This window comes from Mauremys mutica, chromosome 1 (genome assembly GCF_020497125.1).
Source record: "Mauremys mutica isolate MM-2020 ecotype Southern chromosome 1, ASM2049712v1, whole genome shotgun sequence".
In the NCBI taxonomy this organism is placed as follows: domain Eukaryota; kingdom Metazoa; phylum Chordata; order Testudines; family Geoemydidae; genus Mauremys; species Mauremys mutica.
In genome coordinates, this window is record NC_059072.1 from 311,895,415 (window position 1) to 311,967,503 (window position 72,089).

General features: G+C 41.9%; 1 protein-coding gene across 8 annotated transcripts; it reads left to right on the top strand.

The window, feature by feature from the left end:
• Positions 1 to 748: 748 nt before the first annotated feature.
• Positions 749 to 49,394, top strand: POSTN (periostin). 8 transcript variants are annotated; one of them, XM_045015260.1, is made up of 25 exons: positions 749 to 900; positions 2,375 to 2,473; positions 9,302 to 9,366; positions 10,709 to 10,866; positions 11,894 to 12,058; positions 13,232 to 13,378; positions 16,264 to 16,405; positions 20,745 to 20,957; positions 21,207 to 21,341; positions 22,295 to 22,443; positions 23,037 to 23,173; positions 24,374 to 24,504; positions 28,275 to 28,405; positions 28,590 to 28,692; positions 29,709 to 29,776; positions 31,480 to 31,525; positions 32,852 to 32,923; positions 35,661 to 35,723; positions 37,187 to 37,264; positions 40,445 to 40,534; positions 41,413 to 41,493; positions 42,122 to 42,202; positions 44,448 to 44,534; positions 47,149 to 47,190; positions 48,153 to 49,394. In XM_045015260.1, exons 1-25 carry the CDS (start codon positions 779 to 781, stop codon positions 48,188 to 48,190), a joined length of 2,643 nt encoding a protein of 880 aa, XP_044871195.1. In that variant the 5' UTR covers positions 749 to 778; the 3' UTR covers positions 48,191 to 49,394. The 8 variants fall into 8 exon arrangements, with proteins under 8 accessions (XP_044871195.1, XP_044871222.1, XP_044871205.1 ...); XM_045015287.1 differs by lacking the exon at positions 44,448 to 44,534; XM_045015270.1 differs by lacking the exon at positions 35,661 to 35,723.
• The last annotated feature ends 22,695 nt before the right edge of the window (positions 49,395 to 72,089 follow it).

The following is a 72,089-nucleotide window of genomic DNA, read 5'->3' on the forward strand; positions in this document are numbered from 1 at the left end:
GTGTGTGGATTTTTCACACCCGGAGCACTGTAGCTATATCAGCCTAAGTTTTAAGTGTAGACCAGGCCTTAATTAATGTCAATGTAAATATAAATGTACAATGCTCAATGTAAATACTAAGTATTATTATTATTATTAAATTATTTCACTAGTTAAGCAATCATTAAATTATATTGCTAATTAATAAGGGTATTAATATCACTTTTTCTGATCACACAAACACTATCTCAGGTTAGTGTTATTGACAAGTATTGATAGTGACATTAATCAGTTTCACTAATAAGATGACAACTCAGGTTACAATAGTGAACACACAAAAACACAGTAGAAAAAGCAAGATATAGCTCTGTGAGGCAGAGACAGTGTCTCCCTCTGTGTTTGTGCCACACCTAACACAATGCAACTCTGATCCCATCTGGGGCAGCTGGATGCTTCTGTATTCTAAATATCAAATCATAAATCCTGGTCTAAAATTCTTTTAACTACTCTGCTGTTTTAAGTGTCAACTGAACAAAATGATAAACATCTGCTCTTTATAGAATAAAGAAAATTAGTCACAATGGTGGGAGAGGGGGATGACACATGCTTCGCATGTTTGAAGAATGGTATTAATTCAACTAATTGAAGCTGGCAGTTTGAAGTTGCTATTCCTGGAAGGGTCTCAGGTTGATACAATGTTCCCTCCCACAACCCTGTAGCATGTATATAAACTGTGAGCTCTTCAAAACTTTTTGCCAGTTCTCTCGTTAGACTAGGCAGGAGGAACAGGGGATTAAGAATGAAGATCCTTTTTTTATCCACCTTCTCCATTTTTTTGTTGTCTGCTTTTGATCCAGCAAACTCTTCTGCTCATTATGACAAGATTTTGTCCCATAGCCGAATCAGGGCACGTGAGCAGGGGTAAGTACATGTTTTCTCTTTTATAATACCCTAAAAGGAGTGTTTTAAAGTTCTCTCCCCTACACAAAGCTCAAGATTAAGCATAATATTAAAATGAGATTTGTGCACTGTAAATTCTTACTGAGTGTGAGTCAAATATATTATTTCTAAAATGCAAATGAAATATGAAATATGAAATATATTTCCAAATTATTTTTTGTAGAAAAACCATACAAAATAAGATTAAATATTGTTAAACTTTATGAATTGTTTGAAAGCTAAAAATTATATCTGAAGCTAAGTAAAATACATGTGTTTCAGTATCATTGAAAGTAACTATAGTTTACAACAGATATAATGTGTGACCAGACATGTTTAACATGGCCCATCAAATATTTTACCAGCATTAGTGTATATTCCACAACATGTACTTTTTCTTTTTTCTCGTGGTGAGAGAAGTATGAACTCTACTCAGTTCTCTGGTAATTTGTAAATGCACAATTAGAGTACTTTTCAAAAGTTAAGTTCCCACTTAAGCTTTATAATAATGTTGCACAGTAAGACACTGAAATGCAGTGATTAGAAGTTATTTATTTTAACAAATAGTCTCTGAATAAATATTAAGGAGTCTAAACATATCTGTTTTAAGGTTTCTTAGTAAAAGATAGTTTAGCTCTGTGGGTTTGTTTTTTTTAAATAATCAAAAGGATTTTTGCATCCCTGCTTACAGGATGAACTGGGCTTTGTAAAATAAGAGTTTCATGGTTTCCTCTTTTGATAAGTGTTATGTTCTAACACTCCAACAGAAAAATTACTGTAATATATAAATTAGAGACAAAATGGAAATTTGCTTTTGAGGAAATTTCTCTTTTGCACACAACAACATTACAAAGTTTTCCTTATTTGAATCTTCTGATTTTTTTTTTATATAGCAGTTTACCCTTTGGTCCTGTGTAATTACTAGACTGTTTATTTAGGTGCTCTTGACATTCCAGACAGTGGCACTCCAAATAGCTGATTGAGTTACTGAAGAAGGGGTTCCTTACTGGATAAAGAAAAAGTCAGCTTTCTGCCCTTCCCCCTCCCCATGACATGCAGCCACACAGCTGTGCACAAGACAAACTTTGATGAAAAGAGCTCGGCAATAGTCACAGTTCAGTCCCTAGCGGATGGTAATTCACTTCAGGAAAAAAAACGCAATGCATAAGAAAGCTTGATTAGCCACAGCTGGAAGTGACTGTTCACTGGAGATACAGGGCTGAGCTGGCAGACAGGGGGAATCACCTCTTGCTTCTAGGAAGTGTGGTCTTTCCAAAGAACTCAGCAGGGTGGTGTCAGGAGCTTGGACAGTGGTTGACTGAATTCACACCTGCTCTGGTAATCAGGACCAGATGTCCGTTTCTGGCTCTTGTCCATTGAATACTGTATTCAAAAGTATTTTTAATCACACTTTTTCAAATATGTACAATGACTTAATGTGTTTTTTTTCCTCCAGTCCAAATGTCTGTGCTCTTCAGCAAGTTATGGGCACCAAAAAGAAATATTTCAGCACCTGCAGAAACTGGTATCAGGGAACTATCTGTGGGAAGAAAGCGTAAGTGCTATTTGTTTCCTGACTATCCAATATTTACAGAAATGTTATAATATTATTACAGAACTCTTCTTCTTTAGAGGCATATTACATACTTGCTTCAAATGCAGATCTCCCATAGCTAGCAATGGCAATTTGGAAAATGACTACACAGTGCAAAGCATTTAAATTCCAAGTGCTTTCCAAATAATCCTCACAGCACACATTTAAAGATGATAGAACTGAGACAGAGGGCTGAAGTGACTAGTCCAGTGATACAAAGGGAGCAACTATCCAAGCAGGAGACAGAATTCAGTATTTCGTGGCTCCAGTCTTGTGCCCAGACCACACCTTTATCTATGTACATGGAACAAGAACAGAATATTCCTAAGGATTTGGGGAAGTTATTTTGTCTGTTGTTTACTAAGTCTAAGTGATTTTGGTGTCTTTTTAGTACCTTAGAGAAATTTGTTTCTTTACGTTTATTGTAATCGTGACCTCATAATTTCATTATCCAATGATGGTGATGACAAATTTCACTTGAGGGCCATAGTATCAGAGTCATTAATGACTCCACTTCTGGCCATGCACTATCTTTGGGGCATACTCACCCAAGCACCTAAAAGCCAATGCAGAACTCTTCCTGCACCTCTTTTCTTGGTGCTGCTGCCATGAGTGACTAGTATAGCTGGTTAAATCAGTATCCTTAGAAAAAGCTATTTAACACATTCTGCCACTATAGTGCCACTAAACCATCCAATCAGTATTTTACAACATTCCACCTTTTCTTTAGCTGCTGAACTACTATTGATTGGATAATTTATTCTGGCAAAAATTATTAAATATGTTATTTGACTACTAATCTTTGTCAGGCAGATCTAAGATAAAATTTTCAAATATGCCTAAGTGACTTAGGCACCCAAGTTCCATTTTCAAAAGTGATTTGGGCACTTAGGCATCTACATCTTATTGAAAGTCCATGGGACATGGTCTTCTAAATGCCTAAAATACTTTTGAAAATGGGATTCATGAAGTAAGTCACTTAGATGCTGTTGAAAATTTTAGCCATTGCATTAAAAAAAATAACAATAGCAAACACCAAGAACAGGAAGTGACTGACATTTTCCAAGCCATTTAAAGGAACATTGTCACTTTCCTTTACTTCATGGCTATTTTCAAAACCAATTAAACATTAGAATCCATTTTTAGCCTTTGCTTTCAGCTTAAACCAGAATTCCTAAGTAAGCCCTCAAAGCCTCAAACATCCATTAATTGATTTATTTGGACTTCAGTAAGTACTTACAACCTACACTGTTGCTACTGAACATTGTGCACACATTAAGAGAAGTTTAACCCATCAGAAGCTTAGATATCATGGTGACGTGCATGATATAAATGCCGACACAAATGTTCTTCACATTGTTACAGATTAGATTTGTGAATTCACAGTAGCTCAGCAAAGACCTGAAGCAACCTTGTACTGTGGTTGCTACTGGTACTGGTCAGTGTTAGAAGTTCATGAGACTGTTTTGCATTTCTTGAGATTCCTGACAGACATCCCATCTTGTGACACAACACTGGAATAGCCCCCGAGGAAAAAATGAGTGGAAAGAGATGGAGGAGGAGGATATGGCTTCCAGTTTTTTTATTTATCAAAAAATATTTTCAGCAGTGTGTCAGCATAGCATAGAATTATGGGGCCAGTTATGTTTTTGATACACTAATCAAGCAAAGTTTACAACATCTAGTCTTGTGGTACAAATATTCCAATAATTCTGAACTCTAAGGTCAGTTGAGCTATCAGGGCTAAAATCTGGGCCTCACTGAAGTTCAAGGAAAAACTCCCATTGACTTTAATGGGGCTAGGATTTCACCCTGGGCTTTCTGTTATTATAAACTTCATATTTCCTCCAAGAGCCACGGATTAACAGCTGTATTATATTAATATTATCACAAAGGATACAATGACATTCTCACCAGAATAGGCACAGATGCCTCTTCGAATCTCCAGAAGCTTCTCTGGAATATAATTTAGCATCTATAATTCTAACCCTCCCATTTTGAGTGAGACTGATGTTTTTGCAAGGTTTTTTATTTCTGCAGCTCATTCAGGATCTGTCTCCCCTTTATGCAATTTGATCAGCTCAGTTATGCATAAAATTGGGAGATTCTGTTGAGACACTGTAGTTTAATTTCCAGGACTCAGATTGGTGCTATAGAAGTAGTGTTTGATCATCCTTCCAACATCTAGCCTGGGTTTCCCAGGCACTTTAGTTTGTTTTGTGGTCTTTCTCCCTTCCAGTCTTTCCTTCTCCTCCTAATGACATTTCAATGCAATACTGACATCCATTTTCTTCAGAGCACATGGTGTAAATTGTCCAAAATATTTATTCACAATTTATGTAAAGCCTGCCTTACCACTGTCTTCTTGGCACAGCACTTTCTTTCACTAGTGACACATTAGGGAGAAAGATGCTTCCTGAAAATGCTTTAGATTGAACTTCTTTGGACATTTTCAAAGCTGATTTTGGAACGTTAGCTGCGACTGCAGACTAACTGCTTCATTTATGTCATGTCTTGCCAATACCCTCTAAGTGAAAAACTGCTGAGTACTTTACGATGACATAGAGAATCATTATTCAGCTGAGCCACAGTGGTAGCATGAGTTATTTTTTTGTGGACGGAGACATCATGATGTGTCAGAAGAAATATTTTGAGGCCATGAAGAGATTTTACAGTACTCAAAATAAGATTCCTTAAGTGTAGTATGGACTCATTGACAGTGAGGTTACACAAAGGTATCACCTACATTCTGAGCTCTGCATTGGGACTTTTTGGGTTGTGCAAATACTAGAAAGAGTAGATTTGAGGAAAACTGTGGATTGGATTTGGATTAAATGATAGGCATACTGGTACCTTTTGTGTGCTAACAGTAGAACATCTGGTATAGTTTAGATGGTGCCTAAAGTAATGTAATTATTAACAGGAGATTTTGAACAACGCCAAAATTAGAACTACCACCATTCCTAAACAGATTAATTCGCTTCCTTCTCAGTTTAAAAAAACAATGTTATTTCTTACAGTTATAACAGTTCCATGGTAACTCCCTTCAGCTTGTATATTCTGATCCAGAAAATGTACGAAAGATACCAAAAGGATCTACATTCTATCATTTCCCATTTCCAACCGTATTTACAAATTCCCCAGCTGAACTACTGACCTGAGGGCTCTGTAGAAACAGGAGCCCTATTGGATCATAAAGGTGTCTGTAGTTTTAATAGTATATTATGCCTGCTAACAAGACAGATAATTTGCAAACAAGCCTCAGGGCCTCTCTGAGCTATGCCAGCCACCAACAGCCCCAAGAGGATGCTTGACTACCACAGAGATGCCCTGGCCATGCCCCTCTTTCCTTGGGAATGCCCTTTATCGCTGGGGCTGAGATGGGAGTGGCATAGAGCTGGTTTTCTTTACTTAGGAACGCAGCATTACGTCATTATCTGAAGAGTCACTTCTCTTCAGTAACATCACACCATGTGCTGAATTTGCAGAATTACGTAGCTGAAAATTTTTTGGAGTGTGGTATTAGTGCACAGGCAACTTTGCTTTGGATTTTATACAATGCCTCTCTATGGCGGGGACGGTCGGGGGACTGTGTTCCTTTTTTCCTCTAAATTGTCCTTCAACCTAAAAGGTGTGGGGAGCAACTGGATCTTACATTGATTTCAGTAGAAGCTGCACATTCCACCTACCTCAGCATCGACTTATTGACAATCCTCACTCCATCACATCTATCCACATCTACCCATGTCACATACATTTGACACATCAGCTTTCTAGTTCCAATCAACCATGAGGGAACATATGGCTTTGGATACTAAAAGGAAGAACTGGCCAGATTTTAATTACTAGCAGTCCTCAGAGGCAGCATGCTGTATGTTAAAAGGAATATGATAACCCAAAGGTACTAGCATTGTAGCTCTTGGCCAGAGAAGCATTTCCTTTGTCCATTGTACTCTTCAGCCAGTTTTCTGCCTCACATAAATTGTACTCATATCAGACCCAGTCTTTTCTCTGCTGAATATGGTGAAGAAGAGTAAACATGCAATGTCTGATTGGTGCTTAGTCCCCCTTTTCCTGTTATCAAAACCTAAGTGAGATGTCAAAACCCACAGGATATTTTCCTGTTTCCTTTTGGAATATTTTCTCTCTCTGAAGGAAGTACATTTTCTTATAACAAAGCAGTTTCCTGGATGGCAGATGCGTGCTAATTGCTGGTTTGGGACCGAGATTCCTCAAGAACCAGGTTTTGTCTGACTCTAGCATGGGTGAGCAGGAGGCATGGGAGGAATGGTGCAAGGAGCCCTCTTCCCACACTTGTGTGCCTTATGAAAGGGCCAGGAATCACTCCAAAAGTGTATCTTTGAGTGCACAGGGTGGGAGGAAGCAGGACAATTGTTGCATCTGCTGTGATAGAGCGGGTTTCACTATTGCTGCTTGCTCAGGAGTCAGGGGAAGGCACAATCCTTCTCCAAACTAAATCTAGTCCTACCATGCCAGGTTTGCATGCTCACCTACCTGGTGGAATATGAAGCCCACACTGTATAGTTCTGGGGGATGGGCGTAGAGTGAATTGTCATCATCCACAGAGAAGTATATTACAGACTGTTGCACAAAACTTTTTTGAAGCTCAGTTAGAATTGTCTTGTGTAAGGTTTCGCCAGCTGAATAATAAATAGATTCATTTTAAAATCAGATTAAAAAGAGAAAATAGGGAGTCACAACCTACATTCATAGCAGAAACAAATCTAACATGGCAAAGAAAATTCTCTATAATGAAAAGCTCTTTGTTCTTTACTGGCTATCACTTCGCAATAAATTATATAGCTCAGAGTCTCATTTTAAACTCATGCTTTGTAATGTTGTTTTTATTCTAGTCTGCTTTTATTTTGAAATTTTTATTTTTAAGATTTAAGATTTTATTTAATCTTCAAATAGATTTTTATCCCAGAGTTCTGAAAATTCCAATTTGAGCAAGCCATTTAGTTTAATGTATTTGTTGCTAATATTTTGTCATCTATCAGAGGGGTAGCCATGTTAGTCTGGATCTGTAAAAAGCAACAAAGAGTCCTGTGGCACCTTATAGACTAACAGATATATTGGAGCATAAGCTTTCGTGAGTGAATACTCACTTCGTCAGATGCATATCAGCTCTAACTCATTACAAAAACCTACAAGATCCCACACAGCTGCCTCTAGGGAGCTTCCAGCTTGAAAACTGAGATCCTTGAGCCACATGCATTAAAAAAAATCATGTAGAGCTCTGATTGCATGTTTTTCTAGTAATTCAGTCTGCAGTAATTACTTTGAAAAGCAATAACTGCAGAAGAAAGAGTTTAGAGATTTATGTTATTTTTCACGTTTCAGTAAGTCCATATAATTTCCTGGGTTTCTTTATCCTCCAGCAACCACATTCATCCTTGCCATAACTCCATTGACTTCAGTAGAGTTGTGCTTATTTACAGCGGGGCTGAATTTGGTTAAAAATGTCTATTTTAAGGCTGTTACTTCCTTCAAATCAATAAGGTACAATAAAAAGCAATCCATAATGCTGAATGCAACATTACATAGCACCAACCCACTTCTGAGTACAGTTTATACATTCAAAGGTGAGCCGATTTCCTTGAACAACTATACATCAGGCACTATCCGATTTCCAGCTCAACTCCATCCTCCCCTTCATGGCTAAGCTCTCACTCCTGCCGCCTTCAATTCCTCTCTACTAGCTCTTTCCTTCATTTGTTACAATCTGGCTTTCACCTTCTATACTCTAACTAATTAGACTAGGGTGACCAGATGTCCCAATTTTATAGGGACAGTCCTGATTTTGGGGGCTTTTTCTTATATAGGCACCTATTACCCCACACCCCATGTCCCGATTTTTTACACTTGCTGTCTGGTCACACTAAAGGAGACTGCTCTCACTAAAGTTACCAGTGATCTTTCCCTTGTCTTCTCCATATTCATTGATTTTCCCCTGTTTTCAACATAACCAGTCAATCTTTATTGATTCTCTACTCTATTGGCTTTTACAACACTGTTCTTGAACAGTTTCCCTTTTTACCTTGTGCATTTCTCTTTCAGTGTTGTCCTCAGTGGCTCCCCCTCCTCCCACTTTCTGTTAGCATCCCACAGGGCCTATTCCTAACCCCCTGCCTTCATTCCTTCACATTATCCTTGGGTGGTCTTATTTGCTTTCATAACTCTAATTACCATCAATTTACCCTTCACATGTAGACTATTGCCAAAGCTTGGCACTTTTTTTCTTTACATCCACACTGTCAAAAGCTTGTCCATGCTTTGATAATCCTCCCCATCCCTTCCAACCTTGATTCGGTTGATCCCTCCTGTAATCTTCTCTTTGGTTTTCCAATCCCTTCTCTCCTAGCCAAAATGTCACCATCAGATTCATTTTCTTCACCTGCTACTGCAATCACCTCATTCCTCTTGACGAGTCCCTTCACTAGCTCCACTTCCCCTCTCACATCCATTCCAAGCTCCTTGTCCACCTTCATGGCTGCGGATGTGTTGCGTATGTAAAATGCTACATAGCTACAGGACACAGTACAGTGGAGCCAGTTAATAGGGCCTGATTTGACACCAACAGAAAATAGGCTGCTGAATGTTAAAAAAAAAAATAAGATGATTAGGTAACTCTAGCCAAGGAAACTGAATAGAAGTAGATAATTTGTAAAAAAAAAAAAAAAAAAAGTAAAACTAAGATAATTAACTGTAATTGGTGTCATTTTGTTTGTACTTTATTCAATCTAGTTTTTATTTTATACCCTACAGAACTGTCTTGTATGAATGTTGCCCTGGCTACATGAAGATGGATGGAATGAGAGGTTGTCCGGCAGGTAAAGTCTTAGATGCGCATGATCTTTACATATGGGACCCATTCTAACACAGGAGATTTTTCAGAAGTGGTCTGTAATTTTGGGTGCCCAACCTGAGACATCTAGAGTTTCTCAGAGGGGATGACTGAGGATCCACAACTTCATTTGATGTCCCTGAGTGTGGGCAGCACCACTGGAAATCATCCCCACGGTGTTTGATGTTGGACACCGAACACTGAGGCATTCATAATTAGAGGCCACTTTTGAAAATTTAAGCCAAAACCCTTAAAATATGAACCTGCCCACTATGGATAATCCTGGCAAGTCTTGGTCCTGCTGATGTGATGGGTTCCCCGGCAGCAGAAATACCACAGTCCCACTGTGTAAGGGGACGGGATCTGGGGGAACTGTACAGGCAGCATATATGTTGGGGGAGGGATAGCTCAGTGGTTTGAGTATTGCCCCCCCCTAAACCCAGGGTTGTGAGTTCAATTCTTGAAGGGGCTAGTTGGGGATTGGTCCCCTTTGAGTAGGGGGTTGGACTAGATGACTTCCTGAGGTCCCTTCCAGTTGTGATATTCTATGATTCTTGTGCAGTGTGAAGTTCCCTTCTGTGTCACTTACATAGTTGCTTGCAGTGGACCAAGCAGCACTGGGTATGGGGAGGGATGGTGCAAAACCAGGTATTGGAGGTGAGATGGCACCAGAGTCAGGGGGAGGGATAGGTATTAGGGGTGCATAAGAAGGTACCAAGGGCTACTCAGTAGAATTGGCTGGTCATAACATTTCTAGGGGAACATTTTTTCATGGGAAAATGCTGATGTCAAAATGAAAACTTTTGCAGGAACTTTTAAATTTTGTCCAATTTTCCTGTAGAAACCAAACAGATTTTCAAAGGGAAAACTACCTGGTTTTCTGCCAGCTCACCTGTCGCATGGGATGCCCTAACTCAAGCCAGAGTTTTCAAGACTTCTAGGCTTCTCAATAACCTATCAGATGGGCAGCTGGGGCTCCAGACAGCTTGGGGATTTCATTTAGAAAAAATAAAATCAGAATGCCATTTAATTTTTTTCTAAACAAAAGTTTCAGACCTTCACCTCACCACAACTTGGGGTGGAGAATTCCTCCCCTCTGGATATTTGTTGAATTATTTTTTCTGGGCACTGTCTGCAATGACGATTTGGCATATATTGCAAATTCTACTTAATTTGAACCCAAATTATGGAATTTTTAAAGCAATGTTTAGTTAAAAGGGTTTTATTAAGATGATTCTCTCCTCCAGTTAAAACAGTGGTAATAGGTAATGATTTTGAGAGACTGACTTGTCAAAGAATTTACAGTACTCTTGTCTTGTGTATTTTAGTTGCTCCTATTGATCATGTTTATGGTACCCTGGGCATTGTGGGAGCAACCTCTACTCAACGGTATTCTGACATGTCAAAGCTGAGAGAAGAGATTGAAGGACGAGGATCATTCACATTCTTTTCACCAAGCAATGAAGCTTGGGAGCTGTTGGATCGAGTAACTATATATCTATATATCTCTATACACACACACACACATATATATTAATGTTATGAGTGCTTTTTTTGTATCTACATTAGCTGTGTTTTAAACCACATTAGAAAGAATGATGATTTTTTTATATATCAGAGATAAATATTGAAACTCAATTACTATATTATTCTGAACTAAATTATGCTTAAGGAACACAGATATTTTACATTTTTAAAAAAAAATTCTAGAAACAATGAACACCTGCAAAGGATATCTGTTGGAGCACTGTCAAAGAGAAATTGGTTTTATGATTGTTGCTCAGCACCTTGAGTACTTTTGTGATTGGATGCTTTATAAATACAATTATCATTATTAGTCTTGCCAGCATAGCTTTGGGAATAATTTTGAAAACTGAAGCAATTCCAATAAGGGAGGGTGAGAGACATTTTTGTGTGTGACTGTAGGGTACTTTCCCTAGAACTACAATGTTAATCAAATCCAGTACAGAACCAAAAAAAAAAAGCTTGAATGTCTTGCTTATATAATGAGGCCTGCTGTCTTTGATATTTAATCAGTCTAGAGAATCCTCTAGCCAGCTGCATACCAGTAAGGGCTAGTCTACACTTACCGTCTGGGTCGACGCGGTGACTTCGACTTCTCGGAGTTCGAACTATCGCGTCTGATCTAGACGCGATAGTTCAAACTCCGGAAGCGCCGCGGTCGACTCCGGTACTCCACCACTGCAAACGGCGGTGGTGGAGTCGACGGGGGAGCCGCGGAGTTCGACCCCGCCGCGTCTGGACGGGTGAGTAGTTCGAATTAGTGTACTTCGAATTCAGCTACGCTATTCACATAGCTGAATTTGCGTACCCTAATTCGAACCCCCTTTTTAGTGTAGACCAGGCCTAAGGTATGTAACTGAAATAATTTACCTAGTCAAATGAAATATACATTCAAAAATATGTTGAAAGCATATTTTGTGGCAAAGAAATCTGTATAACTAGCTGATTGAGATTGTCCAGGAAATGTCTAACTGAATCTTCTTCCTCAGGAAATTCATAGTAATTTAATTGACAATGTAAATATTGAACTGTACAATGCCCTCCACAACCATATGGTAAACAAGCGTATGTTGACAAAGGATCTTAAGAATGGCCTGACTCTTGTATCCATGTACAATGATCAGCAACTGCTTATTAATCATTATCCTAATGGGGTAAGTTTATTTCCATAAGCTTCTTTTATACCGTATTTCAGAGTGGTCACTTTCATTAACTCTGTGCATTTTTTTTTGTCTATCTAATGAAGAATCAATAAAGTCATAACAAGATTATCACTTGGCATGTCAGTTATACATCTTACCTTACAAATGCTAGGAATACAGAATAAATCTATCCATTAAAGAACTCTTTCATAGACTGAAGGCTAATTGCTAAGAAAGGACTTGGTAACAAGAGCTAATTTTTATTTTAAGAAAGTTGTAAAAACACGGAATGAACTTTCCTCTAAAGAGGTAGCCTTTTGTGGATAGGACAGATTATTATCCTTCTAAATATCAGAAGTTAGATTTATTACACACTTTTTCCATATATTACTAAATACATTTTAATCAGATTTTTATTCCAATACCAGCATGTGACAGAAATATTTAGTCGTAGAAGAAACGCTTATATTATCTTCCTACATGGGATTTAATTTTTATAAACCAGGATTCCCAAAGTAAAGTCACTAGTATTTATTTTCTTAAATTCATAGAAACTACATGTTAGGTTGGCACTGAAATTAGTGTAAATGAAAACCAAGAACCATTTTAATCATTCAGGGAAATGGAACGCTAAACAATTGTAATATGGTTGGAAATCAAGATGACCAGCACAAGTTGATCTATTGGTAAATCTGGGTGTACAGGCACTGACTTTTGTTTTTCCCAGTTTGTGTTCCTCTCGCCCCCTCTCCCTTTGCGAGCGGTGGGCGGGTCGTCGGGGGAAAGAGGCTGAGAGGGGGTGGAGCCTTGGGGCAGAACATGGGCCAGCCCTTAGGGGGAAGAGGCCAAGCAGGGATGGGGCTTGAGGGGGGAGAAGGCTGAGTAGGGGCAGGGCCTTAGGATGTAGCGGGGGCAGGGCCTTGGGGCAAAGAGGCCAAGTGTGGGCAGGGCCTCAGGCAGAGCTTGGGCAGAGCAGTGGGTGAGTGCATGCTCTGGATGCTGGGGTCTACAGAAAAATAATCCAGCCCTGCAAGTGCTGAGGTCCCCCAATTTTTTTTTCAGTGGGTGCTTGTGCCCCAGAATACCCACAGAGTTGGCATCTCTGGCTAGGTGGATGTCCTCCTTAAAAAGAAATTATAAGAGATAGGCTGCTTAATATTCTACTGTTCAATTCTTTAAACATAGGTTGTTACTGTTAACTGTGCCAGAATCATCCACGGCAACCAGATTGCTACAAACGGTGTCGTTCATGTCATTGACCGTGTCCTGACCCCTGTTGGAAATACCATTCAAGAGTTTCTTGAAGCTGAGGATGATGTCTCATCTCTTAGAGTGAGTGGGGGAAAATAAAATGCTAACAAGCTTCTTTGGCCTTATAATTTTCCTTTCTTTTTCTGTAGTCTTAGATGTATGAAAAGATTATTAACACATTGTTAGGGGAGTGAAATGAACCAAATCAAGGACCAGTCCACCAAATGATACAAGGTAGAAGAGCTATATATTTTTACATAAGTGCCCAGTCCTGCTTTTGTGATAATCGTGTAATTGACATCACTAGGCCAGATTCTGGCACCCTTATTCTCAGTGAGTAGTCTTTACTCCTTGAGTCCTGGGGCTGTTCGGAGAGTAAGGTATCACTCACTGTGAGTTCAGATCACAGAATCTGGCTCTGTCTGATCAGAATTAGATCCAAAATGGGGAAAATAATTAAAAGTAATGGAAGTAATAGAGATATCATCATGGAAGCTTAAGTGATCCAGTTGGTTTCAGAAAGTTGGTTAGAGAGTGATGACAGGGATATTTACTCGCCTACTTGGGCTGGGGCACTAGGATATTATGGAATCTTTCCAAGCCTCTCCCTCACTCTTCCAGAACTGAAAGACTCTCTCATTTGCCTCCTTTCCTCTGATTTCTCTCATCTTTTCTTCTTTCTGTGGAAGAAAGAGAAAAGTTAGAAGCAGCGGAGAACAGAGAGGGCCCAGCAGGTTCCCTCTTTGTAGCATGAGGAGGTGAGAAAAAATATGGAAGGTGTGTGAAGACAACCATTATATAGGGCTGCTTTTCTTATTTCCTGGTCGGTGGAGTCATATATGATGTCAAAATATAGTTGTGCTGTTATGCTCAAATGACAAATGGGAGACATTCATGACAAGTTGTAACTATAATTCTTATATAAACCCAGACATATTAATATTAAAGATAGTTTTTTAATAAATTGGCGTAGAGATGTTCCCATCTGTTCAGCAACGTATTTCAAGTACACTTACACTGTTCTATAAATAACTATATTAATCTAGATAACTTATTTCAATGTTTTATATTGTGACACAGAAATTAGTAGGTTCTGTATGAATGGGCTTATTTAGTCTGCAGAAGAGAAGCATGAGGGGGGGATTTGATAGCAGACTTCAACTACTTGAAAGGGGGTTCCAAAGAGGATGGAGATAGGCTGTTCTCAGTGGTGGCCGATGACAGAACAAAGAGCAATGGTCTCAAGTTGCAGTGGGGGGTGGGGTCTAGATTGGATATTAGGAAAAAATAATTCACCAGGAGGGTGGTGAAGTACTGGAATGGGTTACCTAGGGAGGTGGTGGAATCTCCATCCTTAGAGTTTTTAAGGCCTGACTTGACAAAGCCCTGACTGGGATGATTTAGTTGGGGTTTGAGTAGGGGTTTGGACTAGATGACCCTTTGAGGTCTCTTCCAACCCATATCTTCTATGATAATCCCATTGGTGTGATGAGTTCCAGTTTAGGGCAGGTTTCCAACAGGGCAAATCAAACATCAAAAATGTTAGCAGCTCAATTCAGCTATGCCTCCAAAATTCTGAAGTAAATCCCAAACCCATTGAACTCTAACGGCACATCCCCTATCAACTTCAATACAGCAAGGATTTCACCCTGGTGTTTATCTGCACTTGTCTGGATGTAGCCAAACCTTTGAATCTGAACAAATGGTGTGAAAATCTTATGCTTTCTTGAAAGACTCCTCATTCTTTCTGGTATCAACTGGACCAAAGCTACCTATAAAACAGCCTCTCAATATATTTTTTTTCAGTATACCTATTTATCTGAGCATGGACAAGCATATGGGCAGGGGAAGAACTTAAAATAAGCAAATTAAGAAAACATTTTTCTTTAATCAGAAAAGAGTTGGCTTGATTACGCTTTTAGGACAGGGATTGAGTTAGTTCATATTTCATTCAGGCTGATTCCCACGTACCTAGTTTCCAGGAAGTAAAGGTGAACCCCTAATGAGGTTAGATATTTCAGTCTTAGTTCATATCTACTGTGATTAGATAACTTTCATCATTAATGTCCATTAGCCAATCTGAACAAAATTGAAGGAATTAAACCATGTAAACATTATGGCTAAATGCATTCTTATGCCTTAGGAAGGGTTAGGAAACAATGTACTCTACAACAACACATAATTTACTAGCTGTATTATGAAAGATTTTTCACCTTCTTCAGAAGTATCAGGTCTTGGCTTCTATTCCAAAGGTAAAACAGTGGATTAGATAGACTGCTGGTTTCATCTGCTATGGCAAAACCTATGTGCGTATGTTCTTCAAGGCAACAAACATTTTCAGGATCCTTTGTATTCATTTAACCTAAAGGTTTGTGTATAGAATTTCACTTATTCAGCTTTATTTAAATTTACTATTGAGTATTTGCATGTGATGGATGAATCTAATGAACTACATTCAGAACTACATTCTGATTTGGACTGGAGTAAATCCAATCCATCTCAACTGAAATCAACAGAGTTATGCTACATTTGAATCATTATAAATTGTATCAGAATTGGGCTTTTTCTTAATATCTGTTAAAATATCAAAGAAACTCAGAAGACTGAGCCAAGATGTTTCCCTAGAACATTTAGTTTTCTACATTTTGTTTCTGTAATTTTACGTATGTAAAGAGTCTTTTCTCTGAAGAATATTATAATTCATTTCAACATACCACTCAGATATCTGGATACAAATCCTAAAGTGCTAAATCATAATATAGTATCAATTGCACAGAAACTATTTGCCAAATTCTACCTACAGATTCATATACAACTTCCACTGTTCTCAATGAGCGATGAATGTGAGCATTCGAGTGCAGGATTTGACCCTCTGAGGTTTCAAAATTAAGTGTTTTGTTTTTCTGCACCCATAAGTTTAACGTATTTGAACAATGCTCTTAGTAAGCAATACATTTCTTTTCTAGGCTGCTGCCATTACATCTGGTGTATTGGACACACTTGGAAAGCCCGGCCATTACACACTCTTTGCTCCTACTAATGAAGCTTTTGAGAAACTTCCACGAGGAATCTTGGAAAGGATCATGGGTGACAAGGTGGCCTCTGAAGGTACATCAGTGATTTTGTATATGGGAAAACATGAAAATATATCAAACATAATCAAATCAGGAATTAACAACAAAGGGATTATAAAACTATATACATCTCTCAAAAGAGTGATCAGAAAATTATACTGCTTGTATTTATTTAATGGAAATGGTCCTAGCTTTATATTCCAGGGCATCCGGATCTGGGCTTTTGCCTCAAACGCCATCTTGGTTATAGCTCTTTCAGGGTATATGTATTCTATAGGCCAAATTCTACTTTGTAAACTTTTCAAGAGATTGTCGTATTTTTCTACAGCCACAGTGAGGCTGCAATCCTAATTCAGCCGGCTGGGTGCTACTGTAACACAAAGAAATAAAAAGCACAGACAATTTTGTCTGTGAAATGCTATGCACATCTATGTGCTGTGTTAAAAATAGTAATAATTACCAATAAAATAACCTTCAGTTGATTTGAGAAGGGTACTCAAGACAATTTGATTTTAATTCCACAAAAAATGTACATTGGTTCCCAATACCACAGGGATCCAACATGTTGTTTATTGGTAAAATTTTCCAATGCACCTAAGTGACTCTAGAAATCTGCTTCCCATGGACTTTCATGGAGACCTAGCTGAGTCACAGAGGTGCTTTTAAAATGTTTGCCCTACTTGCTTTAAACTGGATATTCCTATTCTCATGCAGGCAGAATTGCCATTGAAGTTTATGGAAACTATGCCTGCAGGCCCTTTACTGACAGGCATCAATTGGAAAATAGAGCAGAATGTGCTGGCCAAATATACAGGTGGTGTAGCTAAATTGACTTACACCAGTGGAGGATAATACATGGAGATATACCTATCTCATAGAGCTGGAAGGGACCATCAAGTCCAGCCCCTTGCCATTGTTAGCAGGACCAAGTACTGATTTTGCCCCAGATCTATAAGTGGCCCACTTGAGAATTGAACTCACAACCCTGGGATTAGCAAGCTAATGCTCAAGCCATTGAGCCACCATTTATTAATGAAGATGCATCTGACCCACCATTTATTAATGAAGAAGAATCATTTAATGATGGCTGTACAGTGTATTTTAAATAATGGGGCAGATGCTACCCCTACCTATGTCTGTGGTGTGTAAGTGAAGGTCAAGAAGGAAGATTGTCTTCAGTTTGTCTGTGCAACTATGGTTTCAAGACAATCTAATTTTAATCCTTTAAAAAGATGTTACCAGTCACTGAACCCCAGTCCTTAAGCAGATTGGATGGCTATTACATCACTTTCCAGCACATTTATCTGCAGTGGTCTGATACTTGGGGATAAGAATCCTTTAACAGCCAAGCTGTCAAATGAAAGACTATGCATCTAATGCAATCAACATTGGTTAAATGCATGCATAGCTCATAAAATTTACTTTCCACAGAAAGGAAAAGGAAGTCCCATTAGAATCATTATAGTTGTAAGTTACAGCTAACATCTGTCCTTCTCATTAAGGAAGGGCAATTGCTACATACTGTACTGGAGGAGTCAGAGTTTCTGTCGTGCTTTAAACTACCAAAAAAAAAAAGCGCCAAGGGATTCAGAATAAGCATTATGAGCAGGATGTCTGAAAGAAATCTATGTAAACTATGTCGTAAAGACTGAGACTGCAATTTCTGCATGCACTATGCTGCATATTTAAGGCATTTTAAAGGTGAACTGTGAAGGACACTTTTATGCCTTTTGGTAAGTTCTCCTTTACAAAGATTAAAGATGGTTCAAAGTTTTCATCCCAAACTAAAAAAAAAAAAGTGGGGGAAGGGGAGTTTTGATTTCTTCTTTTCTTCTGGAGCATTCCTTAGAGGAGTGGAATCTATGCGATGTTTCCTAACAATTTATTGAAGCATATGTGTGTGTGTGTGTGCGTGAGCACAATCTTTCAAAAACACAGGTTTTCTGCCAACTGTTTGTCAGGAGTAAGATATTAAAGCAGAAAGTTATTTTATTTATCCAATTCTCCAAGAAGTCCTCCAGCAAAAAAGAAAGAACTCAGGACCTGATGAGCATGAGAGAGACAGTCTGGGGACTGTAACAGTCACCTGATTCTCAGAACATAAGAACATGAGAATGGCCATATGGGGTCAGACCAAAGGCCCATCTAGCCCAGTATCCTATCTTCTGACACTGGACAATTCCAGGTGCCCCAGAGGGGAAGAACAGAACAGGTAATCATCAAGTGATCCATCCCTTGTTACCCATTCCCAGCTTCTGGCAAACAGAAGCTAGGGACATCATCCCTGCCCATCCTGGCTAATAGCCATGGATGGACCTATCCTCCATGTATTTATCTAGTTCTTTTTTGAACCCTCTTATAGTCTTGGACTTCACAACATCCCATGGCAAAGAGTTCCACAGAATGACTGTGCGTTGTGTGAAGAAATATTTTCTTTTGTTTGTTTTAAACCTGCTCTTATTAATTTCATTTGGTGACCCCTAGTTCTTGTGTTATGAGACGGAGTAAATAACACTTCCTTATTTACTTTCTCCACACCAGTCATGATTTTATAGACCTCTGTCATATCCCCCTCAGTCATCTCTTCTCCAAGCTGAAACATCCCAGCCTTATTAATCTCTCCTCCTGTGGAAACCGTTCCATACCCCTAATCATTTTTGTTGTCCTTTTCTGAACCTTTTCCAATTCCAATATATCTTTTTTGATATGGGGTGACCACATCTGCACGCAGCATTCAAGATGTGGGTGTAGCATGGATTTTTATAGCAGCAATATATTTTCTGTCTTATTATCTATCCCTTTCTTAATGATTCCCAACATTCTCTTCACTTTTTTGACTGCCGCTGCATACTGAGTGGATCAGGGCAGATTTGTTCTGGTCCTGGACCCACATAAATTATAGTAGCCTAAGGATTGCTCTATCTTGTGCTAGCTAGCTATGGTCCCTAAGAGAACAAATGCCAGTTATGAATTGGCAGAGCTCCAGTTGACCCTTGTTATGACCCCAACAGAGTTTGTGCACTCTGCTGGGGGTGAGGCATTGGGAATACTCTGTGTCATGTTACACAATCTGCAACCTCCCCTACTCCAGGAGAATTCTCATTAGGGCCAGATCAAGCAACTTGCCATCATCTGAGTGGCATAAAGTGGCAAATGCTGGTGGGAGGGAATCTGGGCTGATACTCGGAATGTAAAAAAATAACCAAGAAAAGAAATTTTTTTGAAATCTCATAGAACTTCTTTATGCATCATAAAAAAGTAAAATGTGATTTTTTTTAAAAATTGCTTTTGAGTTCACCTATAAGAATTTCATTTTGTCTTCTGGGCACCACATCCAGAAGACTGGACTCTGAATCTCACTTCTCCAATATAGTCAAAGGTACCAGAACCCCCTCTTGTATATTTGACAACAAAAAGGAAGATAAAGCTCTGCTGGGGCTACACACCTGTGAGGTCAATTCTGTCTTTCATCGTACAATGAAGGCAGCAGGGTTGCCCATGGACAGAATATGGCCCACAGTGTTTTCAGTATCTGCAAAAAGTAAAGAACTGAAAGCAGCAGACAGTCTGTAACATCTTCTTTAAATTCCTCCACAAAGTTTAGACCACCCAGGTTATCCTCAGCTCCACATGTCTAACAGACTCTCCTCGCTGCCAGCAAGTAACCACATTTCACACTCCCCTCATTTTACAGGGAAGAGTAAACATCTGTGTCTACCAGCCTCTCCACAGACTGGTTGCAGAAGTTTAGTGATTGACAACTAATGACACTGGTGTATCTGAAGGGGTAAGGCCACTAGCTAGAAAATCCTCTCACTGGATCACTAGCAGGAGAATATTTCTTGGAGGTGCCCTTTTTCCCATTATAAAAAAAACAAAACAAACAAACAAACAAACAAACCCTGTGGGAGCTACCAGGAACAAATAATGAACAGTAATAATAAAAGCTGAGCCTTGGTTCTGAACACCCAATACAGAATATGTTGAGTTCCACCGGCAACCTAATTTTACCCATGGACATTAAACTATATCCTCTGGAGAGCTAATTAACAGACTAGGGTGTATTTAATGATATCATGGGAATCACTAAAAAAATTTCTTAACCATAATGTGCTATAGCAGTCTGCACTTATGAGTTCTTGTACAAATAACCCTATTTTCAGTGACCAGAAAAAAGAGTTATCTGTACAGCCATTAAGAGAATATTATATTTTGTATTTTTCAAACGTGGCATGAGAAATTATGGGAAATAAAGGTAGTTATTCAAAGTTATATTGTAACAACACTAATTCAGTCAATGCATTAAATTGTTTTAAGCAATCCTTTTACAATCAAGTGCCTATACATGGACCTGTCTCTTCTTTTCTCCACAGCTCTCATGAAGTTCCATATTTTAAACACTCTTCAATGCTCTGAAGCCATCATGGGTGGAGCAGTCTATGAGACCTTGGAAGGAAGTACAATTGAAGTAGGTTGTGATGGTGAAAGCCTGACTGTAAATGGCGTCAAGATGACAAACCGCAAAGACATTGTGACAAGCAATGGTGTTATCCACCTTATTGACCATGTGCTGATTCCTAACTCTGGTGAGTGACTGACATAGTTTCATGTCTGTATCACAGAGATAAGGAATGTTGACTACAAGACATTCTCCACCTGAGAAATCTATACAAGCTTGTTTATTGAGAGGACTTGTGTGCACACCTTCTCTGTACCTTATCCAATCTCTCTAAACCCTCTTGTACTGAATTGTAATTTGTAGGGAGGGAGGTGGCTGAAACAAGAAAACTAATTAACAGGCTAAAATTAATTATCTTTTCCTTTATCAATTGCAGCCAAGCAAGTTATTGAGCTTGCAGGTGACCAGCAGACCACCTTCACAGACCTTTTGGCACAGCTAGGATTGACTTCTTCTCTAAGGCCAGAGGGACAATACACTCTGCTGGCTCCTCTGAATGGTGCTTTCTCGGGTAGGTAGGAATATTCCCTCTGAAGTAGTGTCAAAAGTATCTTTTCTGCCATCATGGTTTTCTAAAACAAACTTTTTCCCCAGTCTATGTTATGAGACTGCAAAGAATTGGCACAACTGAGAATAAGAGATTCTTTGTCCTTTTCAATATACACAGTGGGTAAAATTTACCACTATGCAGAGAGACCGCAGAAGACCAATGTGCCACTTGAGTCTTACTTAACCCTACACACTTTATTTTATTCAGCATATTGAGAACCTCTTTATTTAATGGGAAAAGTAGAGTTAAAATAAGATGCAAAACGTACCTTAATGGTTAGCAGGAGAGCTGGGTGAATAATGCAATTATATATTACAATAAATCCCCTTAAATTCACTTGAGTTGTCACCAGAACCCCCTTTATTTAATGTTCAAGCAGTTTCACACAAGCACATTTTTATTTACCAGGATGTTTGAGCAAAGAGAAGGTGTCACATACGTATGTGTCAATACACATTTGAATTAGTATTTGCACTAGGAGTGGCCACATGGCCCTTCTGAAAGCTCTTTGTGGATTTGATAGTTATCCAATCAGAGGTAAGAAACAGCTCCATATGACTTAGATGTCACAACACAGGGTGGATTACAAATGGTGAATACTCAAAGCAATAATTACAACAAATATTTTACAAGTAATCTAGAGGTTAAAACATGCCCATACATAAATCATCTGCCAAATATCTACTAAAGAATTAGAAGTCTGTTTACAGATCATTTGTAATCATAAAAATGAGTTAATTTAATTCTGAATAGTGAATAGTTTTCCCAATTTTATTAAGTCTAAAATGATTGATCTAAAATGTAAACAATGCAAAAAGAACAAGTATTTTCATGATACTCAAACATAGTGTGTGCAGTGAACCTTACCTGGATGAAGGAATCATTTATACATTATTGTCTAAATGATTTGGTAGATGACACTTTGAGGATGGACCTACGCCTTCTTAAACTGATCATGCAAAACCACATTTTGAAAGTGAAAATTGGCCTCAATGAGCTCTACAATGGACAGAAGGTGGAGACCTTGGGAGGAAAACGACTCAGAATCTTTGTATACCGCACAGTAAGTGAATGAGGATTTCCAAATCCTGGGACAGTGACTAATAAATCTATCCAAAACCTGAAGCTGAAGAAGGACGGAGCTCACTCGAGAAGACAATACTATTGGTGTTATAAGAGAACTCACCATTGAAAGTCAAAATTACCAACAGTTACCACACCACTGTATAGTAGAAAGGTCTTTGATTTTGACATATTATGCAATTAAATTCAATTAAACTTTGGCTGAAATAGATGAATGAGTGGAAAACTAGAAGATGGTTTCACAATTTAGCTTGAGATTAATAATAAAAATTTCTAGTTTCTGAACAGCTAACAATTTTTTCAAGTGACACAAGTAATTACATTTCAAACTATTTACGTAGTCATTTACCACATCGTTTGCTTCTTTTTGCACATTTTATTTGAAAAAGGAGGAACAAATAATTTGCCAATGAGAAGTTGGAGAAATTCTATTTTTAAATTGTAAAGACTACAGAGGAGTTCATGTTTCAGGCTGATTACAAAAAATATGCTTCACTAAAGTTGCCATGGCTGTGGCATGGACATTGTGACTATAATGTCAGGTGGTTTGTCTTGTTTTTTCTTTTATATCAGGCTGTATGTATTGAAAATTCATGCATGGTAAGAGGAAGCAAAGAGGGAAGGAATGGTGTTATTCACATTTTCAGACAGATCATCAAACCAGCTGAAAAGTCACTGCGTGAAGTGTTGAAGAATGATAAGCGCTTTAGGTAAGCAAAAGGTTTTCACAGCATAGAAATCTCTCTATAGACTGTGGTTATGTCTACACAAGAAATGCTACAGCAGCACAGCACATACTACAGTGATGGGTTCTTGGGTCACTGTAGTCAATCCACCTCTGTGAGAGGTGGTAGTTAGGTCAATGAAAGAATTCTTCCACTGACCTAGTGGTTTCTATACTAGGGCTTAGGTCAGCTTAATTACATCTTTCAGCACATGACATTTTTCACAGCCCTGAGCTGTGAAACTGATCTAACTTTGTAGTCTAGACCAGCCCTCGATCAGTATAGAGTAGAGCTACTCTGAAAAATTAAAATTTGACAAAAAATGGTAGGGGGGGAAATGGATTTCTTTCTCCATTTTCCATGCAGGTATGTTTTATAATACCAGAATGGTACAGTGAAGCTATAGGCTCCCATTCTGGGCAGCAGTCTAGCTCTTTCATGCCATTCCAGTGACAATAAGGTCCAGAACCCAGACCTCATTCCCTGCTGGTAAGTCCCCCAGCACAAGGGCAGTGTAGGGCTGGTGTAATAGCTTCACATGGCCACACATGCTCAGCTACTGGCAAGATGTTCAGAGGGGCTGGGACAGTAGGGGAGCAGAGAGGATGTGTCTAGAGTGTTTTCAATAGGACTGCTCATGAGTAAGTGTGGCTACAGTCTGGGGCCTTAATTTTTCTCAAACCCTAATCCCTGTACACAACCTGCCTGTACACAGGATAGCCTAAGTACATACTCTAGTATCCCATTTAATGAAGTACTACTCCCTTGAACTCACTTATCTTACTACTATCTCCCTCTTCCCTTTTATCTCCTGCCCTGGGAGCACACAGTCTTCCTCTCCTCTACTTCTCCACTGGATTCTGTGCAATCTCATTTCTGACTGCTCCACTCCATGAACATTGCTTGTATCAAAGTCACCAACATCCTCCTCTTCCTCTACTCCCTTCCTCTTCAGTCTAGCCATTGCTCTTGACACATTCTATGACTCGCCACCTCCTCCACTCTCCCTCGTCCTTCAAATCATTAGGAATAATTGCAGAGTAAGGTACTAGACAGATGCTTAGAAGTGACAGGAACTAATTAAGCAAACTTCTGTGTGCTGATGGTGCCTTCAAAATTCCTTGTGTAAACAAGTCTTTGGGAACTGGACCATAACTTAATGTGTGCTTTTTTTTTTCTGATTAGCATATTCCTTAATCTGGTGAAAGATGCCGATTTAGATGATGTTCTATCACAACCTGGAGAATGGACTTTGTTTGTCCCAACTAATGAGGCCTTTAAAGGCTTGACGGATGAGGAAAAGGAAATACTGAGAAGTAAGTAGCACACAAATATTAGAAATGTAATTAACTAGGGGTGAAATCCCACTGAAGTCTATGGCAAAGATCCCGATGACTTTAATGGGGCAGGATTTCACCCTAAGTGTTTAATGTGCCTGAAATCTGCATGCTTCATACTCCTAGGATCCACCTAACACCCACTCCCTGTAAGGAACTCTGTGTACCCCCAGGCAATGGGATCAGAATTTATAAGCTGGCATCCCTCCTTTCCTTTCCTTTCTCTTCCGCTGTCTCCAGCACAGCCATCTCTGCCCTCACCCTGCTATTAGAAAAGTACATCTTCACTGGATCCTTGCTACTTTTGCTACTTATACCACAATACTTTGCATTTATATAACGAATTTCAAACAAGGCTCTCATAGCATTTAAAGTAGCTTTTTAAACCACACAACTTCCCTTTGAAATAGACAAGGGATATATACTGCTCACTTCAAATATCACTGCAGTCCGGTGCATTGTGGCAGGGTATAAAGACTTTGCCCACTTTGTATTTCCTGGGCAAAGGCCAGAAACAGATCCAGTCCCCTCACTTTACATACTGGAATTCAGCAGTGATACCAGGGTTAATACTTCATTTCCTATGGAAAGTTCCAGAGGATCTTTAATGAGTGAAAAGAGTAAAGATCAGAGCAATAGTGTAAAGCTGTGTCAATCAATTACACCCCATCCTACATCTCCAATCATTCCGTCACTTACTCATCCAATTGCTTCAGATAAGAGGTACACCATGACTTATTATTATTTGCCTCGAAGGCCTCCTGATACTGGGGCAGCACAATCTAAAGGGAAGGACAGTGACCACCCTGCCCTGTGTCTCCTCTGGCCAGCGACCTCCCTGCCCTGTGCCCAGCCTGGGGCCTCTGCGCTCTCTCCCGCTGCACCTCCCCTCCCCCAAACGTTTGGCCATTCTCCCTGCTGGCAGCTGGGCCCAGGTGGGGAGTGGGAGGGAGCCTCTTCTCATGCTGGCTGAAACTGGCCTCTCTGGGTTGCTGACACTGAGAGAGCCTGGCTGGGGTGGTGGCCTGCCACACTCCACCCTCTCTGCTCTCCGCCCCGGGTTGGCTGCTGGGGACAGCAGCAGAGCGAGCCAGAGCCCCACCTCCCGCCGTCCCTAGCAGCTGGACATGGGCGGGGAGCAAAGGGGCTGGGTGGGCCACCACCACATCCAGACTCTCTCTCAGGCATCCGTCACACTGCACAGAGCAGCAATCTAGAGTTGCCATCATGAGAAGCATCTGGTCCCACCCCTTCAGCTCCCTGCAGGCCAAATAGAAATCTGGGCACTTGACCCCACATACCCCTCCTACGCGTCGCCTATCCCCAAAGGTGAGTTGCTGCTTTTGTCTTTTATCATTTTTTCTGTGTTAACTACTTATGCCAAATGTAAGCGGGGGAATGGTCCTGCTATTGTGGGGAACTTTCCTGGCTTCTGCACTACCCCGGTGAAGTGGGCTAGCGAAAGGATCTGAGTCCTCGCTCCCACTTCCTTTACCCAGAGGCCTCCCTGCCCTTGAGGACTCCCCTTGCATTCTCCTGTCTGGAAGAGTCCTCGTAACCCCAACAAGGCTGGCCCAGGATTCCTGGGGGGCTTGACTCCCAACCCTGCTGTGGTCATCCAGGACAGGGGTTAGGGTGTCCCCACTCCGGGGTACTCTCTCTGCACTGGGCACCTCCCTGACCCACGGCTCATTACATATGATTTAAAGCAATACAGTTTATTTAATTAGCAATTAGTTTAAAAAGGAATAAGGAAAAATGGGAAAGGTTAAAGGAAAACACATCACCCTGCTCTCTGGCAGGGAACATCACAAACAGTGTCTCTGGAATGTCAGGGCAGTTCACAGTCTCTTTTTTGTAGGTCTCAGGCCTCTTTCTCAGGCTCTGGCTGTGCTGAAGGGATGCTGTGGGTTGGACATTTGCTCTGGTGGTGGCCACATGCTCTCAGGCTCTAGGTGACAAGACCCTTCTCCCCAGCATCACCCACACCCCGTCAGGGTTACGATCCCCCTCCAAGTCTGGCCTGCAGAGCTTCTTGGCTGAGACATCTCCCTGTGCTTGGCCCACTGCCCAGGGTCCCCCTCGCTCTCCCCAGCTGCTCACCGTACCCGGCTCCGGACTGCTCCACTCTGCCTCAGCACGGCTGCTGCTGCTGCTCTGCCTCCAGCTCCCTGGGCTGCTTCTCTGGCGTCTCTGTCTCTGGTTGCCACAGCTCTGCTCCCAGGGCAGGTCTGCTCTGTGGGCTGCTTCTGTGACTCTGCTTCCAGCTCTGACCTGCTTCCTGGGCTCCTTTTCTAGCCCCTCTGGCTCTGGTTGCTGCAGCTTTGCTCCCAGGGCAGGGCTGTTCTCTGGGCTGTGCTCTGGCTTTGGGGCTGCAGCTCCCAGCAGCTTAGCTTGGGCCCCTGCTCTCTCCTTAGCTTGGCCTCACTCTATCTGACCCAGGCAATTTCAGCTCACACAGAGGATGGAGGATGGGACCCCCCTGGCCTCCTGACTCCTTGATTAGCCTGCCCATCCTGTCAATCAAGTTGACCTGGAGTGTTGGGGAGCGTTGGCCTCTCCCCATTGCCCCTGGGGACTGTCAGTCTCAGGGTCCCGATTTCCCATTGACTCTTCCCCTTTCGGTACCAGGAGCTAGCCAACCAAAACACCCCCACTGAATGTTAGTAAGGGGATAACAATCCCCTTACATAAACAATCCGTTCCACCTTGTGTTTAGCTGTCACACTCTGAGTACATTTCCCAGATCTGAAGAAGAGATCCATGTAAGGGCTTGTCTACATTTAAAATGCTGCAACAGTGCAGCTTCTCCACTTTAGCACTTCAGTGAAGATGCTACCTATTAATGGGGGCGGCTCGCCTGTCAGTTTAGTTAATCCAGCCCCCCAGGAGGCAGTAGCTAGGTGGAAGGGAGAATTTTCCCAGGGTTTAGGTTGATTTAATTGCACTGCTCAGGGGTGTGGATTTTTCACACTCCTAAGTAATACAGTAATATATACCAACCTAATTTCCTACAGTAGACCAGGCCTAAGCTCAAAAGCTTGTCTCTCTCAGCAACAGAATTTGGTCTAATAAAAGATATTAACTCAACTACCTTGTCTCTCTAATATCCTGGGATCAACATTGCTACAGCAATAGTGCATATAACAATATAAGTCCATTGTCATTTTCTTTAATTCACTACTTAACTTTTCACCCAGCATTTACTTCTCTTATCTTCTGCCATTATTTTCACTCTGAGAATTCATATAAAGCCTGGATTTTTTAAATGGCTTAGCTTTCTGCATTTGTTTAATATACTGCAGAGTGTTCAATATGATCTCATTCTAACCATAGTGGGCTTGGCACACCATTACACTGTTCTCTGGTAGATGCAGTTTTATGGGATTTAAGTAAGAGGAGATCAGACAAGTATTTAAGGACTGGAAAATTCATAGCTGTGATTTTTCAAAGCAAGTGAATAGGAGCAAAATGCTGAACACTTTTCTGTTTTATTCTATATAGGTTCTAATACCACCCTCATCACTGTATTTTCTTAGTGCCTTCTCATTAAGCAATGTGACTAACATTTGGTCACATCTGGTTCATGCTCTCGCTCATCCTCTTCCTAGGGGAAGAATGGTATGTGCTTTTGGATATGCCAAGCCGTGTGTCTGTCTAACCAGTGATCTTATTCAAGCATCATTCCATGAATCCTTGGTATCTTTACAAATGAACTAAGCAGCACCATTTAATGGCTATTTTTATAGGCGACAAAAACGCTCTCAGGACTATTCTTCTGTATCACCTGACAAAAGGAATTTACATTGGAAGCGGTTTTGAACCTGGTGTGACAAACATTCTCAAAACTATCCAAGGAAGCAAACTGTTCTTGAAAACAGTAAGTACTAAAAAAAAATTATGATACTCCAATAGGGAATTGGCATATCAGGTCCATATATTAAATAGTGTATATTACAGAAAGACTGTGTACTTGAACAGTAATAAACCACCACAGTAAGACTAAATTTTTTTTGGAAACATACATGTTCAGTATCTTGAGTTCTCTTTTTGTTGTTTGTTAGGTAAATGACACACTTCTGGTGAATGAAGTGAAATCAAAAGAATCTGATCTCATGGCAACTAATGGTGTTATTCATGTTATAGATAAACTCTTGTATCCAGTAGGTGAGTATTGGCTTAATGCAGGGAATAAATATATAGAAAACCTCTATGTACCTCTTCTAAGCATATGCAAAGAGTTAGCAGTGCTCTATGTTTTGTGTCTTTTTAAAAAATCACTACTTTTATAATTACACAATGCAGAAAAGCAAATAAGAATGGGTTCTTGGACAACCCTTGCCTGGTGCTGTGGTACTTTCTTAAGTGTGAGAATACCTGAGGCTCAGTGCTTAATTTGTAATGAAAGAGGTGCCAGGGCTCAGGCAATTAGGTGCTGGGGTTCAAGCAAGTTTTTTTACATTCATAACTCATGCAGCAAGTCCAGAGGTGCTGGGGCTATGAACTGCCAAGCCTAGCGGTGCCGGGGCTCAGCTTTGGCAAGCCCTGGCACAAATTAAACACTGCTCAGGCTTATAGCAGGATACAAGATGATACAGGCTATGTACCCAATAGGAGAGAGATTTGGATTCCACATCCATGGTAATCACAATTCCTTCTGATTGCTAAGAACAATGGCAGAAGGAAATAATTACAGTTAAAGATGTCAGATGTACATGAATACTCTTCACAGGGTTTCTAGTCTTACTAATAGCAAGCTGCCTTTACTGTTATTTAAATTGACATATTTAATATTGACATACACCTTTACCCCAATATAACACTGTCCTCGGGAGCCAAAAAATCTTACCGCGTTATAGGTGACACCGCGTTATATCAAACTTGCTTTGATCTGCTGGAGTGCGCAGCCTCCCCTCTCTCCCCCAAAAGAGCACCACGTTACATCCGAATTCGTGTTATATCAGGTCATGTTATATCAGGGTAGAGGTATATTAAAATTGACATATTTTTATTCATTACTAGATTTCAGATTGTATCATTTAATTATAAATTCAAATCTGAATGCTTATTATGAACCTTAAGAAATGCCTTCAGTTCAGAACACGGCAGCCCTTGGCAGCTGATCAACAGAAGATCTTTACAACTGTTGCCTTTTCCCAAAATATTTGCATTCCTTTTTGCAGATGTACCTGTTGGAAATGATCAGTTACTCACCATCCTTAATAAGATGATTAAATACATTCAGATTAAGGTACTTTTTTAAATAAAGGTTTGATTGTTTATGCTTTTAGCCATATATATGCAAACAGAAGAGTTCCCTCCACCAGTATTTCTTCAATGAACAACACTTTAATCTGACTGATAGAGCCCTGTTTGTCCTAGAACAAGGATCCACTTTCCATAGAGTCATCACATGAGCCATTATATTCACTGTCAAATGAAACTCGTAAATACTAGATTAAAAAAATATCCTGCCAAGTATCATTGGTTACAGTACATTTGAACACACTGAAGTCTCAGACACACACTGGACCAGATTCAGATTCCTGCTGTGATTATATTCCACCCCTCCAGCAGCATAAACCAGTTCTAAAGCCAGATGGCTCTAAACCCTTGAGGATTCCCCTCTCTGCAATAGTGGATTAATGCCTGGGCCCATGCGCTCATGCCCAGGGGCCCTTGCCAAGATGGGGGCCCCCACAGGAGCTCCAGAACCTGGGTAGAAGTGGGGGGTCTCCTCCGGTGCTGGAACTGTGGCCCCGCCCCTTGCTTCTCCTCTTCCCCCCAGAGCCCCAGCCTCTGGCCAGGACAGAAGCCAAAGCTGGGCCATGGTAGGAGCCTCCCAGGGAGCCAGGGCTGCCATGGGGAGTCCCGGACCCTCTGCCTGCCTAGACAGGGGCCAGGGTGCCCAAGAGCAGCCCCTGACCTGTGTTCCCATTCCCCAGGTGGAACCCAGGGAGAGGGGCTCTGGTTGGGCATCCTGCCCTCTCCCTGGGACCGGCAGACACTCTACAGGGAGAGGAGGCCCTGCCCTGGCTGAGAGGGAGCCCCGGGAAGGTCACAGGGAGTGAGAATCCAGGCAGGGAGGGCTCTTTTGGCACAGCTCCCATTGCTAATGGCCTGCCAGGCTGCCCCTGCTGGGTCCCTCCTGTTCCTGGTGACAGGTTGCCCCTTCTGCTGCCTGGGCTTTGTGCCTGAGGCAGCAGCCACGTGCGGCAAAGCTTCTCCTGTCACCTCTGGCCCAAGGCTTGCTGTTTGGGAAGAGCAACACCCCCCTGCCACCCTCCAAAACTACCGCCACCTTGTGCCTGCTCAAAGCCACTACACCCATATTAAAAAGTGGGCAGGCATGCCCCTCCCATTTTTTAAAGTATGGAGGAGCCAGGGCACACCTGGCTTGCCCAGTTCTGGCACCCGGGGACCCCCAGGGTGTGGGGGGCCCAGATGTTCTTTGTGCCCAGAGCTCCAATAAATCTTAATCTGCCTTTGCCTCACTGGGAGAAACCTTGAGTGGCAAAGGAACTGCCATTGCCTCTGCCACCACACACACCAGCCCCAGCATGAATCAGGGGACAAAAGGAGGCACGGTCGAGGCACCACTAGAAGGGAGCTCAGAGGTTTGGCCCTTCCACCCAGGCGGGCAAAAATGGGCAAACCAATATGGTGCACTAAGTTGTAGAATTTTTAGAGGGTGTAGCAATTGTCACTCTTGTGTGTCCTCTGCCAACATCCCTCATGGTCTGTACAGCCAGGGGCTAGAGTCTTGCACACCCTCATGTCTCCAATACTACTGTGGCATAGGGTCTGATCCAGTGCCTAAGGAAATTCAATGTGGATCTTGTGCATGAGCTCAGTGGGCTTTGGATCTGGTACATATAGTATTTAATGCATTAAAAAGTGAGTTTTTATTGTATAAGTCCTTATATGTTTGCTGGATTTGTTCTTTATTTATAGTTTGTTCATGGCAGCCACTTCCAAGAGATCCCCCTGACATTTTTCAGTAAGTTATTTGGAATATTTCCAGACACATTTGGTGATATTGCTTTTAAAAACTGTTGCCATTGCAGCTTGAAAAGCATCATTCAATTAAAAAGAAAGTCATCACTATGAAATTAGGCCATTCTCATGGCGTATGGAGGAAGGGTAGTACAAAGACACAGATTTGCCTTTATCATGATACCCAATGCAGTATTTTCATATTTCACATTTGTGATGGGGAAGCATCGCTGAAGGAAGCAGTTTAAATTCCTCGGGTTAGAGTGGTGGGAAAAAATATCCTCGTTTAGCTTTCAGTCATAGCCCAGTGTTAGGGGCAGTGCAGAGCAATATTGCTTCAAAGAAGTGGCAGGAGACAGCATTGACCTGTGAGCTCTCTAGTGTAGCTATAGCCCAAGGCTCTGGTACCACAAAGGCTGATGCATGATAGACTTGGGCACATGCCTATGTCTTTGCAGGACTGGAGCCTAAGGGTTGGTCTACACTACGCGAATCTTAGTTCGACTTACCTGGCCGTCCTCACGGCGGCGAGTCGACTGCCGCAGCTCCCCTGTTGATGCTGCTTACTCCTCCTGACGAGGTGGAGTATGGGTGTTAATTCGCGGATCGATTTATCGTGTCTAGACGAGATGCGATAAATTGATCCCCAATAGATCAATTCCTACCCGCCGATCCGGAAGGTAGTATAGATGTACCCTAAGACTCTAATAGTTCTAGAGAACACTGCATTGGGCTTTAGAGAACTGATAAGCTGATGTTTAGATTCAGTTCTCAGAATGACATGAGTCGATGCTGTTTGTTTTTTGTCTTCCTATCACCTGTGCTGTCTCCTGAAAAAAAATATAAAATTCAAATTTAATTGAATTTGAATTTTTAGTTCTCAAAAAAAGTTAGAGAACTGTAGGAGTCTCTGCTTTCCTTTGTTTTCTTCTGTTGCCATGGAGCTGATATTTTCAGGAGATACAAACAAAGGTAAATGGCATATTTGTGTAGTCCAACAGTATAATCCTCAAGCCTAGAACATTATTGGTGCTATACAAACAATAAAACCTATTAATATATTTAGTTGATTTTTCTGTTGAATAGTTTCCTTCTGTGCATAACATATATAATGTCACAGCTTAATCACTAGAATTGAGTAGGTTCTTACTCTGGATCTCTAAAAAAAAGTCCTTTTTTGCATACAGTACTTCACACTGATTTTACCTGATTCCTTAAAGCCACACCAAGTCTGAAAAAGCCATAATATAAAGAGATCATAAGAAAGGAACAACTTTGTTTGGATGCTTTTATGTAACTGTGCTTCATGTTCCACTTTCTGTGCTTTCAGCATCTAAATTTAAAGTGAAGCCAAATATTAAAGTGATTGAAGGCAGCCTCCAGCCCATCACCAGAAAAGAGGGTAAAACTGGCTCCTTTTCAGCTTGAAATACATTGATGTAATAGGATTAATTCTGGAACAGAACCAATTCAGGTTTCCACATGTTGCTTGAAAAGCAGAGATAACAACTAGAAGTGGCCAAACTTTTCTGAACAAAAAGATCTTTCTTAAAAGGCCTGTTTTCTAAAGTAATTTTTGTCATGGGAAATGGCTTGCATTTTAATTTAAAAAAAAAAAACAAAAACAAATTGTGCCTTGTTTCAAAGATTTGTTGGGTTATTTTAAGTACCAAAAATGTTATTTGGTTTTCAGTAAATGAAAAAAAAATGACGTTTTCAATAGTGCTTTGGTTAACATTTTTAAAAATGGGACATTGAACAAAAAATGGTAATTAGCACCCACCGACAGCCAAGCTCCCTTCCTCCCCCCCAGCACTTCCTGCCTGCCGGTGGCCCCACTGATCAACTCTGCCCCTCCCTCCCAGCGCCTCCTGCACACCATGGAACATCTGGGAGGAGGGAGAGGAGCGGGGACAGGGAGCACTCTGGAGAGGTGGTAGAAAGAGGAGGGTCAGGGGTGGGAAGAGACATGGTGGGCATGGAGGCTTGGGGGAAGGGCAAGTCTGGGTGGAGGGGTGGTCGAGTACCCCCGGGTAGAGAGGAAGTCAGCACCTCTGGATGTTTGGACCAAAGAAAGTGGGATAGAAGTCTTGGAAGGGATTTTCAAAATCATTCAATATTGACCTAACTCTGCTACTACTGCACTCCAAGGTAAAACTCCCATTGAGTTCATTGGAAGCAGAATAAAGCCAACACTGAGTACTCTTGAAAGTCTCATGACTCTCATCACTACTGGATAAATTCTATGTGTCACAGAGTCCCTGGACGATGCTCTGGAACTGCTCCCCACAAAGCCAGTCAGGAATTTGGGGAGCCTCCTCTCCCTCAGAGCAGACTGTCTTCAGGGCAAGAAGCTCACACGACTTCACCTCCTGGGTCTCTCCTAGGAGCATTCAGCATATGCCCCTCCGTGCGCTTCCCACAGTGAGTCCGCCCAGGCGGGGTCCTGAGGAAGCCGCCGGGTCCTTCACCCCCACTTCGCAGTCAGACGTGACTCTTAGCCAGCCAGTAAAACAGAGGTTTATTTAGATGACAGGAACACAGTCCAAAACAGGTCTTGCCGGTATAGACAACAGGACCCCCTTTAGTTAGGACCGTCTGGGGCCACAGGGAGGCCCGAGCCCCGTTGGGAGGCCTGAGCCCCGTCGGGGCTCCCCTCCATTTCCCAGCCAGCTTCCAAAACTGCCAAACCCCCTCCAGCTCCTCCTCTCTGGGCTTTGTCTCTTTCCTGGGCCAGGAGGTCACCTGATCTCTTTGTTCTTCCACACCTTTAGCATCCCCTTGCAGGGTGGGAAGGGCCCAGGCCATTAGTTGCCAGGTGACAGAGAGTCGGCCATAACTGAGGCACCCACACACTATTCAGAGGAAACATTAAAAACAGTCCCACTTCATCACACTATGAAAGAATAAAAAATTTTCAGTCATTTAAATGCTGCCTCATGAACTTGGTACATAAGTCAGAACACAGCTCCGCTGCTTCCTTAGGCACCCAGCACATCACTTAGAAGTCCCCATGTCCCACCGGAATGTTCTGAAGGGAATTTGCGGAAGTCAAACCCAGCAAAGAAGGGATAAAATAAATGCTTGTAAAGTTGTTGTTGAGGGGGTTTCTTCCCAACATGAAGGTCAACAAAGAATCCTGTGGCACCTTATAGACTAACAGACGTTTTGCAGCATGAGCTTTCGTGGGTGAATACCCACTTCTTCAGATGCATCTTGCATCTGAAGAAGTGGGTATTCACCCACGAAAGCTCATGCTGCAAAACGTCTGTTAGTCTATAAGGTGCCACAGGATTCTTTGTTGCTTTTACAGATCCAGACTAACACGGCTACCCCTCTGATACTTGACAACATGAAGGTCGTGATCTTGCTTATTCCACAGTTAATGACAATGTGAAATGGCGTGAGTTGGTACTTTCTGATGCACAGGTCAGAACTATTCACCAAAGCAAGATGAAATAACAGTACAAATAGCGAGCATTGACGAGTCACTTCATCCAGCCAACTATCACTGGGTGGCAAATCAGTAATCCTACCTCTGGCTATACCCCAGTGCAAGCTTTTTGTTTGCCAGTATTCTGACTCCGCCCATATTCTCACCATTGAGTCTCACTCCTGGTGAAGCCAGTTTTGGCTCTCCTGGCTTGCCAGCAGCAGCTGCAGCAGTACCCAAAAGACACAAATGCCTGCAACTGCCATTAAAAAAATCTCCCAAAGTTGCCAAAATGTTATTTTTTCTAGCTATGGCAGGAAGTCATAGACAGATCATAGTGCTAGAGGAAGATTTAGTGAAAATAAATACTCTTCCAAAGTCTCTTCAGAGGGTAGGGTGGGCAACCCATCCTGAACTAAGCAGGAAAGTACTGCTTTATGCAACCCTCTATGTGCCACATATTTCGATTGAACTAGTCTGACAAAAAACAAAGCAGATTAAGGTTAAAAGGAGCAGGGTTTTAAAAACATCATTTTATGAATAATTGTATTGAGTTGTGTGATTAAATTCTATTACATTGTGTTACCATGTACTTGTATAATATGCCCGCAATTAAAATGCAAAAATTCCTCTAAATTTAAAGCAGCAACAACTGAGCATAGCTGTTATTGATGCAGTCACTAAAATATATATGTATGTTTGTCAGAAAAAACAGGTAGAAAAATCACGAAAGTAGTTGGTGGTACAACAATTCGAAAAGTTACTCAAGGTAGGATTTATAAACAGAGCTATATGTTTTGTGATGCACCAGTGTGCTCTAGATTGAGGTTCATTTAGCTAGTTATTTAACTAGCTAAAAGCTAATCTAGGACCCTGTGCATCGCCTCCTATTGCAACATATAGGAGGTCCAGCAAGGCTGGACTTTATTGTTTTAATCACTTGACAATAAACCAACCTGTATGAAAACACAATGTCAGGTTAATCCTGATTAATAATAATAAAAAAACCTTCTTATGGAGTCAACTTCTATGGAAGGTCAACTTTTAAAAAAAAGAGGGTGACTATCTGTTATAAAAACAACAAGGAGTCTGTTGGCACCTTAAAGACTAACAGATTTATTTGGGCATAAGCTTGTTAGTCGTTAAGGTGACACTGGACTCCTTGTTGTTTTTGTGGATACAGACTAACACAGCTACCCCTCTGATATCTGTTACAAAGAGAGGAATTGTACAATAAATGTCCGCTAATAAGATTACAGACTATATCATGCTATTAGCACCGAAAACAGAGTAAGGGGAGGTGCAAAAACACATCTCTCTCTTGGGAACATCCTAATATTCTGTAAAGAACTGATGTTGTGTTTTAAACTTAGTCATGCATTACTCAACCGCTGCCTTACAATTGGAGATGAGTCTGAGCCAGACACTCAAACTCTGCCTCCCTTAATCAGACTTTGGGGCCTGGTTCTTTGCTGTCTTAAATAATGTGCAGTTATTGTCATAAGTATAAAATGGCTTTAAAATACTAACTGATTGGGATGAGGATCTATGGGCACCTCACCCCTTGAGCTGCAAAGACAATAGTCACCTGCACTGACAGGTGTTCCTACCACACCAGTCCCTACAGGCTGCTCCATTGGCCTCCACTATGGCTCTGCTTGAGATATGCTACCATTGGCTGCACAGTGGCAGCTGTACAGAGGTCCTACAAGGAGGTAAGGTTGATTGAAATGGAACTAACTGGGTATCTGAGTGGTTAGCAAGAGACAGTGCCATGAAGAGAGTCAGGAGTCCACCTCCCAAATCTCCACAGAGCTTGTTCCATGCAGAGATCTGGTGAAGAAGCATCTGTAGGGTTCCAAGGAGTGGGGACAATGTCAAAGAGGAGATGTGTCCCAACTTATACCCAGGAAGGCAGATCCTGAGGAGATGATTTTGCCATAGACAGGACACAGGCTAGTCAACAAATCTTTAAATTCCTGATATTCAACAGGCTGAGGGATATTATAACTCCAACTGGTGTGAGAGAGAAAATGCAAGATTATTCAGTTGTTCTCATGAATGGATACACTTAGCTTTATTTTCTCATATAAATCTCTGGCATTATACAAATGTATTATTATAACAATAAATAATGGAAGAATGGAATATTATATGTTATGGTTTTTATGTGGAGGGTGTTAATGTCTTTTCTACCTTAGTTGTTTTGCATACTATATATGTTTTTTCCAGGCACGAGACTGATCGAAGGGGGACCAGAATCAAAATTGTTTAGAGAAGGCGAGACAATAACTAAAGTGATTCATGGAGGTGAATAAACTTTCAGTGGCTAGACTTTATTAGCCAAACTACTTATGGAAGATTTATAGTTCCAAGTCAGGTTTTATTTCAGTGAAGAGCCATGTGGATTTTTATGAGTCATCAGATTTGCTTTTATTATTTCATTCAGGAAATATAGTAGCATTTCATTCCTACTTGTTACAGATTTTTCCTAACTCTTCAACTCTTCTCAAACACACTGTATCTGATGTTATGATTCCAGCACTTTACATGCTGGGTTGCCATCTGTCTCAATTTAATTGTGTTTGGTAGCTGTTGTCCTGCCCGCTAAAGTGCAGTGGATAGACATGTGATAGAAAGTGAACATGTGTTGACATAGACATGAATCTTAGAAGCATAGGACTGGAAAGGACCTCAATAGGTCATCTAGTCCAGCCCCCTGTACTCAAAGCAGAAGTAATAACTAGACTGGTCCTGTTGGGTGTTCATCTAACTTGTTCTTAAAAACCTCCAATGATGGCGATTCCACAATCTCCCTAAGCAATTTCTTCCAGTGCTTAATTACCCAGACAGGAAGTTTTTCCTAATGTCCAACCTGACTGCCCTTGCTGCAATTAAGGCCCATTGCTTCTTCTATCGTCAGAGGTTAAGAAGAACAATTTTTCACCCTCCTCCTTGTAACAAACTTTTTTGTACTTGAAAACTGTTATCATGTACCCCTCAGTCATCTCTTCTGCAGCCAAACAAACTCAATTTTATTTAATCTTTCCTCATAGGTCATGTTTTCTAGACTTTTTTGTACTTGAAAACTGTTATCATGCACCCCTCAGTCATCTCTTCTGCAGCCAAACAAACTCAATTTTATTTAATCTTTCCTCATAGGTCATGTTTTCTAGACCTTTAATCATTTTTGTTGCTCTCCTCTGGACTTACTCCAATTTGTCCACATCTTTCCTGATGGTGCACAAAACTGTATACAATACTCTAGCTGAGGTCTTATCAGCATGGAATAGAGTAGAAGAATTACTTCTCATGTCTTGCTTACAACATTCTTGCTAATACATCCCAGAATGATGTTCGGTTTTTTTGCAAGAGTGTTACACTGTTGACTCATATTTATCCTGCAGTCCATTATAATTCTCAAATCCCTTTCCGCAGTACTCCTTTCTAAGCAGTCATTTCCCATTTTGTATGTGTTCCTTCCTAAGTGGAGTACTGTACATTTGTCTTTATTGAATTTCATCCTATTTACTTCAGACCATTTCTCCAGGTCATGCAGATTTTTTAATCTTATCTTCCAAAGCACTTGCAAACCCTCCCAGCTTGGTATCATCTGCAAACTTTATAAGTATACTCTCTAAGCAATTATCTTAATAATTTATGAAGATATTTAACATAACCAGAACCAGGACTGATCCCTGCGGGACCCCACTCTATATGCCCTACCATCTTGACTATGAATCACTGATAACTACTCTCTGGGAATGGTTTTCCAACCAGTTATGCACCCACCTTACAGTAGCTCCATCTTGGCTGTATTTCCCTAGTTCATTTATGGGAAGGTCATGTGAGACAGTATCAAAAGCCTTACTAAAGTTAAGATATACCACATCTACCACTTCTTCCCTATCCACAAGGCTTATTACTCTGTCAAAGAAAGCTATTAGATTGGTTTGACACAACTTGTTCTTGACATATCCATGTACTTGTCACCTTATTATCTTCTAGAGATGTTTTCAAATTGATTGCTTAATTATTTGCTCCATTATCTTTCCAGGTACTAAAGTTAAGATGACTGGTCTATAATTCCCCGGGTTGTCTTTATTCCCCTTTTTTATAGATTGGCACTATATTCGCCCTCTTCCCGTCCTCCGGAATCTCTCCTATCTTCTATGATCTTTTGAAGATAATCGCTAATGGCTCAGATATCTCCTCAGTCAGTTCCTTGAATACTGTAGGGTGTATTTCATCAGGCCATGCTGACTTGAAGACATCTAGCTTGTCTAAGTAATTTTTAACTTGTTCTTTCCCTATTTTACCCTCAGATCCTACCTCATTTTCACTATATTCAACATCCGATTGCCACTAATCTTTTTGGAGAAAACTGAAACAAAAAAAGTCATTTAGCACTTCTTCCATTTCCACGTTTTCTGTTATTGTTTCCCATCCCCATCATTGAGTAATGGGCCTATCCTGTCCTTGGTCTTCATCTTGCTTCTAATGTATTTGTAGAATGTTTTCTTGTTACGCTTTATGTCTCTAGCTAGTTTAATCCCATTTTGTGCCTTAACTTTTCTAATTTTGTCCTTACACGTTTGTGTTGTTTGTTTATATTCATCCTTCATAATTAGACCTAATTTCCACTTTTTGTAGGACTTTTTTTAAGTTTAAGGTAATTGAAAATCTCCTGGTTAAGCCAGGGTCATCTATTGCCATATTTCCTATCTTTCCTATGCTGTGGGATAGTTTGCTCTTGTGTCCTTACTAATGTCTCTTTGAAAAACAGCCAACTCTCTCAAACTGTTTTCCCTCTTAGACTGGCTTCCCATGGGAGCTTATCTACCATCTCTTTGAGTTTGCTAAAGTCTGTTTTCTTGAAATCCATTATCTTTATGCTGCTGTTTTCCCTTCTAACATTCTTTAGAATAATAAATTCTATCATTTCAAGATCACTTTCATCCACTTCCACTTTCCACATGGACACTGGCATTTCCTGCCACTTCCTCAGGTCCTTGAAGTGTTTCTAACAAATGTGAGCCTCAACCAAAACTTTGGATATGACCATCCTTGGACTTGAGGGAAGCTTAGGTCCTGATCCAGATCCACTGAGGCCAGCTCCATAGGGCCATTCTTCTTATTATTATTAATTTGTACTGCAGTAGCACCTAGGGGTCCCAATCAAGATCATGATCCCATGGTGCTAGGTGCTGTACATACACATAGTGAGAAACAGTTCCTGCCTGATGAGTTTATTATCTAAATAGAAAAGACAAATAAAGGGTAGAAGAGAGGAAATATAGGCACAGAGAGGTAATGTGACTTGCTGTAGATAAAAAAGCAGGTCATTGTCAAAGCTTTTGAGTCCCAGTTTGGTGCCCTATCTACCAGTTTATTTACTTTCCAATGTGAAAGCAGGATCACCAAAATGACATATCCAGTATATTCCTGACCACTTTATTAAGATCTTTAATTTTTAAAATATCATTATAGAGCCTATTATTGAAACATACACCAAAATAATCGATGGCCATCCTGTCGAGGTGACTGAAAAAAAAGTGACAGAAGAGAGAATTATTCAAGGTAAACTATGTGAAGTACCTTTCTATTCCCACTGGCTGAAATTTACCTTTCTGCACCAGGCCAATCTGTGCATTTCTGAAGTCCTGCTCTGGCTCTTGTGGTGCACTCTGCAGAAAGGTGAATGCCATCCAAAATTCTTAAGCCTTTCCCACTACTCCTAGGGAAGGCCAGCTCCTGGCTGTGGGTTGTACATAGATGTGCACAGAAGTGTCTGAAATATTTTAAACACAAAGTAGAACTATCAAAAGTCAGCATGTTTCTATATCTCAAAAAGGAGTCCCTTCTGCAAACATTTCACGAATGTATGCCATGGTGGGTTTTAATGATTAATTATTAGTAGTATTAGTATTATTTTTTAGTTTTAAAAAAATAGGCCCATTTTCAAGATAAGAAGATTTCTGAGGAAAAAGGATAAAAAAATGCACATTGCTGCTATGGAAAGGACAATTGTATCAGTATTTCAAATAAAGAAAAATTTGGGAAGGTGGCAACATCTCCAAGATTAAATTTAAAATTTTAGTACTAACAAGTAACGCATTACTAGCATTTAAAATAAATCAATACATACTAAATCATTAATTAATAAAAAAATTATAGGCATGGTGGGTAAAATTTCCAAAAGCACTTATGTGAATTAGGATTCTAATTCCCATTTTGAAAATGGAACTTAGACTCTTAGGAATCTAAGTAAATACCTTGTGAGGATGGGGTGGGCGGAGAGATCTATATAGCATTCTGGGGTCATCTTTAATTATAATTTTGAACATGATGATTCTGTTAAAGACAGAAACATACTAGATGTTTCATAGGAGAAAATATAATAAAATGTAATTGTGTAATCTTTGTTTCAATGCTGCCCCTTTTAAACTTTGTTTCAGGTCCTGAAATTCAATATACCCGAATTACTGCGGGTGGTAGAGGAGATACGGAGGAAAATTTGAAGAAATTGCTTGAAGAAGGTTAGTATTTTTCTTCTCAAAGAAAAATGTAGGTGCCATGAAATCTACTCAGGTATTTAATTACTGAAAATTATGCATCTCATAGTTTTAATAAATATACATGTACAAGGTGGGCCCAAGCCACAAGTTCAGAGCTAGAGATTAAACACTGCAAAGTTTAGGAGCCCTCAGATCTGAGGATTTGGTTTGATCTATTATAGAGATGTAGGGTTCCTTGAAATCTGAACCTCATAGTGGAGGCTTGTTTGGATCTATATAAACATGTGCTTGAAATGCAGTAGAGAGCTTTATTTTTCAACATGTCGAGTTCCACATCAAGACAAGAAAAGAAGTCCCAGAAGGAGGTGTGAAAGGCATACTACAAATGACCCATCATTGGTATCTGTCTCAATATGTGCTTCATTAGCAATTAATTTTAAGTGAAACTGCTCATGTATACTGTATACTGAGAACTGATCAAAATGATTGCTTTTCTGTCGTGATGATAACCAGATGTTTGGCATGGAACTTATTATAATAAATGGATTTTGTAGTTACTTAGCTTGTTCGTTAATGTAATATAATGTAATTTAGAATTCTGAATGTCTTATGTAAATCAACTTTATGCCATAAACATGTATCCTCTCAGAGGTTACCAAGGTGACCAAATTCATTGAAGGGGATGGTCATTTACTTGAAGATGAAGAAATCAAAAGACTCCTGCAGGGAGGTTAGTGAGTGTATGACAACTAACCTTTACATAACAGGTTCTGGCGATTGAAACCTCTCTGAGACAATTTGATCTCTTAACATTTTAAAGATTGACCTAGATGATCTAGTTTAAATATAAATCTACCAAAAACCCAACAAACAAAAAAACCAACAACAAAAAAACCAAAGGCCTCCTGAACTATAAAATGGCAAACTTTGAACAGCCAATTTTCATACTCTCATTGATCATGAACAAATAGAAGCTTGCTTGTTTTTTAGTCTTTAAAATGTTACCTAATTCAAACCTAGGGGAGCAATGAAGATTTATTCTATTAGCTGCAAACTTTTTTCCAGGAAATCATTAACTCTGAGAAACACTAATGAAATGGAAAGTGTTACAAGAGGACAAATCCATTATGCTTTTCTGTTATCCAGAAATGAATATTCATTGCCCTCAAGTTAACAATCAAAGGCATGTTTAGCATCTCTCTTTAAATACTGACAGGTAATGTGGGTCAAAATATTAACTTATTTCTCTTCAAGTACAGCATTCCTGGTAATGATTCTCTCTCTCTCTCTCTCTCTCTCTGTTCTAACAGTTTTAGCAATAAATAACCAGTGGATGTAGAAAAAAAGTAGAAAAAATTGTGCATATGAAATTAATTCTTTATCTATAAATATGGAATGTCTTCTGCTTATTGCATAGATTAGAACAACTACCTGTAATAGCAAAGGTGACAGTAAAAAAGAATTCAAGTATTCTGGGGAAATTTAGTATTGACCTGACTAATAAACTCAAAAGGCTATTTGTCTGTTTCTTGAGTCATATAGTAAAACCTCTGATTTAGCTGAATGGAATCCATTTCTTCTTGTCATCTTTTTATTAATGACAAGTTTGGAAGTCAGTGAAGTAGGTCACAAACAACCCTGGACCTAATCCTACAGACAAATTCAACTAAGCTCAGATTCTCAAAGGCATTTAGTTGCCTAACTTCCCATTGGAATTAGGAACCTAAATACCTTTGAAGTCTGGGCCTTAGAGATTTGCCTAAGGAAGGATTTAGTAAAGGCTGCAGGATATATCCCTTAACTCTTTTACAAAGTAAAATCATCACAGTTAACACTCATTGGTCCACCTTAACTTAACTGGTAGCAGACAAGCAAAGGACTGGTCTTTCATTATCTTTACTAATAAACTTATCTAGGTCAGGATTTAAGGCACTGGGATTAGGGCAGTGTAGGAAATCTTGCATTACTGCTAAATACAGTGTACACATACTAGCAGTAAAGTCTCCAGGGCTACCCATCTTGTACCTTTTACCTGCACTAAATTTAGTTAGAGCTATTTGAAAATTAAGTTGAAAAATTACAAAAAGATATAGCAGACAAATTTGAAGAACTGGACTAAATTCCATTGTCTACAGTAGGGGTGCAAAAGTCAGAAATGCAGAATTTACCCCCTATGGGTCTGCAAAGCTCTACTGTTGTGAATTAGAGTGTCATGACACTTTGGATCTCTTCAGTATCTAGCTATTACCCTAAATTATCAAACTCTGCAATTAAATACAATTAATCTATAAAGATATATGACTTTACAGATTTATATAATGGTGATACATTGAGTATTAGTAATAAATTGGGTAACACAACATAGTCTCTTGAATTCTTTCCTTCTCCTTGCTATCATAAGGTGGTTAGTAAAAGCCTCTTGCTTTATATAATGGATCAAATGAGCAGATTATCTGTTCTTCAGTCTTCTCTACATTTTTCCATGTTTTAATCTAGTCTTTTACACCACAGTACAGTACTTCTAGCCAAGAAGAGCAGCTATACATGCTGCATTGTGGCTGCTGTAATAATGGTGGTGATGGCTCCCTGCTCCTTCCAACTTCATCAGAGCATTTCTGTTTTACAACAGAGCATTCCCCATGCACTTGAATAAACCTGAGTCCAGTCACAAATGTATGTCTTGCCTTTGTGCAAAGCCAACACACTCTCCAATGAGCTGTTATAAAATTATATATAATCCAGCAGAGCTTGCTGCATTTGGCAGTCTTTGCTGAAACAAAGCCCCAGTTCAGCCCTAGAGAAGGAGACTCCCCAGTGTCAGGGCTGAGAAAAATTGGCAGGATTGTACGATGCTTATAAAATGGCATCCTGCTCACCAGTATGCCCCCAGAATGAAATGTGTCCAGCCCAGGCACCCTTCATATTGAAAAATGCTATCCCAGATTTAACTCATTTGTTTTTAATGCTTATCATAGCTGGAACTGAGTTCACCAAGGTTACTAAAGTAATTGAGGGAGAGCCACAGATTATCGAGAGAGAAATCAAGGAAGTCCATCTGGAAGGTTAGTTTGTCTAATAATGCAATAGCACTGAGACCATCTTCATCTGCAGTGATCATCCCAGGTGGGGTTTTATAGTGTCTGTACACATACATTGTTTAGCTCTGAAACTGCAGTTTTAGCAGGAAGATGTTTTGTCAATTTTTTTTAAAGAATTTGCTCATACGCTGACATTGCAGAGAATCATTTCAAAGTTTGTTTTGAGGCTCATCCTAAATAAATTAATTGTCATGTGTAGTAGGCAAAAAATGTCTAGCTGCAAAATCTAGGCAAGAATACTGAAAAATGAGCACACTAAACTTACTGCCTTTTCTGTGAGCAGCACTACATGAAGAGTATGTAAATTCTCAGTAACTTTAGTTTGTTTCCTGTTTCAATGTTCATCCATTATGCTAGGGGTTCTTAACTGCGGGGTCACAGTCCCTGAGGGGGCGGGGGGAAACATAAACAGGTGTCGGTGGGTTGCGACCATTCTTCCCTTCTCATATTGTTAAATGGGAAGGAGGTTCCAGTTGGGGGTTCTGGAACAATTTGTTTATTGGGGGTGCTGAGAGCCATTGAACTAAACTGTAAACCCTGGATATGATGGAAACCACTGCAACCCAGGGGATGCAGCAGCACTCCTAGTTCCAGCACTAGTGGTTCCAGTGGGATCTGAGATCCAGTGGGATCCCAGTATTAAAAAGATTGAGAATCACTGGACTATGCAATGAAATTCTTAGGGACCAAATTCATTCCTGGCTTATGCCTGGGCTGAATTTAGATGTTCTAGTTTAACGTGCAGTTACTTGCAAGTTGCTTATCTAACGGGACCCACTGTGAGTTAAAATAAAGCAGTGATTTCTTGTGGTATTTATGTGTGTTCTCTTTGAAGTAGCATTTCTAATAATTCAAAATCGGTCACTAAAGTTTATCTATTTCTTAACGGTTCACATTCTAGATATAGAATACATAGAAACAAATAGAGCTTCTGGTGAATGAAGTTTCTCATGTTATCTGAAGTACCAAGAAATTAATTTGTTTCAACTGTATTTTCAACTTATGTTAATTTAATAGATTTTACAAATGTGAAAGAAATTTACATAGTCACATTTTTATTGTTCAAAATGAAGTGCCCAGTATTTGTGTTTACAGGACTCATGATACAACTGTATAGATAAGGGGTGGCCAAATCATGGCTCATAAGTTGCATGTTTTTACAGTTAAAGTGCGGCTTGTGAAGCTCCCCATACTCCTCCCTCCATTCTCTGCCTAACAAACTTAGGGCTTCATCAGAAGCAGGGTTGAAGCCCCAAGCCCCAGCCGGGATCCCCAAGCCCTGGCAGGTGCCTCCCGTGGGGCTGGAGTCCCAAGACCTCCCTTCCCTCAGCCCTGAGTGCACCTGGAGCCTCAGCAGGCACGTCCCAGCTCTCAACCATCTGAAGATTGTCATATGCAGCTCGGTGGGTCAGTAAGTTTGGTCACCCCTGGTATAGATACTTATAGGACATATACTGCATAATGGTGTGCGATAAACTCTGGGTTTGCTCATACACAAAGAAGATGTGGAGCATTGTGTGTATCACTTCAGCGATAATCATGATAGGGAAGGCAGAGAAGTCTGATCTTCCATCAGTGAGAGAGATGCCCAGTAGCTATGCACCTAATAGCTGATGTAACTTTGAGCAACCTCAGCTGGGAGGAACCTGATTGTGAAAGGACTTGTAAAATCAAAGTGTTGATGTAAACAAAGTAAAGTGCAAGGCAAGTTAACTGCATGTGTTAGTAAATACCGCCTTAGTTGTCTGATGGATTCTAAGGGGAAAATTCTCCACTCGGGTCAATGGATCTTGACTCTATTATTTTGGTCTCCCTTACATGTTCAGAACTCCGTTGACATTCCATGCATGTAACATCAGTGGCAAAATCTGCTGTGAGGATGTCAGAGAAGATCTGTTTTTCTTCCTCTGGAATTTTTCTCATATTTATGTTTTCTTGCACTAATCTACAGACGTGGGTCACAACATTTAGCAAATACCTGTAGAGTCACAGATGAAATGGATGTTTTGGAAAACACTTACATGTCTATTAATCAAGGGTGCCTCTCCAACATATTACTTGCATCATTCCTGTATGCCGCTCAACTCAAAAGAAGGGAATTCTGGGAATCTGAATTGTATATAGAATGGTGCTGCAACATCACAATACTTACTCTACTGTACATGGTTATTTGGAATTTCCAACTAGCATCTCAGAGATGGTTCAACTTCAAGAACTATAAAAAACAGTACAAGTCTTATGTTTATCTTCTGAGATCAGTAAGTTATCAATTTTCTACCATTTCCAGGAAAAAATAGCTTGTCAGCAGCACAATCCATCCTAACGTTGAGGATAATTTTGTATTTTTAAAGGATGATTTTTGTTATGATTTATAGAATGAACAAAATGAAAATGTTTTATTATTTTTTCTTAGTAAGCCTTTGTGTTGCAGGTCATTAATAATCCCAAGCTTATTAAATACTTTCAACAGTGTCGACTTCATTTTTTAAGTTATGAGTTTCAAATCAGCTGTTGAATGAACTCTAATTCAAATACTTGTTTATAAATCACTCCTGACTGCAATATTTCTATTTTGTAGATACAGCAGTGAGGAGACCAAAACCACCCAAAAAGGCACAAGGTACAAGAAAGCAAGCATTTTCATATTATACTTTTTCTAAAGATATTTAAGACAATAATCCTTTCCTGAGACTAAAATACATTCCAATAAAAAGAACGGTAGTCATTTTTCACTGTGTTCTTTTACAAGAGTTAGTAATGTTAATGTTTTTTTACAACACTAATATGCCTGAAAACTACTCGTAGGGACTATATGCTCTGTATAAACTGGGTTGCACATTTCATTTATTGAAACAAAAGTTGAATATTGAAAAGGTATTAAGCAGTACTTCCACTCTGAATACAGGCTTTATAAAAATGGCATTGTGGGGTTCCATCTCTACTGTGGTCACAAATTCGGTATCAATCCTGGTTGCTTGACAAGGAAAAGATGCTTTTTACTTTGCTAACTGCCAGGCCTGCAACTCAATGTGAGATCTGAAAGTCAAGCTAGATACTTTGTTTCTCATGAATTGGCAGCCGCAGCAAAGATAAGCAAGTAGTACCCTTGGTTACACTAGTGGAAGCCCATTGTCTCTAAATGATTATCTCAGCTGGGTTTGTGTAACCTCATTAGCTTCCACTGGAGTTACAGATGGCATCACTGGAAGACAGCTGTGTTGCATTTGGCCTGCAGCACTGATACGGTGAAGTCATTAAGAATTTTGCTGGTATAAGGAATAAATAATAACTGTGTAAGGGCCTCAGGATTTGTCCCATTAAGACTAGATATGGGATTGAGAGGGGTCTAGATTCCAAGTATTCTCAAAGTGTGGGGGTATTTGGATCTAGGGTTTTAGTGCAGCCTATTATCAAATGAGTGGTAATCCATGAAGTTCAAAGCCAAATCTGTTGACTTCCATTGGGCTATTTGCAGGAGCAAGGAAGGATTTAGGACAAATTAATTTTTTTGGATACTTTACTGACCTATTGACGATCCATTATATTTGCAAATAACTTTCTTCTTTTATATTTTGCTACTAGGAACACCACGGAGAAGGACAAGGCTAGTTCAGCCTTAAAGATTTCCAGTGAGATAGAGTCCATAGAACTAAAAATGAATAGCCTGACCTTTGAGAGGAAAAGAAGTTGTTTTAAAATAAAATCAAAAGGAATGTGTCATTTGCTAATCGAGTATAAACTGAACCATGAGCCCACACAAAGGGTCTGATTGTGTAAACATTCACTACTGGGCTTAGTGCCCACTAGCATGAGTAGTCTATTAAAGTAAGGGAGACCTCTCTTGGTAGTAAGCATTATTTAGGGTGAAATGCTGGCTGCACGGAAGTCAATAGCAAAACTCCCATTGACTTCAGTGGAGCCAAGATTTCACCCTATGCCTGGTAATAAGTGTTTACAGGATTGGGCTCAAACTGAGCAGGGAACATTTCAGAATGTAAATTTTATTATTTCTTATAAATGAGAAATATACATGAAATTAGATCATTTCTAGAAATATATAGTTTAGGTGACTTGATGATGGGTAATCTAGGGAGAGCTCCATAAACCTAGCACTTTTGGTTCAGTAGTATCATGCATTTTGATGTCAACTTTTGTCATGTTTTTAATGTCATTATGACATAACAACATTACCTTTTTTAAATTAACAATTATACCATATATTAAATGTATCATCTAGTTCTGCATTACATATTCAAACATTTCCTGGTAATATGGCTAAAGAATGTTCTAAAAAATATCACAAATGAATTTACTAAAATTTATTTGGTGTAGGATGGTGCTGGCTACATTTTCATCTATTAATAAAAATAATTCCTATTGTAGGACTCCTATAGAAAACACAAAACTTAAGATACTAAAGGGAAAACATTTTAAATAAGAATGAGCCCTTGAATTGTTAAATCATAAGGGCTAAATAAAATGCATGCAAACTGTTACCTCTGCATGAAAACAAGCATAACAATAATTGGGGCTTGATATGAAAGCTTTTATATCAAAACATGCTTTGCTAATGTCTGGTACTAATGTGGATTTGTTTGTAAATTATGTCATTTTTATAACTCTAGTTTTGTACTCATAAAATGTTTGTCATTTGCCTTTTGCAATATTTTAATGTCAAATGTTGGAATGCAACTATTTGAGAGGAAAGAAAAAATATTTCTTCAAGGTGCCTTAATTCTGCAGAACCAAGGTTGAAGAGGAGTCATTAGATGTGCTATTATTCTTCTGTTTTGAAACAAATACTCATTAAAAAAACTGGCTGAATTATGCTTCCTTTTCTTTGTAAGTAAACCCTTTTGTGATAGGGCAATTCTAAATATTCTTACAATCCCTAAGATAACTTTTAAATAAACACATGCATTCATAGAAACAGGTAGATTTTTTTCTTTTTCCCACTGAGCATATGGAGTTTATCCTAAACTTAATGTGTAGGGTTTTAGCAGCACAACTCTGTAAGTACCTAATCCATAGCCCCTTGAAGTCAACAGAAAGACTCCCACTGAATTCAAGGGGCTATGAATCAGGCCCTAAAACACTCCATAACAGTCCTTTGTCAATTGAGTAATGAGTGACAGGGGTAGTTATGTTGTCAGCACCTGATAGACCACTTAGTCTTACTGGACTAATATAGTATCTTTATCTAGGAATGTATATGGTGACTTAATAGGCTGGATGCCCTTTAAAACTGGGGACCAGATCCTCAGTGACTGTAAATCAGCATACTCCACTGACTTTATGCCTTGGCAGGAGGTCAGCTTTAAACTCTAGCCAGGGCTGTATATGAGCTCTACTGGTGGAGACTGCCCAAGAAATGGCCAGAATCAGCACATTTCCCCAAAGCTCTCAACTGTATGTTCCACAGTACAGCTGGTTCAGCCTCCCTGTCACACTGACCTGCATAGTCCTGTGTGTTTTGCAAGATAGGAGCTCATGGCCTGCAACTTTGAGACCTCTGCTCTTCTGTCTGCCTCCAAGAAGCCGAGAGAGACCTATGAGGGAAAGAGGGGATCAGGAGCTTTGAGAAGATTTCAGATAGGGGAGTTGATGAAGAGGGACTGATACCTTTTTCACAAGAGGGGCGGGGGAGAAGGAGCAAAGCCAGACCACAGCTGCCCCCCGCTTTCTGCTTCGACGACTCACACCCCAATTTACCTAATTCTTAAAATGGTAACAATTAGTCTTACTTTGGAGACATGCTTATTTTTTGTATTTCGTGTCTCACAATTTTTTTTTGATGCCTTCAAGCAAATACCTTCACTATTCACTAAAGTATGTAGTTTTATTTAATTCTACTTTAGGTAATACATCAACATATGATAGTATGAATTATATTAAGGGGGACTCATTAATCAACATTTTTATTTCCTTAAATGGAGCTAAAATGTGACATTCATTTTGAATGCTTAGTTTAGTACAGAATATATATATCCAAATCCCGATGGCATTTTTTTTCCAGCCGTCAAAGCAAGATTCTGTCTTCTCATCACTTCTAAATTAAGAAAAATAAAACTCTATTTGATCTGTGTGTGCACACATGCACCTACTTGCCCAAAACATTAGCCACTACAACTCACATTTCCTGTAACCCTCTACATCTCCTATAACATTTTCACTTATTACAAATGTTGCTGGGGTCTACAGAGGAACTACCTCAGAGACAAAAAGAATGTAGATAAAGATTGTTTATACTATCACAACCTCACAGCACTCTGTGGGAGAAGGTATGGGGAATCTTCTTTTCAAGACTCATACTAAACGTGTGCAAGAGAAACAGTTGCAATGGCAAGAGTACTTGAGACTGACAGTAAGTCTATACCTAATATAGCTTGTGAAAGAGTTCACCCATGTGCAACCCCCGTCTCCTCCCACCCCCCAATTAAAAAACACAAAAAACAATGCTACTGAAGACCTCATTGTTTCAAGCGGTCAGGCTCAGAACAAAATCTCTGCCACCAGTACTCTACCCATCTCAGCTCTCGGTTCACCCATACCGTGTCATCTATAGAGCAAGGTAATCTGTGAGTATGAGAAAAGGGAGCTGGAATTTAGGGGGAACTCTACTGATAGTCATAAGGGAAAAAATGATGTCCCACCAGCCACCAATGAGTGCATTCACTCAGACAGTCGGTAACTTTGCCTCTGTAGATGGATCAACAAAACAGTTCAGCAGGTATGCCCCAGTCTCAAACTGTAGCAGATAACGGTGCATGAAACAGGTGTCATCATAGTAACATAGCCACAGGAGTCAATGGACAGTGATGTCTGACATGTCAAGCCAGAAGAAACAACTTCTGTGTCAGTCCAAACACAGAAATAAGCAAAAATATAGTTTCAGCCTTACACGGTGTGAAAAGGTTTTTAGAGTTGTAGGAAAGCTTCAAGAAGTGGTTTCTTTAGAGAAGAATTTGAAAGAAAAGAAGGACAATTGGTACACAGGAATTGTGGGGAAGCATGGGGGATAGTCTTCTGAACATATAGAGTAGCATGAAAGAAAACACAAAGCTGAAAATGTGGAAAGAAGAAGGAACTTGGGACTGAAATCAGGTCCTGGAACAGACCTGACAGCTCATCAGATACACCCTCCTGCAAGGGTAGGACATAAAGTGTGATTGTTGGCTCACTTAAGTCAGTAGGAAGATGTGTTTTCAGTGAAAGAAAAATGTGGATAATTATGCTAATATAAAATTGTCATGGTTCCTGGGGAAGCTGCAATTTGGGTCCTCTGGGGTACTCTGGCTACCTTTACCCTCTTTGGGTGTACTAATCACACTTAGACTGGGTCTCTGGGCTGCAGCCTTCCTGTTTCCCAACATAATAATGAAAGAGGCCCAGCTGAATTTGGCACTTGCCAGCCCTCTGAGAGCCTAGGACCAACTAGCTGATTAAAGTGACTCAAAAACAGCATCACAACAATGGTACGAAGCACACAGAGCAAAGGCATAAAACAAAAAAGGCCTATCTGCATATTTCCATTACCTAATATTTCCTTGCAAGCTTTAGTGAGCTCCATTCAGCACAGTTACCACCATTTTAGGATGAGGCCACAGCATGCTTTCTGTGTCTTGTTCAATCGGTGTCCCAGCCTCAGTCTGTGGACAACCATTTCTCTCACCCTTCCTGCCTAGGCTAGCATGGTTAAGGTGTTAGCAATTAGTATACCCACCCTTAGATCACAGGTTAGGCCTGAGAAGAGTAAACTTTGGCAGTATACTGGCCCTCATGTTGGGAGAGGGAGGGATGGGAAGAGATTTTCCCCCCAGGTCAGATTGGTAGTGGCCATGGGCTTTTATTTTATTTTGGCTTCCTCTGTGGCATAGGGCTCAGGCCACTTGCTAGGATCATCTAGGTATTTGTCACTTAATAATAGGCTATGTCTACACTATGAGATAAGGGTGTGACTCCCCTGCTCGTGAACACATACTTGCACTAGCTCTCATTGAGCTAGCATGGAGGCATGGCTGAGCCGTGCTGAATACAAGCTCTCCTCAAATTGTTTGGCATGCACTTGGCCCAGCTCAGCTCCGCTCCGCTGCTGTTACCCATGCTACAATACTACTTCTGTTCTCACTAGCTTAAAGAGCTAGCACAAGTGTGTACACACAAGCAGCGGAATCACAGCCCTAGCGTGCAGTGTAGACATCACTATGCAGGATGATGTGGTGGTCCCCTCTGGCCTTAAAATCTATGCTATGAACTTTCCATTTGGGCATTTTATAAAGACCAACACAACATCTCATCAAAAATGTTCCATAAGTTATTCTCTGTGGACTTTTTTTGAAGGTATTCCATAGTATAACATTATTTTAAAGAGATTAGGCCTCCGGTTTATGAAGAAATATGGTTTGCATTATCTCTTGGATTTTCATTCCATTTCATTGAAATCCCATTTGTGTAATGGGAATTACAGAGACTTTTGCAAGATTGCCAGCATGCCAACATATTACTGCAGTTCTTAGGATGACATTATATAGAGTCCTTTCAAAAACGACCTTTTTTTAAATAAAACGAGACAGCAAACAACGAAAATGTATAGCATCATAATTTAATTAAGATTAGTACGATGTATGTTATCTGCTTGCAATTTTTTTTCAAAGCTGTTTACAGTTAGCATTGGATAATACGCAAAAATATTTGGCAAATGAATTATTCAATAAATGTTGCTATTATTTGCCAGATGATGTCTATGGCCTTGTCTACACTACAAGACTATTTCGAATCAACTTAGTTCGAATTTGTGGATTCGACCTTATGAAGTCGAATTTGTGTATCCATACTAAATACACTAATTCGAATTTCTGAGTCCACATTCACGGGGACAGCGTCGACTTTGGAAGCGGTGCACTGTGGGAAGCTATCCCACAGTTCCCGCAGTCCCCGCTGCCCATTGGAATGCTGGGTAGAGCCCCCAATGCCTGCTGGGGGGAGAAATGTGTCGAGGGTGGTTTGGGGTAAGTGTCGTCATTGAACCGTCAATCACAACCTCCCTCCCTCCCTCCTTGAAAGCGCCTGCGGGCAATCTGTTCGTGCACTTTTCTGGTCAGTGACAGCGCGGACGCCACAGCACTGCAAGCACGGAGCCCGCTGCGATCATCGCCGTTTTCTCCTCCTCGCACTTTATCGTCCACCTCTTCCACAGTCAGCTGCTGAGAAATTGGGCTACTTTTCAATGGTGCTGCAAGCACTGGGGGACCATAGGGGACGTTTTACAAACATCAACGTCGGGTGGCCGGGCAAGGTTCATGATGCGTGTGTTTTCAGGAACTGTGGGCTGCTCAGACGCCTGCAGGAAGGTAGTTTCTTCCCGGACCACGAAATAACTGTTGTGGATGTGCAGATGCCTATAGTCATCCTCAGGGACCCAGCCTGCCCGCTAATGCACTTGCTCATGAAGCCCTATACAGGCGCCTGGGACAGCGACAAGGAACTCTTCAAATACCAGCGAGCAGCGAGCAGCGTGACCTGTGACTGTTCAGTTTCTTTACAGAGAAGCTGAACCTGCCCCTGTTTCTTTACCCAGTTACTGTTGACTCTCCTCTTCGGTTACATACCCCGTTCACCCCGTTACCCCCACTTCCAGCACACGTGTAAAAATAAAATACATGTCCCATTATTACTTAACAAAGGTTTCTTTATTCATGACTTTTCGTGAAAGGGTTGAAACTGGGACGCAGACTGTGCTGGGTAGGGTGTGCGGTGATGTAAAGACCGCCTCTAAACTCAAGGAATGACAGGCTCCTGCTCCTAGAGCGGTCCGCAGTGCCGGAATGCTTCTTTCAACGGAGCCTGCCATCCCTCTTTATGGAATTCTGTGTGCGGGCGGATATGTGACCTTGTGGTGGAGGAGGACGGATACAGATTCCTCAGCTGCGTGACTCAGCGGTCCAGGACAAGGACCACTGTATAAGATCTGTAACCGCCCTCCCCCGCTGCAAAGTCACATCTCCCCCGCCCACACAGATCCTGGAAACCACCTCCAAAAACCGACCAGGGTGCCTACTGACTGCACCGTGTGTGTGACCCGCTGCTGATCCTGCCCCCGTGTCTGTACCCTGGGAAAGGTGACTGTCCTATGCAATTAACCACCCCCTTCCCCACGCCCCCCATTCAAACACAGTCTTCTTTGAAAAAACATAACGGAAACAGTAATTAACAGCAAAGCATTTTTATTAATTAAGTAGACAGTTAGGGGATGGGACTGGGATTGGGACTACTGTGAGTCTGGAAGTGAAGGACTTCGGCAAATGTAGGGTATGAGAGCTTTTGGGTACTTGAGCACTGTGCTGTGGTGCAGTGACAGTATTCACGTCCCCGGCCGCCCCTCCTCCTGATTATTTTCGGTGAGGGGGGTATGGGACTTTGTGGCGGGGGAGGGCGGTTGCAGATACACTGCAGGGTGTCTCTGTCCTCCTGCGGTCCTGCAGAACATCCACAAGGCGCCTGAGCGTGTCCGTTTGCTCCCTCACTAGTCCAAGCATTGTTTCAGTCGCCTGCTTGTCTTCCTCACGCCACCTCTCCTCCCGTTCGCTGTATGAGCGCTGGCACAGAGAGACGGTCTCCCTCCACTGGCTCTGCTGGTCCGCCTCTGCTAGGTAGCAGCCCATACGTTCCTCGAACATCTTGTCCCTTGTCTTTTTCTTTCGCCGCCTAATCTTTGCCAGCCTCTGCGAGGGGGATGCTGTGGCAGGTCTGGAGACAGTGGAAGCTGTGAGATGGGAAACAGGGAGTGAATTCCTTGCAAAGATACATTTTTGCGAACAATTAACTGAGTCTAGGCTGTCTCTGTGAATTCTGGGTTGAGACCCCTGTGCCTGCTGGGGCAGAAATCATTTTCGCGGTGGATTCTGGGTAAATGTCGCCAGTCATTCCTTCCTCCGGGAAAGCAACGGCAGACAATCATTTCAAGCCCGTTTTCCCAGATTTGCCCTGGCATACGCCATAGCGTGGCAACCATGGACACTGTTTTGCCTTTTGTGTATGTCACCGTATGTGTACTAGATGCCGCTGACAGAGGCGGGCCAGCAGCGCTACACAGCAGCATGCTTTTGCTTTTGCATGACAGCAGAGATGGTTACCAGCCATATTGTACCATCTACCATACCATAAATTGGTAATAAGATGGGCATGGTTACCTGTCCTTTTGCACTGCCCCATTTGGTGCTGTCATAAGTGCCCCTGGCCGAGCAGCCAGGGGCGCAAAAGCAAAAATTGGGAATGACTCCCTGAGTCAATCCCTCCTTTTTGGTATCTAAAAATAGAATCAGTCCTGCCTAGATTATGGGCAAGTGTACTAGAGAACCACTGTATCATAGAACCAGAGAGCACAGCTGCTCTGTGTCTGATCCTGCATAAATTATGAGCTGTATGCTATTCACAGGGGGTGCTCCTGCAACAACACCACCTGTTCATTCCGTTCTTACCCCAGCCTTCCTGGGCTACCATACCATTGTCCCCCCACTTGTGTGATGAAGTAATAAAGAATGCAGGAATAAGACACAGTGACTTGTTTGTGAGAAATGAGTGGAAGGAAGCCTCCAGCTGCAATGATAGTCCAGACAGGACATTAAGGATTGTGGATGAAGGAGCCTATCATCCCTCTGCTAGTCCAGGGGCAATTGAATCTTTTATTTACAATGAAGGGTGGGGGCTGATGGAGCTCAGCCCCCTGTTGCAATGATGAGGACGGTTACCAGCCATATTGCACCATCTGCCATCAAAAATTAGGGACAGGCGCCCTTGATCAACCTTACTGATGCTAGTCGGCATGGTTACCAGCCCTTTTGCACTGCCCCATGTGCCAATAGGCTGATGATGAGGACGGATTTCCATCTTTTTGTACCATCAGCCATCCATAGCGTGGGGGGAGCAAGGATGTTGGTGTTGAGTGCTGCACCATCACATCTATCTGCAGCATTCAGTAAAGATAGGGTGACATGTAAAAGAGTCAACAGAGGATTGTTTTCACTTCTGGTGGTGGGTGGGGTGTGTGCGCAAATTGCCGAACTATGCCCTGACCCACCGCAGACACTGTGTTTGACCCTAGAAGCATTTGGAGCTCATCCAAGAATGCAAATACTTTTCGGAGACAGCAGGAACTGTGGGATACCTTGCGTCCTCATTCCCCCCTCCCTCCATGAGCGTCCATTATATTCTTTGGCTTTCCGTTACGCTCGTCACGCAGCTGCGTGCTGAGTCTGTGCTATGCCGTCTGTCCGTAGATTTTTTAAAAATACTTTGGACCAGGCGTAAAATTACAGTAATTACCCTAATTAGATGCAGGAGTCTCCGAGCGAGATCACCCTGAGGACGGTCACTGAAGGAGATAGAGAGCACATGCTGCGTGAAAGCTAGCACGAACCAGGGCCCGATGCAGCCGTGCTCGGGGAGGCAGTGCTCCCTGAGTACCTCATGAAAGCCTTGCGCGGAAAACTGTGCTACCACGGAGCACCCAATAAGGCAGCTCTCCCCAGGAACCTCCTGCTGATGCTTTTCGATTAACGCAAAGAGAGCTTCATGGAGATCTCCAAGGATGATTTCTGTTCTATCCCCATATCTAGAGAGACCTCCTTTTCACACAGTTAAGATTCCTGTTATATTAAGAATAAAAGTTAACATGGTTAAAGCACTTACCGACTGCTCCTTCCCCTGATTCAGGGTCCGGGTTAATGGCCGGGGAGGGTTGTTGGGGGATCTCCGTGACGGTGATGGATAGATCCTGGCTGTCGGGGAAACCAGCGTTGTAAGCGCTCTCGCCTGCCTCGTCCTCCACAAACCCTTCCTCATCTTCCCCGTCCGCGAACATCACCGAGGAACTGGCCGTCGACACTGTCCCATCATCAGAGTCCACGGTCACTGGTGGGGCAGTGGTGGCAGGCTCCGTAGCGTCCGTTTGCCGCTTTGATTTTTTGGTAGCCTTGTCTGGGGTCCTTGATTTTCACGCGGCGCTGCGTTGCATCCCGCCTGTATCCTCTGTCTCTCATGGCTTTGGAGACCTTCTCGTAGGTCTTCGCATTCCCTGTTTTGGAGCGCAGCTCCGAAAGCACAGACTCCTCGCCCCACACACCGATCAGATCGAAGAGTTCCCAGTCAGTCTATGCTGGGTCCCTCTTTCTATTCACAGATAACATGAACTCCTCTGCTGGAGAGCTCTGCATCGTTGCAGGTGCTGCGGAGCTCGCCCCGATGTCCAGCCAGGACGTCAGATTCAAAGTGCCCAGACAGGAAAATGAATTCAAATTTTCCCGGGTCATTTCCTGTGTGGCTGGTCAGAGAATCCAAGCTCGGACTGCTGTCCAGAGCATCAACAGAGTGGTGCACTGTGGGATAGCTCCCGGAGCTACTAAGTTCGATTTGCATCCACACCTAGCCTAATTCGAGCTAGCCATGTCGAATTTAGCGTTACTCCACCTGTCGGGGTGGAGTACCAAATTCGAACTAAAGAGCCCTCTAGTTCGAATTAAATGGCTTCCTGGTGTGGACGGTTGAGCGGTTAGTTCGAATTAACGCTGCTAAATTCGAATTAAAGTCCTAGTGTAGACCAGGCCTATGACTAGCTATAAAGCTGGTGAACTACTACAAAATATATTGTCTAATACATTATCTGATGAAAATGGCAAAAATTCACCATACAAAACATTCACAAAATGTCTATTTTTATTTACTGAAAATATTTAGTTAGATGAAAATGTTTAATAATAAATATTGTAACAATACCTAGATATTATCATGAGCAGATCTCAAAGTACTTCACATAGGATACTGGTAACATTATCCCTATATTCAGATGAGGAAACAGGAACAGAAAGATGAAATGATTTGCCTAGATCACCCAGCAAGCAAGAGGCAAAACTAGGAGTAGAACTTAAGTCCTATTCCAGTGCTATCCACTAGCTCACCCCATCTCTTTCTCACCTGTGTTGGGCATTTGACCAGTACATAATCACTATCATAAAATTTAAACAAATGTTACAAATCCTCCAGGGCTGAATGCTCAAAAGGAGTTATTTCAGCTTGTAACTCCCAAAAGGAAGTTAGGAGACGAACTCCTTTTGAGCATTCTTCCCCCAGCTACTTTCCATTCAGAAGGCCAAATTCTGTGCTTGGGACCTGATCCTATATAGCTTTAAGCACATGAATAGTTCCACTGAAGTGTATGTATCGGGGACGGGGGAGGCAGGGAGGACTCCATTAATCTGTCCATCCAGCTAGAGATTTCATTCTGGACATGAAAAACTTATTCAATAAAAGTTTCTTTGAAACAAATACACACCTGACCAGACCTAATCATGGCCTTTTGTCACTGATTTCATGCATACTCATTTGTAAAGGTTGGCCTAAGTGATTTCCATGATCTCACAGCAAATTCAGGGCCGTCCTTAGGCATAGGCAGAACAGGCAGCCGCCTAGGGCACCACTAGGTCTGGGGGCACCGCTCTGCCGGGAGCCCAGACAGACGGGAAGCAGCGGAGAATGTAAGAGTAGGGCTGCTGGATCCTAGAGAGAGCTGAATGCAGCACAGTCTGAGGGAGGGGATTGGCTGCTGGGAAGTCTCTGGGAAGGGGTGGGGGAAGGAACTCACCTGTGAATGTGACTCTTTCCCCCGGCCTGAGGGCTGTCAGGGCTGTGTTGGGTGAGGTGCTGGGGGTGGGGAGGTGAGGCTGGCTGCCTACCTGCTGAGGAATGACAGTGAAAGTAACTCACTTCCTCACAGGCAGCCAGGATTGGAATGGTCACACACGGCTGGGCTGGGGATAGCCAGATAGCATGTGCGAAAAATCAGGACAGGGGGTTAGGGTAGGGTGAGCAGATGTCCCACTTTTATAGAGACAGTCCCAATTTTGGGGTCTTTTTCTTATATAGGCTCCTATTGCCCCCCACCTCCCATCCTGATTTTTCACACTTGCTGTCTGGTCACCCTAGGTGGGGGTAATTGGTGCCTATATAAGACAAAGCCTCAAATATCGGGACTGGCCCTATAAAATCAGGACATCTGGATCTGGTCACCCTAGCTGGGGAGCGCCTCTCCCCCAGGCTGGCAGCTGCCAGCGATCCATCTCATCCCGGGGGAGCTGCACAGGGCAGGATGAGCTGCTGTGGCTCCATGGGTGCCCCGTGCCTGAGATCAGATGCTGTGCTAAGTTCACCATGGTCCGTTGGGCTGGTGGTGGTGCCCATTGGCTTGTGATCGGACCTGAGGGTTTGCTGCTGCTGTTGCCACTCTGCACCCCAAGAGGTGGATTTTGGGGTCCTGCAGTTTTCCACCTATCTCCTCCTGTACTGCAGCTGTTGAACCAGCAGGCTGGGGGGAGAGCCAAGCATGAAAGCAGTGCTGTGTTGCCATTTTGATTGTCATTGAGCAGATTTGTTTGCCAAAAATGCTTGCTAACAATCCTGAATTCAATTTCAATATTTTTTTTAATCAATATCTTAGCCAAAAACAGAAATTACGTTGTTGACAATTATTTGTGACAAGTTTGGTATGGGGAAGGGAGTGGGCCAGTTTTCATCAGAGAAACAAAAAATGTTGATTGACTTTCCTATAGCCCTGTTAGTGCTAAATAGAGCCCTCCAACAACTGTAATATGCTCATCTCCTAACTAGTGTATAAAGCAGGGGTCGGCAACCTACGGCACATGTGCCAAAGGTGGCACGCGAGCTGATTTTTGATGACACGCAGCGGCGGGCTGAGCAGCTCAGCCCACCGCTGCTCTGGGGTTCCAGCTGCTGCCCCATTGCCACTCGGGGTCCCGGCTGCCAGCCCCACTCAGCACCCACTGCTGGCCTGGAGACCCCCAAGGAACCCCAGGCCGGCAGTGGGCTGAGCAGGCCGGCGGCTGATACCCTGACTGAGCCACTCAACCCGCTGTCGGCCTGGGGTTCCATTCACTCAGCTGGTAGCGGGCTGAGCAGGACTAAATTCAACAAAATAGGAAAACAAGAGCAACTAATGACAAAGTGCAAGAACCTAGAGCAGTGGTCCCCAACCTTTTTCGTCTGACGGGCGCCAGACGAAGGACCGTGGTGGCGGACGAGCATCCGCCGAAATGCTGCTGAAATTCGGTGGCAAGCAGTGTCATCCAGAGGCGTCAGCGCCGAAATGCCGCCGAATTTCGGTGGCATTTCGGCAGATGCTCGTCCTCCAGCCAGGACGCGGGTGCACTGAGAGGCCCCTGTGTGCGCCATGGCGCCTGCGGGGACCACGTTGGAGACCCCTGACCTAGAGAGCCTCCTGAAGCACAGTGATCATTTTGATTTAAATGGACTTGAACTGTACGAAGAATTGAGTTGTTGCCACATGCAAAATCGATGATGGACATTGTACAGTTTATTCATACCAGCAAACTCGTTGACATATATCCTAATATGTACATTGCCACTCATATTCTACTGACAATTCCTGTAACAGTAGCATCAGGAGAACGGAGTTTCTCAAAACTAAAGCTCATTAAAAACTATCTCCGCTCTACAATGAGTCAGGACTTGACTGGTCTTGCTATTCTTGCAGTCGAACAAGACATCACTTTGTCTTTGTCATACAATGACATTATTACTGATTTTGCAGCCAAAAAAGCCAGAAGGATTGCTTTTGATTAAAAACTAATCCTTGTTTCAATACCTCTTCATATAAATTTCCAATAAAATGTGGACAAATTTAAAAAATGATATTATTTGCATCATTCTGTCAAATCAGAATTTTTTCTATAGTGCTACTTTTTAGTGCTAGTTCATCAGCATTACAGTGTGCTTAATTAAGTTAAACTGGTTTTAGTAACATGCATGTGGCAAGTTTTCCAATACTGTATGCTTATGTTCGTGTTGCTAAGAGCAAGACAGGCACAAGGGCACCAGTTTAATAATCCTGCCTAGGGCACCATAAATCCTAAGGACGGCCCTGAGCAAATTAATAATAGAAAGGAAAAAATATTTGATCCCCATTCCCAGGGCCGGCTCTAGCTTTTCTGCCGCCCCAGGCAGAAAAGAAGAGCGCCGCCCCCCCCCCGAGCGGCGCCGACCGCAGCCCGAGCCCCCACCCCCCGAGCAGCGCAGCGCCGCCCTAGCCCCCCCCCAGGGAGGCGGCCCGTAGCTGGCTACCGGTTCGTCTGGAGGGTGGGGGGTGGCCGCTGCCCACAGGAGAGCAGCGCGAACAAGCTGAGGAGCGGCCCCTCCTCTGCAGCTGGGGCAGGGTCGCGCTACCAGCTCCGCCTGGGGGGGGGGGCCCTTACTGCGGAAGAGCGGCGGGAGCTGGTAGCGCGGCCCTTCCCCAGCTGCAGAGGAGGGGCCGCTTCTCGGAGTGCACCGGCGGGGACAAGCGGAGGAGAAGCGGCCCCTCCTCTCCAGCCCGGGCTGGGGTGCGCTACCGGCTCCCGCCTTTCCACGTTAAGCAACCCCCCCCCCAGGCAGAGCCGGTAGCGCGGCCCTGCCCGGGCTGCAGAGGAGGGGCCGCTTCTCCTCCACTTGTCCCCGCCGGTGCACTCCGAGAAGCGGCCCCTCCTCTGCAGCCGGGGCAGGGCCGCGCTACCCGCTCCGCCGGGGGGGGGGGGGGGTTGCGTACCGCGGAGTGGCGGGAGCCGGTAGCACAGCCCTGCCCGGGCTGCAGAGAAGGGGCCGCTTCTCGGAGTGCACCGGCGGGGACAAGCGGAGGAGAAGCGGCCCCTCCTCTGCAGCCCGGGCAGGGCTGCGCTACGGGCTCCCGCCTTTCCGCGGTAAGCAACCCCCTCCCCTCCCCTGGCGGAGCTGGTAGCGCGGCCCTTCCCCGGCTGCAGAGGAGGGGCCGCTTCTTGGTGTGCACCCGCGGGGACAAGCTGAGGAGCGGCCTGTCCTCTGCAGCCGGGGAAGAGCTCCCGCCGCTCTTCCGGTAAGCGGGCACATACACGCCCGTCATTTCGCCGCCCCCTAAATTTCGCCGCCCTAGGCACCTGCTTGTTTAGCTGGTGCCTAGAGCCGCCCCTGCCCATTCCTCCACTCCAATCACTAGAGCACATTGACTCATAAGCTTTCTTCCTTCCTCACATTTTATTTATTTTACTTCAATATTTTCACATAGTTGAAGTGAAATCAAAGTTATAAAGCAGTACAGTCATAGGGTAATGGTAGATTAAATGTTGTATGATAGTAATGGCTCATCACAGAATTGTGATGTACCATATGGCCCATCCTCACTGGCATATTTAAATAAGCCAGACCCCCCACATACTCTTACAGGCTGAAATTCACCTTGATAAAGGGCTAGCTCTAGACCTATAGATCACTTATACATAAACTAAGTCTGGAAAACTGGTTGAGTACTGGTCACAAACCCCTTATCTCCTCCCCATACAAACCAACAGTAAAAAGTTTCACTGGAAACTTTCAAAATCTTCTACTGTTTTTTCAAACTTCTGAAGTTTTTTAAAAAGTCAAAATGTCAACGAACTTTTCAATTGTCAAAAAACATGAAAAATGTTGATGAAATTTGTAAAAAAAAGAGAGGTTTTTGGCAAAAAGTTGAATATTTGACCAAAAAATGGTTGAAATGTCAACTTTTTGAGCATTTTAGGTCTAAATCAGATTTCAATTGTGCGTAGGCCTTGTGCTTCCACTCTATATATGGGTAAGTTTCACATACAAGTTCTAAAGGAGAGTGAAAAGCATAATTTGTCATGGCAAAGATAGACATAAATGCTGTGTGAGAGCCCATCAAGATGAGATTGTACCGCCAAGGACTCAGTACACTAATTAAACAAACCCAGTGATATGTTCTTTGATTCATTATACTGAATCCCTACCAGTCTCCTTTACAGCCAAATAGTTTATTCCTAATGCTATAAAAGACTTTGATATTTCTTTTCTGTTTGCTTTATCTGGCATCCACTAAATACCATAGAGCTGATTTTATGGATTTGTGACTCATTAAACAAAAATAACCTTTACAAAAGAATGTATAACTCCAAAGAAGAGCATCTGCACTCACACTATAATCTATAATTGCCATAAATTCTTAGGCTTTCTTGCGTGGACTTCCCAGAGCACCCTGTGCCCTCGCTCCTCCCTCACTCCTCTCCCCTCTCCCCTAGAACCTCCTGATGCCTCAAAACATTTGATCTGCGCCAGGCGCTGGCAGGGAGGGGGAAGTGCTGATTGGTGGGGCCCACCAGCGGGCAGGAGGTGCTGGGGGGAGGGGGAGGTTCTGGTAGGGGGGGCTCCTCCTCACCCCCCACCTGACTGCTGCTAGCTGTTCGCCTCCCCATTCATCTCCTCACCCCTCCCAGCTCACCTTCCTGCCCACTTCCTCATGAATGTATAGAAGCATGGGGGCCCCCAGAGTGTGGGGCACGGGGCAGTTGCCCTGATTCACCATGCCCAAGGAATGTGCTTGAGTGATAGGCAGGATGCTGTTGTTATCCACAGTGAGACATGTGCTTGAGACAGTGAGGAGAGCTTGGGGGTGAAGGGAAGGTGTGAAGAGCTGAGCAATCTTTTAGCCATGTTGACATTAAATTGACTGCTAGACATCCACAAGGAGATGTCAGAGAGACCGGCTAAGATTTCAGTCCAAAGAGATAGTTGTTGGATTTCTGTTTGTGGATGAGATTTACCCAGAGACAAGGTCCTTGTGCCAGATCAGGAGAAGAGAAGGGGACCAAGGATAAAGCCCTGTGGAACCGCCACTGAAAGTTGAAGGGGAAAGAGGAAGATCTTCCAAAGGACACTCAGAAGGAGCAATTAAAGGGGTAGGAGGAGAACCAGGAGATCACAGATTCATGGAAGCCAAGGGAAGAGACAATTTCAAGAAGAGCATGATGATGGCTGTTACCATGTCAAGGAGGATGAGGAGCTTTGGCTGCGAAGAGATCATTAGAGACTTCGGTGAGAGTGGTTTTAGTGGACTGTGAAGGTTAGAACCCAGATTGGGGAGGGTTTAGGATGGAATTAGAGAAGAGGAGTTACAGACAGTAATTGTAGACAGTGTGACCAAGGATTTTGGAGTTAAAGGGAGAAGGAAGATGGGGAGGTCGTTGGAGAGGTAAGTGGAGTCAAAGGTGTTTTTTTATTAATTGAGAAGACTAAAGCCTGTTTGTATTTTGAGGGGAAAGAGTCAGAGGAGAGTGAGAGGTTAAGGGGAAGAATACAGGAGTGGGGTGAGAGATGGATGGGATGGGTAGCTGGGGCAAATGGAGGGGTTAGATGTGGAGAGGAGATGAGAAATGTAAGCATTTGTGATGAGGAGGAGGAGAAAGTTGTAGGAGGGGAAGGGGAAGGTCACATTATAGTCTGTCAAATTTTCCCGTGTAAGAAATTGGCAAGATCCTGTGTGGAGAGAGAAGTGGAGGCAGGAAGAATGGAAGGTTTAAGCTTTGAATCAAAGGTGGCAAAAAAGCAGCTAGGATTGCACAGTGGATTGAATTAAGATGGAGAAATACAATTATTTAACTGGGAAAATGGCAGAACTGAAGGAGGGAGAATGAATTTTAGTGTATGAAGATGGCCTGGTCATGGGATTACATTGAGGGATGCTGCTGCACAGTGTGAGAGGAGGAGCAGAGGAAGCAGATTTTTGGGGTAAGCCAGGACTGGGGATTGTCAGGGTGGCCCCTGTGATAGGAAAGAGGGACAATAGAACAAAGCATGGAGGAGAATGAAGCATGGAAAGAACCAACAGCCATTTCAATGGAAGAAAGGGCAGGGAGGAGATGTCTGAAAGAAAATAAGAAATCATCAGTGCTGATAGATTGGAAGTCATAAAACAGCCAAGTGACAGGGCATGAGATGTGGGGGGGCAATGCTGGAAGAAAATGGGTGATGATTGGAGAAGAGGAACTCAGCAACAGAGAGATCAGAACTATGCTGTACCCTGTTTCGGTGGACTGATCACTCACTGAAGCAGCAAATAAATGACATACTTCTTCAGCTCAAGAGTCTGTCTGTGAATCTGTGTATTCTGGGTAGTGGAAAAGAACCAGTCAACACTCCCCATATATTTTTCTCCTTATAGGCTGATAGGCAACCAAATTCCATTGAATTTCAATAGCAGTTGGATACCTACCTTTAGCTCCTTTGAAAATCCTAGCCATAGTTAACACTTATACAGTTATACTGAAGTGGTATAAGTATGTTATTCTGTAGTATTTTAGGAATTTTAATTATTGAAGTAACAGTAATCCAAAACATTAATTAGACAACAATGCCCCACTACCCTCACCCCTCAGAAAACTGTTAACTACCCTGGGTGTATCTCTTCCCTTCTTCACTATGTGACATGAGTCAGAGTAATTTTAAATTTAGGGAAGAGGGAGCTGCACCTTTTATGTGGAGGAAATTTAACAGATTTTACAACTTGGCAAGAGCTGAATTATCTCTCTGCACAGGTGTTGAAAGCAGTCAGACAGACATATAATCAGAGTATTTATTATTTCTGCAGCTGTGAATCAAAGCATCAGAGGTGTTACAGATGGAAAAATCCTACAAGCTGATTTAGTCCATCTGCCTGCCGATGCAGGATTATTCCCTATTGTACCTCTACTAATTCTTTGGCCAGTCTAGTGAAGTGTTTCCATCCTACTCCTGCCTGGACCACTTCCTCATAGCTTTCTTCCCTTTGCTGGCCAGTAATTCCTGAACGGCATCAGTATATGCAAGCATAAATCCATACAGCACGCCTTCTGGTCAGATAGATGGAAATGCCAGAAAGATGTTTTAGGGATTACTGGGATGGAGAGACCTGTTAAGTTCCTTAATGCTCTTACTTATATTCTCCCAAAACATCCTCATATCTGGGCTTCATCATCATACATGGGCAAGGTTCCCGCCCGTCTGCACAGTTTTCAGTATGTAGGGATGTTTAGAGACTAGTGGCATCTAGCTGTTTGGTAGAACTGATAGATTTTGATTTGGTTTGTGTCTGACTGAGCTAGATTAGGATCCTTTTTCTTTTAAACAATGCCACATTATCAGTGTATCTGCTTCTGTGACCTTAGTACCAAGATTCCTTCCTCATGCCTCAAAGTAGGAAGTATTATAGCGGTGAGCAGGAAAAAAAACAAAAAACAAAAAAAACCCAACAAAAACCAACAAAACAACAACAACCAGACCTTGGAAAGAAAATTATTTTTGTCAATTTCACTTAGTGACACGCTCTCGGTGACTGCCTTAGCTTGGGTTTACAAGACGTCATTTAGGAGCAGATACAGTGATGCATTTATGCATTTCTTAATGCATTCTCCTGTCACCTACACTGGGAAAAGCCTGTGTAACATAAAGTTGCTAGAGGTGCTCAACAATTTGTCCTTCCAGAGCACTAAGCCCATCCTGAGTGCAGTTATCTTTGAGGCACTTGTGGCAACCCAAGCTACGTGCCAAAAACAAAAACAAAACAACCACTCATAAAGGGGCATCTGTGATTGCACATGTGATTAATACAATTTAACCACAAACCAGGAAAAGACATCCACAAATCGCTTGTTACGCATTTTGTGTGTGTCTTTTACTCATCTGTTTGAGCAGATCATGCGCACAAACACAGTTGAACATTTTCATGAACATTTACATGTACCTGGCCTCTACCTTTTGAATATCTAACCCTGAATGTCTAAAATTATAGCCCAACTATTGCAAATGTGATTCACACAAGCCTAAGAGAGTAATCGTAAAATTTGCTGTGCTGAATACACAAAATTCCTCAACCTCTATATGAGTTGTGTTAGATGCTGTGTGCAGGCCTGCCTAATATTTGGAATTGCTAGGCAACCCTAATACTGCAGTCTGCCTCAGGGCCTGAGAACTATTCAACCCTTCTTGTCTTGGTCCAGAACAGCAAGATTGAATTTTGAAGGGGTAATTTTAATATTTTAGTTTCATTTTGAAATTTGATAAGGATGGAGATCTAGTCCATCTGCCTGCTGAGGTCTTAGACCTGCTGCTAAGAAACATGATAACGTGTGACTAGTTCAGAGTACGGGGGTGTGAATTGCAGTGCGCACTAGCGTGCTGCGCTGTAACTCACCCGCTGAGGTAAGGTACTTTTCAACATGAACTAAGGGACTTGTTGACATAGTCCTCTTTAGCCAGCACTACATAATGCAAAGTAGGTACCTTTCTGTTCACGCCAGCAGCGTCCACTGCGCAGTGCACTAGTGCATGCAACAATCCACGCCCTGTAGTCTGAAACTGTGGGGCCCTGTAAACAAGCCCTAAGACGTAATATTGACAAACTGCTTCCATCTACCCAGCACTCAAAAACAGCAAAGAGGATTGCAACACATAGCTAGTCATATAAGATATTTGTTTTTCCCTCTTGCAGTGGTGCAGCTACACACTGGTTCAGAGCAGGCTCTAAAGCAACAATCTAACCCTTTGTGGCTACTGACCAGATGGGCTATATATAAATAAAAAAAACAACAACCTGAGCTGTAAAATTACCATTCAAAAAATAACAAATGCAGCAGGATGGCAAAATGTACATCTGCTCCTTTATTCAACTGTTCTGAGATTTTTACTTCTGTAATTATATATTATACTAACTTAGTTGCCCCGCTTTTAATTCATTTTAGCTGCAGCACCCAATTTAAACTGCCAGTTTCATCCAAGAATCTCTCATCATTTTACAGATGTTAATTAGTTAAGCCCCATATGTGTCAGATCGGTCACTAAGCAATATACTGTAATATAGGAGAAATAAAGGTGTTAGTAGGTATGAGATTTTATCAGCTGTTAGTATGTTTGATGGTAGACAGTAAGTGACCAGAAGTACTGGGTGAAATCTTGGCCCCACGGAAGTCAATGGGAGCTTTGTCATTGACTTTAATGGGGCTGTGATTTCACCTGTAAAGTTTGCTTTTCAGCTTCTCTAGGATCCATTTTAAACCTGTTTTTAAAATATTTTTTTTTCCTCTCTGCCCAGTCTTTGATACTTGTTTCACTCTAAGCAAAGCAAAGCAAACTCACTCTAAGCTAAGCAAAAAGAAAACCTCATTAGATTAGAGTTTGAATCGGAGTTGAACTTTTACATACATGGTATTACAGGAGGGGTGAAGCATTCGGTATTCCTCAGTCCCAACACTTGATCGTTATAGGCACACATTCTCTTTTCTATGGTAGTTGTATAGCTCTGTTTGATTTGCGATCTTAGGTGAGGGCATGTCTGAACTATCACTGAAATGATGGTGAATTTTCATGAGAATTAAGTCTGGGAGTATCTGAAAATCAGTGACTTGTGCTAAATTGCAATTGGAAAACAGATTAAGATATATTACTGTGTTGCGTATCAAAATTACTAGTGTTCTCTAGCATATATCAAATTTATAGGCATTTAAAACAGGACAGGTCTGCACTGGAGGTATTCTGCTGCTGCAAATGTCCTGTTGGCATACTATTATTAGAAATTACTGTAATAAAAAAGAGGCCTTAACAAAGATCACCTCCTACGGGTGCAAATATACCGAGTGAGACATTCCTGGACAATAAGTGCTTATAGTTTTCCACCAAAAAGTTGAAATTTTCCAGCTCTACCACAGTCACTGAAATTTTCCGTAGGGGGGAAGAAAAGCCAACTAGCTCTAATTAGATGGTATTGTGACTCTTAAGGACCAGCCACTGTGCCACAACCTACGAAGGTTGAGCATGCTCTTGTCCTCCAAGAATGGACAGTGCAGGGGTACGGGAACACAACCTTAGCTTCTTTATGTTCCTTCCCATTCTATTTGGGGTTGCTATATTCATGAGGTTACTGGCAGGGAACAATTACTATATTCAGGAGAGCACAGGGACTGTTGTTATGACCATCACTTACATGAGGGTCTTCAGGATCAGTGCAAGAACAAGGACATTTGGGATGTGTTCCATTATTAATTGTATACAGTTGGACAGATCATCTCTGGATGTAAATCACTATTGTTCAATTGACTTGAATGGGACTACTCACTGGAATGGTGGCACAACTGATCTTACTTTTTTGGGGGATTAGTAATGGAGAAAAAATTGTCCCAGGTCTCCAACTTTTGACAGCTGCTTTCTAGCATTCTTTTAAACTGGTCAAGGTAATTCACCCTTACAGTTCTGTTTGTTTATTTCTGAGTTATTTTCATCACAGCAGACATCCTTGACACTAGGTCTTGGCACTATATCAGCTATATGTTTTGAAAGTTTTTTAAAGGTTAAGGTGACAATGATACCCCAGTAGATTTCAGGTGTGTGACAGATGTGGATCTATTCTATAATAATTTATGATTGTATGTAACCTGGTTATTGGGCTGTTTACTATATGTCTATGTTGGGATAAATCAGCAGTGTTGCTGGGAAAAAGCAGGAAGGCAAACAATGATTCAAGATAAGACACCCCTCAGTGAACACATTGAGGTTAATACAGAACAATGGGAGAACCACTGGCCCTGAGTAGGTAGACTTGTAAGGTGGCCACTCATACTTTCCCAGAATACCAGATATTCCTGTATTTTGGGGAACAGAACAGGCATACCCCTGTTGGCATGACTCCACACTACCAGAGTGACCTCATATGTACCAGTACCAGACAGAGGACAAACCTCAAAAAGAGGACTGCCAGGTTTAATACCTTGCCCTCCATCTGAGCTCAACAAACCAATTTTGGATGTCACACTGAAAAGCCTGAGATCTGAGAAGAAAGAGAAATTCAACTATTGATCAAAAGTGACCCTCTCACTCCAGGCGAAGCAGTGTGACATCCAAAATCGGTTTGCAGTTGTTGCTGCAAAGTTGTGCAGGCTGACTCCTGGGACCAGCTGGGGTGTTTGAAGAAGCTCAATCTGCCTGGCCCACCATTACAGGGTTTAGATAGGATTGACATGCATACGGACAGTTTGCTATTTTAAAATCCTGTCTTCTCTTCAATCACGCTTTATTTCTACAATTACATTAAAACAATTTTTTGGTTTAAGAAGGCTGTCTCATCTTTATATTCACCATTGGCCACAGATTCCCAAAGTGAAGAACCGCAGGTGCCGAACCCCATTGGACCTGGGTTGATACACATGTAAGAGTGGGAGAAGCGCATGGTTCCACCCAAGGAGAGGTAAAGGCAGGAGTCCTGACTCCTGAGGCCCATGCTCAGAGGGTACGTGTACACTGCAATAAAAGACCTGCAGCACAGCCAAGGCTGACTCAGGTCTGTTGATGCGGGCCCTTGGAGCTCACGCTGTGGGGTTATAAAATTGCAGTGTAGATGCAGTGTAGACCCATCCATCTCACTGGTTTCCCTAGCCCAAGCTCCAGCCTAAGCCCTAATGTCTCCACTGCAATTTTATAGTGCCTTGAGCCTGAGTCAACTGACTCAAGCTCTGAGGCTTGGTTCTGAGGCTTTTTATTGCTGACTAGACACACCCTAGAGAGAGAGAGATTATTTCTGTCATTATTTTTGCTAACGCCCTGATAAATTCAGTGCACATTCAGTGCCCCAGACAGGCAGGCCAGAAAGAACCCCCTTGCTGTTTTACCTCTTATCTGTGAGGCTATTGCAGTCTGAAACCAGAGTGGGTGTGAGGCTCCTTAAAGAGAGTTCAACCTTCTCTTCAACAAACATGGAAAACACTTGACTTATCCAGAAGGTATTTCGTGTTTCTAAATCGGGAGAGTACGTTGCCTCACTGAGCCTTGGTGTTTCTGTTTCATCCAAAAAAGGAAGAATGCAGTGAACGTCAGCCAGTTGCACAGAGTGTTCACTAGCCAGCTATTTTCATTAGCATCTTTTAAGGTATCCAATGTCAGAATCAATCTTCAGTATTTAGATTTTGCTTCCAGCACACTTAGGCTTACCTCAGGTTTAAACTAGCAGGGATGAAAATGTTTGAAAGAGTGTTCAGAATCTGAAGAGACTTGCATTAGGGGCACGCAGAGAATAGGATGTACGGGATTAGTAAACTAAGAGTAAACAGAGTTTCTAGGCAAAACTATTTCATTCAGAATAATCAAAAGCCATTCATCATTTCATCAAAGATCACTCTTTCATCAAAGAAGGAGGGTCTGTACATGCTGTCCACTTTACACACACAGATGAGGACTATCTCCTTCACTCATTTGCACACTTTGTAAGTAGAAGCTGAAAAAGGTATTACTTGTGAACTTATTAAAATGAAAGGATGAATAATGGTCTACATGTATGGAACATGTTATCAAGTGAGACCATGTATACTGCAGGCAAGTAGCATAAAATAAATCTAGATGTTATTAGTGGAAAGAAAGAGAGGACTGAAAGACACTAGCTTATGCCCAGAATATACCTGTGAAGTAGAAACGGGTATTTTATACATTGATGAAAACAATGAAACTGTGTAGTTGAGGGGAGGAAAAAACCAACAACAATGAAACAATAACAGTTGAGGTTAAGGTTGTGATCCGAACAGCATCCCAATGCAAGAAAGTCATGGATTCACTGGTATCTGCCAGTGAGTTTCAACTGGCCCGACCAGTTCAGTGTACCCCAATTCACTAACATTATAACTTGTATCTAAAAGGTGT

What these genes read in the sequence shown, in the direction of transcription:
- POSTN (XM_045015260.1), top strand. Translation starts at nt 779, where the DNA reads ATGAAGATCCTTTTTTTATCCACCTTCTCCATTTTTTTGTTGTCTGCT. An exon ending in GCAAACTGTTCTTGAAAACA is followed by an intron (nt 28,406 to 28,589) that starts GTAAGTACTAAA and finishes GTTGTTTGTTAG; the next exon opens with GTAAATGACACACTTCTGGT. An exon ending in TAAACTCTTGTATCCAGTAG is followed by an intron (nt 28,693 to 29,708) that starts GTGAGTATTGGC and finishes TCCTTTTTGCAG; the next exon opens with ATGTACCTGTTGGAAATGAT.